The 72,089-nt window shown below is 48.0% G+C and overlaps 1 protein-coding gene across 1 annotated transcript; it reads right to left on the reverse strand.

Annotated features, from left to right (window-relative positions):
* Window positions 1-26,046: 26,046 nt before the first annotated feature.
* On the reverse strand, window positions 26,047-53,836 carry LOC144148683 (lysosomal aspartic protease-like). Its single transcript, XM_077680198.1, has 10 exons — window positions 53,685-53,836; window positions 49,745-49,830; window positions 46,387-46,480; window positions 45,256-45,349; window positions 41,766-41,883; window positions 37,223-37,301; window positions 35,682-36,020; window positions 31,649-31,796; window positions 28,188-28,286; window positions 26,047-26,321 (listed from the first exon to the last, which is right to left on the reverse strand). The coding sequence occupies exons 2-10, from the start codon at window positions 49,758-49,760 to the stop codon at window positions 26,151-26,153; spliced, it is 1,158 nt and encodes a 385-aa protein (XP_077536324.1). The 5' UTR covers window positions 49,761-49,830; window positions 53,685-53,836; the 3' UTR covers window positions 26,047-26,150.
* Window positions 53,837-72,089: the final 18,253 nt, after the last annotated feature.

Here is a 72,089-nt window from a genome sequence, read left to right on the forward strand (position 1 = left end):
TGTGGGATCCCCGAAAGTCGCTGGGCCACGCCGATCATCACGAGGTTGAAGAGCACCGGCGAAATCACCGAGCCTTGGGGGGTGCCTACGCTGCCCAGTTCCCTCTCTGGTAGCTGCAGGTCGCCCGCTTGTATTTCCACCGTCCGGTGCGACAGGAAGTCGTGGATGTAGTTGTATGACCTCTGCCCCAGGCCCAGGCGCGAGACCTGCGCTAGGATGGCTGAGTGACGCACCTTGCCGACGATGAGGCTGCAAAGCGACGTGCACGGGATGCGGGAACCCCGTAGTAGACGGAAATGCATCGTACGCGTTCATTGCACGTTTCACGCGATGGGAGAATCAACCCAACGGGAACGCCGAGGGAAACCCACGATGCGTCGCATCTACACAGGGTTCCCGCGAGGGGAGGTGGGCGTAATTTTTTTCATGTGTTCAGCATGAACTGCTTTCTTTCTCTATGATATATATGTACTGCTTCCGCCCACTGTAATGCCAAACTGGCGCTGTGGGTACCATGATAAATAAATAAATAAATATTTAACAAACAGAAACTTCATGATCACATTCATCATTATTCACCACTACTCAAAGACTACAGACGTCTTCAACAACATAACTATTTACAGACAGCGCGTCAACAGAATTGTGACGAACATCCATTCTGCTACGCCATATTGCGTGCAAACGTAAAAGAAAGAGCAGGTCGTATGGAATACTGTCCGTGTTCGCTGAAAGGTATTTTATTCCTTCGGCTGCTAGTGGCAAATCTTTTTTGATAGTTCTTTGAAGGGCGTCCCAGAAAAAGACTACGTCCCAACAATCCAGGAAAACGTGCTTCACATTTTCGGGGTTTTTTTTTGCACAAAAAGCAGTCTGAACCCCACGGCAAAAAATTAGCAGTGGCTTAGCTCGGCTATGTCAGGATATACGTAGCGTGAGCTAAGGCTCAGCTGGTTATTCTTAGGTTTCCTGATTGTCTAGGATTAGCTGATTATCATGCTTACTGCTGCTAAAACGATTCACCATCTTATCCAATCCCATTCAATCCAGTCCAGTCCAGTCACTACTCGAGCATGCGCAGCATGGCTCTCCAGGAGCCACGCGAAACGGCTATCAAGCGGCTCCGGCGCAGCGTCAGACTTGACTACTGCGCAACGGAGGCGCAGAGATAGGTACGCGCCGGCGCCAGTGCGTTTGCCGTGGCTATGACGTCACTCCTCTGGAATGCGCAGACCGACGAATGAGTAGACCCAATTCTCTACACACCCGTACTCCAGTTGGATTGCATTTCAATCCAACACAATCCAATTTAATCCAATCGAATCCAAGCCAATTCAATTCAATCCGATCTGATCCAAACCAATCCAATGCTCCTCGCGCTTGCGCAAAACGGCCCTTCACGGCACACGCGAAACCGCTCAACCTCGGCCAGTGTAGCTGACGCTACAAAACAGCCCCCTTCGCTCTTCCCATGTCAGTACTGGAAGGGTGTCCGTGTGGAGCTTAAACAAAAAAATCACGCCATATCCAAGGAATGAATGATGATAAGTGAGGCGAAGCTCGAGAGGGGGAGATCATCGGTAACCGTAACTCTCCCGTGAAAGTTCGCCCATTACATCATTAAGAAAGACGTATGACTGTGTGCGTACATTGTACAAATCAACTTTTATTTTCGGAGTCAATGCTCCCAGGCCCAGACCTGGTGAAAGACCCCGCGCCATCGAGGACTACCCCGCACCTCTACCACAATTTGTCGCGTAGGATGGGACACAACGGTAAAGAAAGAACTTTTATTTAGGGCGAACTTGTGCCCGAACAAGACGAGAGGAAACGAGCAAAGGTTCTTGCGTCTCGTTCGATCTCCGAGAACGACTGCCTGCGTTCGTGGCATGATCTCTTGCGTGATCTCCCCCTCGCAGTGCACGTCCGCTCGCGCCTCCGTTGGAAAACACAGACAAGCTCGCGCTCCCGGTGCCGAGTTTGCGCTGCCGGTTGCAGCCGGTTCTTGCGCGTGCAACGCGGCCCACTTTGCGACATCTCCGAAAGCATGCGACGGTCACGTACCACGAGACACAAGGGATGGACAGACCCATGACTTAAGGAGCTTCGCCCGTAAAACGTCTTTGCTGCCCTTCGCACTGCCACTTTTTTATACCTCTTTCAAACGTCGCGGCCGGTGCTGTCACGGTATCTGGATCGGTAGATTGATTCGGGGAACAGGAATTCAGTTAGGTATCTAGAAACACGCTTACGGAAAACATTGGACAGGTATTCCAACGAAAACCGCGCCGTGAGAAAACGGAAAGATGCGACTACTTCCTGCAGAAAACCGCTACCACTGTGCCTTACATAGTCAACAGATGAAACAACAAAATGAAACAACAGATGAAAAAACGCCAGAGGGCACCCCACACATACCTCACTTAAGGGCCCTAGGGGCCTTAACCTCGCTTTCTTCCATTATAAGAAGAGAAAAAATTGAATAGGCTGGTTTGACGAGAGCTGCGGCAGTCGTCTTCAAGTTTTACACTAAGAACAAGCACAAGTGACCGCCCCCTATCTACCAAGGAGGCTGATAGCCAACAGTGCTCAGCCCTCCCCCCACCCCTTCCAACTTTATTAACGCCACTGTAAGTGCGATCGTTGGTTAGTTTTGAAAAGTATTGAGGGACTCTGGTTTTAGTAACGATGTCTTACGCGTGTGGTTTTCGAATTGAAATACGAATATACCTTGAATCGGAAGAGCCAATTGAACTAAAAAAATGTAGATAACCCCCTATTGATAAAAAAGTAAATGCCGAGCACCTTATCCCGCTAATAAAGGGAACGTCGGTGCACTGACCATGGGCGCAAGCGTTTTAGTTTCTGAGTGCCGTTTTTTTTTTAGGGCACGCAACACACTACCAGCCCACAGGATCTGAGGCTTTAAACGTTGCGCTACTGAGCGCGTCTCGGTGGCGGTAACCGTTTAAAGCGGCGCACAAAATAAACACTCCTGCGTATGTGATTTTACCGCATGTTAGAGACCCCCAGGCGGTGTGAATAGCCTGTACGACCCCCGAATTCCCCCACCCACACAAGCACTCTTCTGTGCACCCTATAGCGCCTGCGCAACTTCGGTGCGTTAAACTCTGATTAGCGCACACATCGGGGGTTTCTATGCAACAACCTAATGCGGCAGCCGATGCACAGCGACGTACTATCGGCGTAAAATGAAACGCGAACACGAAAATATGAACCAGAACGTGCAAAATTGAAAAATACTGTTCGTAGAGTCCATATAAGGGCACGCTATTGGTAGATTTGGAAATCCACTTTTCCCAACTTTGTTTTTGTTGCTAAGCCACGCGTCATTTGGGCGTGCATGGAAAGAAATGGCGCTATTTGTGCGTTCAGGTTCATATTTTCGTGTTCGCGTTTCATTTGACGCCGATAGTACGTCTCTTTCTCCGTAACTGAATAAGCTTCCTTAATCTGACAAACACATGCAGCACGAGTTTGAGTGTGACTGGGTTATCAAAATAGGCACACAATAAGAACACGGGCCAAAAAGCGAGCACCTTTCGGTGCAGCACGTTTCGCGCGGCGAAATTTCGGTGCAGGGACATTTTCGCGCACAAACTTTCCGGTGAACGAATTTGGGCGCTTACCTGTTCGAACGTATTAATATATTTTGATTGTCACAGATCGTATGCTATGGAAAACTAATTACTGCCGTGATTGAATTATTTCTATTAATGGCATGTTTCCAATGGTTACCGTCATAATTTCACCTATTTCTTTTAGGGACGAAGTACCTTCGGACCTCGCTTTGTCCGTGATTTGGCGTCTGTGTACGCAGTGTTGCGCATGCGCGAAGAGCATTGGATTGGATTGGATTGAATTGGATTGGGTTGGATTAAGTTGAATTGTATTGGATTGAATTGGAATTGTATATACTGTACACACGCGTAGTCACTCGTTTACACGAGTGGGCAATGCCACGGGTGATTTACGGTAAGAAGGATCCCCAGTGCTTCGCCCACTCGTCATGCTTCACTTCGTGGAGATGCGCGAATTTTTAAGTGCGAATGCACTTCTTAAGCAAGCCTGAATCGTCCGCCGCCGGAGTCCGCATAGCAACAGCTGCGGGTGCGCGCGCTCCTCGTCTTCCCTAGCAACGGGGGGAGATGGGCGCGCGCTGCCTGGCCGCTGAGATGGCACATACCCACGTGGGGGATTGGCCAGGAATCGGGCGTGAGAAGGGCTAATGCACCCGCTTAAAGGAGTACTGACACGAAATTTCAAAGCTGAGATCCGCTCTAGCAACAAGTACAACGACAACACAAATAGGTGTCTGTGAATAAATGCATCTTTCTTTCTTTGTAGTTGTGTGTGTGTGTGTGTGATCTCTCTTTCGCGAACATTACCGAACCGCGCAAATTCAACTCGTGCATTCGCACTTTCACATTCTTCCCCTCAGGGAAATGCGGGGAATTTTTTTTTTTGTTGCACATCTCTCTCAGGTGATGCTTGTTTTTATATTCAAAAGTTTACCTTTAGAATTTCAGCATATCGTTCTTGTTTTGTACATCCTTCAGCCGATACTGCTTTTTATAAAGCGAACTGATTTCATTATTTGGGGCAGGTTTTCGACGGTTAATTTTTTGGTGGTCTGTGCTCTAGATGCGCTTCTTTTCGCGGGGTGGGCGAAGGTTAAAGAAACACGAAAACTAGTAGCTTCATGTCGCGTAGTGTGAAGTCCCGTGGTAAACTGGAAACTGTTATCATGTTTCCCAATCACCACGGGGCCATGACATTTTCGGCTCCACTTCAACAAATGTGTATAGAAAAATACAACGAAGAACAGCACGGCATTGTGTTATAATGGCTGCACAAACAACTTTATATACAATATACCGCTAAAACAAGGCATGGTTAAGGTTAGAGAAGAGGGGATCTCAATTTTATGTATTTTTTTTTGCGTGAGTCATGGTGGCTTGTTTTCCAACTTCAAAAATATGCCCTAGTTTCTTGTACAACAGAATACAATTGTTGGAAGTGGATGTACCTTGAAATTACGTGTGCTTAGCAGCGAACCCTCGCGGCATGAAGCAATACGGTTATCTGGCAAACCACGCCCCGAGTGAATTGAGCTTCAGAAAAACAGTGCACTTCTTTAAATATGCGCCGCTAGACTAAGTTTACCGCCATACTCAATAACAAGCCATACTGCTTGTTACAAATCACCTTTCAATTTAGTGGGGATGTAGAGGATTCCGGCCACTACGAGAGAGGGAACCACACGTCCCCATCCTCTATCCCGGAATCAGACTCCAAATAAAAAGTGCCCAGTAACATTTTTTTTCAAGAACCAATCAGGACGAATTTTATGACGTCTTGAAGTTAACATACCGTAGTACTCAAATCCCGGAGAGAAATTGGATATCTGATCATGCAGCGACACAATGCTCGACCCGCCACGGCGGCTCAGTGGCTAAGGCGTTATGCTGTTGAGCACGAGCACGCGAATTCCATTCCAGGCCGCGACGGCTGCTTTTCAGGTGGAGGCGATAAGCAAAAAAGCCCGTGCGTTTGAGATTTCGGTGCACGTTAAGGATCCCCAGGTGGTCAAAATTAATCCGGAGCCCTCCACTACGGCGCGCCTCACCGCCTGTGTAGCGTCGGCGCGTTAAACTATACAACCAATCAACACAATGCTCGTTTTACGGGAGCCCAGTGGTCCATTTTTCAGAGACTTCCCATAGACGCCATTGAAAAAAGTTTATGTGCCCAGGTATAGTGCATCGTTCGAGTTATATCAATGAAAATACACAGCAATGGAAAATGAAAGCTGTTCTGCATATAACAAGGAGAGCAATGAGCTCACTGGTTTGGGTGAGGACTTATTGATTTTTTATTGTTCGCTCCCTTCAGTTACAGAGCGTCGCGCCACCACGGGCCGACAGATACGTTACTCTCCGCGCAGGCGCGTGAGCAGGCTTTCAGGGTTCGACGATTCCCCGTGGCTGTCGCAAACGCATTTCTCTGAGATTAACCAAAATTCTAGGAACCGGTAGAGGAATGGGGACCGCACCCTCCACCAAAATGTTACCGGGCGACAAGGTAAAGATGAGACGAATATTTGACGATGGAGCAGCGATGTATTTACATGGGTGAAGTATGTACAAACGGCCATGACAGCTCGAGCTGCAGTGAGCCCGTGCCACGCACTTAGGGTGGCTAGAATGGGAAGGTGTGATGACCGCGGCGCCTTTCCCGCAGAGCGGGTGTTCCCCCGGCGCGTACCTGCCGCTAGGGCAAAACAGAGCGCTGTCGTCAGGGGCGCCGTCAGCGTTTCCGCGGGGGTAAGCCAGTCCAGAGGCCAGCCTCTGGATCAGCGCCTGGGCGCGGACTAGTCGCTGATTGATTGTTGGGTTTAACGCGCCGACGCAACGGAGGCGATGAGGCACGCCGTAGTGGAGGGCTCCGGATTAATAATTTTGACCACCTGGGGATCTTTAACGTGCGCCGAGATCCTGTACACACGGGCGTTTTTGCTTTTCCCCTCCATCAGAAAAGCGGCCGCAGCGGCGGGGAATCGAACCCGCGTCCTCGTGCTCAGCAGCGCAACGCCAGTGAGCCACCGCGGCGGGTAGGACTAGTCGCTGTGTGGTTTCGTGTATAACTGCACTGCTGTGCCGTGGCGAATATGCCTTCTGCTTCACAGAAAAAACTCAGAGATGGTGCTTCGCGCTAGGGTGCGATTTCGGATACAAACCTTGTTCCGAAAAAGTGTCCCTATTTTTTGCACCCGCGTGTCAAGACCTGATTTTGAAGTGGTCGCGTGCTGATCCGAAGGCCGACAAGACGCTTCAGGACAATTGGGCTGTTTGCGCAAAGCACTTTGACGCGACATGAGTAGTTCTAGCATGTCATACAGTTAAAACCCCACCTAACGCAGTCACCGAAAGGCGCGTATTTCGTTAAATCGGGAACTTCGTAAAATCGGGGCAGTCATTTTACAAGCAGTTCATTTCATAAATTTCATGTCTAAAGGGAGTCGCATCCAAGCAGCTACCATGAGATTGTAATTGTGGCGGCTAGCTACGGCGCTCGCTTGACGATAATTAAGCGATGCACTAAAAGTGCACGGGGAAAATAATGAGCAAGCTGGGGCTTCTTGAAGTCATCGCACCCCAGCAGTCACGCGAAACACAGCGCTTTCTGCTGTACCACCTCCCCGCTGAGCGGACCGTTCTTGGCTGTCATATCCTTGAACCACGTAAACAGGGCAATTCCTCCAGTTTCTCGTGCAGGATATATGTGTCCTTGAGGTTATTTTTCTTCGACGCAATTCCAGAAGAATTGGCATGAATGATGGCGTCATTTCCCTTCAAGATTGTGGGAAGCGTGCTGGCCAGGATGCCATGCACCACGGGATTGTTGAGTAATTTATCACGTAAAGTTCCGTGAAAGCAAATGCCTCCTTTTTTCTGACGTGGCGCAATCATCTTCGTGGTGTTCTGTCCGAACACATTCGAAATTTCTCATTAATAGATACGTCTGTTGCTCGAAATTCTTCGTTAAACCGGGAGGTGGCGGGGAATCTATTTCATTAGTTCGAGTTCGCAAAAGCATTAATCAGAATTTGTTCGTTAGATCGAGTTTTGAATGTACTATTTTACCGCGACTAAATCTAGTACGTGGTACAACTAAAAACAATGCTGCTACACATATGAAGCGGCAGCGCTTATTGTGTGCTACACATCGTTCATTTTAAGTGCGAATGCACTTCTTAAGCGACCCTGAACCTGCGTCCACCGGCGATGTCCGCATAGCATACCCACGCGGGGGATTGGCCAGGAATCTCCTCGTCTTCCTTGGCAACGGGGGGAGATGGGCGCGCGCTGCTGACATGGCACATACCCACGTAGGGGATTGGCCAGGAATCGGGCGTGAGAAGGGCTAATGCACCCGCTTAAAGGAGTACTGACACGAAATTTCAAAGCTGAGATCCGCTCTAGCAATCGAGTACAACGAAAACACAAATAGGTGTCTGTGAATAAATGCATCTTTCTTTCTTTGTAGTTGTGTGTGTGTGTGTGTGATCTCTCTTTCGCGAACATTACCGAACCGCGCAAATTCAACTCGTGCATTCGCACTTTCACATTCTTCCCCTCGGGGAAATGCGGGGAATTTTTTATTTGCCTTTTGATTACAAAACAAACGAGAGCAAAGGAAAAAAAAAAAAACAAAGGCTTGCGTAACGTGAAAGAAGCAGCAGAACTAAACTGCATTCTGCTCCACACAATTAAGTTTGCTCGGCTAGGAACATGTTGCATCTTTTTGTTTGGTCTTCGAACTAGATTGGGAATGAAATGACTCCAGGACGTTGCATTAGAACGTATGCCACAATTTCATGTTGATTTGGCTGGTGTAAACGAAGTTATCTACTTTCGTACGCAATTACGCCCACCACCACCACCAACAGCAACAAAAAAAAAAATACGAGTGGCAAGAATAAACATGCCGCGTGATCCTAGCAATTATATAGCGCTCACCTCGAAGAAAGAAAACAATATTTCACATAAACCCTGCAAAAAGCCCTGTACCACACATAGGCTCCCGCTCAGCGGCTTTAATGTGGCATTTCTCAAACGCCTGCTTGCTTTCTGGCAGCTTAAAACTCGGATGTATTTAGCCGTGTCGAAAACCCAATGTTAGCGGTAGCGCAACACAAGCCTTGCCTTGTCTAAGGAACTGCGGTATTAGCTACAATATCCAGAGCTCAGTAACGCGTCCCCGCCGGGTCGTGGCAGAGACGCGTAGCACGGAGAACGGCCAGAACGGCCGCGCGAGCTGACGGCGCCCCTGACGACAGCGCCGCCGCGCGGCATTCACGCGAACGGGGGCCAGCTTTTCCTGGCCGGTCATCACACCTTCCCATTCTAGCCACCCTAACGCACTGCTTCATCGTCGTCGGCGGGGTACCCTCGAGCTATGTGCGTTTATGTATGTGTCTTTTTTACGGAAGAACGCTGTAGGCGCTCAAGGGAAATTAAATTTTCTCGTACCTTTCACGTAAGCTCCGCGTCACCACCATGTCGCGTCCTCAAAAGCTACCCTGGTCATCCACCTTCGCCGAGTGGAACGGCTCATGGTTTTTAAGAGCACAGCTGTTTAAGCCGAGCGTTACGCGTCCGTCGCACCAAAAAACCTTGCGGAGCGATGACGTCACCTCGCGTTGCCTAGCAACCCCTGGCGCATCTGCATAGCTTCGCGCTCGCTTCGCTAGCCTAGGCATGGCTCCGTTGGTCCTCACCGGCGTCCGTCAAGCCGTGACGTTACCGCGCAACACATGGTACACATGCCTTGCAAGTGACGTCACGCTAGGAAAGCGGCGGCGCCCCTTTCGACGTTCGCCATGCTGGCGGTTGGCTCCGCCGCGCTTGCGTACGCGGTTGCGGTTGCCTAGCACATCGCTCGAACCCCGCGCGGCTGCGGAAATGCAAAGGCCGTCGACACTATCGAAGACCAGCTAAACGGATCCGGCTTGATCTGCTCGCCGAGCAAGTCGGAGCTGCTGGTATTACCACCGAAGTACGTCAGGCGAAACAAGAGCGAACCCCGGGACTACGAGGCGATGAAGATCGTGACGTGTAGCGGCCACGTGATCCCGGAGGTCGACATGATACGGGTGCTCGGCATGATTATAGACAAGCGTCGCGGCAACGGCGAGACCGTTGCCCGCCTTACAGCCAAGATCACCAACGCAGTGCGTCTCATCAGACGGGTCGCCAACCGCAACGCCGGGATGAAGGAGGAGAGCTTGATTCGGCTTGTGCACTTCTTCGTAATCAGCCACGTCGCCTACGTTGCAGCCTTCCACAATTGGATGCAGTGCGAAAAGAATAAGATCAATGCCCTGATACGCCGAGCGTACAAGGCGGCGCTCGGGCTGTTCGAATGCACAAGCAGCGACAAGCTCCTGAGCCTGGGGGTACACACTACCCTCGAGGAAATTGCTGAGGCGCTACGGTCCGCCCAGTTGGAGCGGCTCTCTACGACCGAGACCGGTAGGCGCATACTGCAAGACTTGGCCTTCACGCCTGCGGCGAGAAAGGCGAGCAGCGACGCTCCTGTCCCGGACGAGACCCGGCGTCGGATTCGGGTAGACCTCATCCCGAGGAACATGAATCCGGAGTATAACGAGGAGAGAAGAGCCGCGAGGGCCAAGGCCCTCATCGACTTGTACGCCAAGGACGAGCACGCAAGATTCGTGGACGCGGCCGAATACCAGGGAGAGAGGGAGGCATTCGTGGCTACCGTCATCGAGGCGTCGTCCGGCGCGACGAGGGCGGCGGAGCGTTCGGGTCCGAGAGGCGTGCCAGGAGGAGGAGGAGGTGGCCATTGCCCTGGCCATTGCCGACCCCGGGTGCCAGGCAGTGTTATGTGATTCGAGGAGTGCAGTGCGGAATGATGCCAAGGGCAAAGTGTGCGGTGAGGCTGTGCGCGTTCTGTGCTCGGCCGACCTCGAACGCGATAACAGGTGTGTCAAATTCAAGTGGTTCCCGGCGCACGCGGGCAACGATGCGTCGGACAAGCACGACAACCACAACGAGACGGCACACGCAGTGGCGCGAGCGCTAACCAACCGCGCCGCTGCAGCCGACCGTCCACTGTGGTGTAGCGCCAAGGACCGTTTGACGACGTTCAACGAACTTACACAGTTCTACCGCTTGGCTCGAAGGACTCTCCCACCCCCCGCACCAGGGGCTGAGCCGAGCGGAGGCGGTGCTGTTCAGACAACTGCAGACTGGGTCCTTACCCACCCCAGTGTTGATGAATTATGTGTACCCGCAAGTGTATGTGAGTGATGTGTGCCGCGTGTGCCAGCGGGAGAGGGCCACCCTGACGACATCCTATGGGACTGCACCAAGTTCCCCGACGAAGCGTCGACAAGTACAACGATTCCGCAGCGGCTCGCGGCTGCGGCGAAGTGCTACAATCAAGAAATACAAACCTGGGCCGTCCAGCAGGTCTCGGCGGCTCTTGAAAGACAAAGGCCGAGCGAAACCGCCGGGACGTTGCCCCAAGGGCGACCGAACGCGGGAGTAGCACGCACCGTAGTCAAGTAAAGACCACCCGCTGAGAAGACGTAGGGGCCCGCGTCGCGGCACCATTTAATGGTGATGTCAGTCTGCAGGCGACTACAATAAAGTTGCTTCTATCTATCTATCTATCTATCTATCTATCTATCTATCTATCTATCTATCTATCTATCTATCTATCTATCTATCTATCTATCTATCTATCTGTCTATCTGTCTATCTGTCTGTCTGTCTGTCTATCTATCTATCTATCTATCTATCTATCTATCTATCTATCTATCTATCTATCTATCTATCTATCTATCTATCTATCTATCTATCTATCTATCTATCTATCTATCTATCTATCTATCTATCTATCTATTGAAACAACGTGTCCGCGCGAATCAACGATGTTGAGCGAGTGCACGCAGAAGTTGCCGGCGTCGGTGCGAGCGCGCTACGAGGAGAAGGTGCTTATGTGCGGTGGCAAGGATCCGCTTTCGCTGTCAGTCGACGAGACCGTACAGGCACAAGCGCGTACCCCAAAATAGAGGAGTGCGACGTGAAGGATTATCTCGTCGGCAAGACAAGCTTCATCACGCGAGAGCAGTTCAAGGCGCACAAGTAACTGGAATCGCATAATTATTTTACGAGGGGATGGGTTCAAGAACCGCGACTGAAAGTGGTTCAAAACAGTGACGTTGTCGTGATTGGCAAGATAAGAGACTTCCAGCATAATCATATAGAAATTGCATGTTCCGGGTGGTTGTTCGCGAGGACCTGTCAGACATTCACTGGAAATTGTAGGGTGACTTGGGCATTCCGTCAAACCATGTAGAAGGGGAGGGGGGTGGCAGCGGCACAGAGGAGCTAGTTCTGTGTATGTAAGGAGATTTCCAGATGCGCGGGCACGTTCGACTGGTACATTGGGAGCCACTCATTACACTACAGTGAACTAGTATACTTGGGTAGTGGAAAAAGCGGCGGCTGCTCTCCATGGCGCCCTCGAAGCCGGGCGTATTAACCACCGAGCGTGGCGCTAGTGTGCCCCGCCAGAGGAGATCCCGAAGCGGTGCGCGTTGAGCAAGGCGCCGCTATGCTGCTCTTCGGGGATTCACGCTGTGTTTTGACGTTTTTGATTGATTGATTGTAGGGTTTAACGCGCCGACGCAACGCAGGCGATGAGGCGCGCCGTAGTGGAGGGCTCCGGATTAATTTTGTCCACCTGGGGATCTTTAACGTGCGCCGAAATCTCGTACACACGGGCGTTTTTGCTTTTCGGCTCCATCAGAAAAGCGGCCGCCGCGGCCGGGAATCGAACCCGCGATCCCGTGCTCAGCAGCGCAACGCCTTAGCCACTGAGCCACCGCGGCGGGTGTTTTGACGTTTTTGTAGCGCAAGCTGCACTGGCCGAGGTTGAGCAGTTTCGCGAGAACCCTCAGTGCTGCGAAATCGCGAGAAGCATTGAATTGGATTGGATTGGATTAAATTGGATTGTACTGGAAACCAAATCCAATTGGAGTACGGGTGTGTAGAGAATTGGGTCTGCACATTCGACGGTCTGCGCATTCCAGAGGAGTGACGTCATAGCCGGGACAGACGCACTGGCGCCGGCGCGTGCCCAGCTGTGCGCCTCCGTTGCGCAGTAGCCAAGTCTGACTCTGACGCTGCTCCGGGGCCACTTGATAGCCGTTTCGCGTTGCTCCCGAAGAGCCGTGCTGCGCATGTGCGAGGAGCAGTGACTGATTTGGACTGGACTGGACCGGATTGGATTGGATCGCTGAACCTTAGCTCACGCTACGTATATCGTAGCATAGCCGAGCTAAGCCAATGCTAATTTTTCAACCGCTGCACATGATCTTTTTTGTGTGTAATTACAAGAGGAGCCTAGCAGGCACTACCCTGATCCTTAACTGTTCTTGATTCTTCCTTTTATTAGTAATATGCAGAGGTTTTCATGCTTGCAAAGGTCTCTCATTGCCGGACGGCCATGGCTCATGCAGTTTGAAAGAATTGTGCAATATTGTTGGGTGAGACTGCACCCCTAATAAATTTATGTAATTGCTTAATATATTTTATAATTGCGATTTGTTTTACCCTGCTTTTGCTTGTTGAGTTCCTAACTGTTCATCATTATCTTACGTCTGCAAGACGTGGGCAGTAAATTTCATGAACTTGTGCTTTTGTGATGCGGTAATTTAGTGGATGACCAGCGTGCCAATGAAGTGTGCAGTTTTAAAATGATCGCGCTATAAAATGTGCGTGTGGTGCTTTTCTGAGTATTACGGTTGCAAATGCTGATGCTTTTTCGCCGACTCGACTAAAGTCTTTAAAAAAACATGCCTGTCGTGTGTGCTGTGCGCACTGCAAGGGCCCGGATCAGGCAGCACGCATTTTCAAGGGCCCGGGCCGTGCTCGGGATTCAACAAAATTTTTTTCGGGCCGTGGCAGAATGCATGCAGTGTCTGAGGCCCGGAAGTCGTTTATGGCAAATTATCAATTGCTGATACCAAAAAGTTTGCTCATTGATCGTTCAGGTTAGATGACAACAACAAAAAAAGCGAAGTGCAGAAGTCGCTACAGCGCCATTAAAAACATTTTGCCAATATTCTCTAAAATTCATCTTTTGTGTTATGATATTGATGTTGTACGAGGCTCGCTTCGGGTTTCAAAAAAAAATTAAATTCAATATACTCGCTCTACGCTTACGATTTTAGGTTAGAAACAGCAAACGTTTTCGGACTCACGTTCAGGCTGTCGTACGTGGACTGATATTTAAAAACAGACTGGTGGGCTCAGGCTTATTGTATTAAATTATGTCGGGCAGGGCCGGGCTCGGGCTTTTATTTAATATATTGTCGGGTTAAATTGTGACCTGTGAAGTCCTCTAGCGGAGATCAAATTTGAAAATTTGAAAAGAAAAAACGGAAATTTTTGCGCACGTTGGCACGACGACGCTGTTTGCTCGGTTAACACGTGCAACATGATAGCAAAATCACAAACAAGGAAGAAAAAGAAGTATTCACATGCTAGCCTCGATGAGTGGTTCTGGTCTCTTTCTCGAACGTCTCAGCAAGGCGTTCGCTTCCTACGCGGGGGTTTGGCCAGGTTTAGGTGATTTTCCCACCTCTTTCCTTTTGTGACCCCTTTGTTTCAAGTTGTAGTGAGGGTGGGTGCTGTTGCGACTAACTCTCCTGGCCGGGGGCCTTCCCCCTGGTAGGCCAGTCTTACACCGCAGGAGCTCCCCTTGCAGGCTTTCCTCCGCCACGGGGCTCTTGTGCCCACGAATGGGGGCGCAATACGGCACAACAATCCAGGGAAAATGCAAAATGCAGGGTGCCCTTCGTTCTGCTACGGAGCGCTACCAAAAAATCACCAGCGTGCGTCCCTTCGGGAGAGGCGGCGTTGTGATCCCATCGCCTTACCAAGAGTGCGTGCAGGACTTACTGCAGTGTTCAATCTTTGCCTCTTTCCCGGTGAGCCCATTTGTGCGTGCCCATCTTGCATGCTTGAAGGGCATCATTCGCGGAGTTGACCCAAAAATGTCAGTGTCAGATATGCTGGAGGAGTTCGCTTCGGCTGGTGTCATTGCTGTGCATCGCTGTAGCCGAGTGGAGAATGATGTCCGCTATCCGACCGAGTCAGTCATCGCCACCTTCGCTGGTGTGTCTGTCCCCTGAGAGTTAAAGGCGTGGCCCCTAATCTTCAAGGTTGAGCCGCTTTCCGCTCGTCCACTACAGTGCCGAAAATGTTGGCGATTCGGTCACAGTGTCGGGGGCTGTAAGTTGTCCGCTCGTTGTTGCACTTGTGGAGGCGATCACCCCCCGGCTCCATGCCAGACAGATGAGGAAACTTGCTGCGTATGTTGAAACTCACACCGTGCGGACTACTCCAACTGTCCAGTTCGAGCACAAGAGGTGAAGATCTTAAAGGTAATTGAAAAGCGCCGGTGCACGCGGAGTGAGGCGATGGCTGTAGTTAAGGATAGATCGTCAGGCTATGCCTCAGTTGTGGCACGTGGCTCCGCTACTGTGGACGCATCTCTTGTTGATGTGATCGCGTCAGCAATCGAAAAAAGTCAATTCAAGATGATGGAGCGCTACTTGCATGCTATGGCAGAATTCCTAACAGCTCATACAGCACACATCACAGAGTCTGTGTCCGCGTTGTGTGGCGTAGCTGTGCAAACAGATTTAGCTTGTGGTTTCAATAATAAGGCTGTTGGGTCACTCAACCAACAACCCTTGGATGAGCTTGATCCCGCTCAACCTTCAAGCCGTTTCAGCCAACCGTCACCATCCACTTCTGCTTCTGCAAACCCTTCGTCTCAGTCCCAATGCGGAAGTACTTCTCTTCTCTCCAAAGCGGTAGCTGGCCTGCCCTCTGATCGTCCTTCCTCGATTGTTCGTCATGCACCCAAAGCCGCAACTGGCCTGCCTGTTTCTCGCCCGTCATCTAACATTCGTCCTGCCAACGAGAATAACGTCGAGTCTGAGAACCAACCAGAGGACATGGAGTGTCAATCGGTTGCATATAAAAGAACAGGATCGCCGATTTTGGGTTCCCCTGATTTGTGCCCGAAACAAAAGACAAAGAAAGGTCAAGCGAGTGAAAAAACAGGTAATATTTTGTAGGCGGCTGTGGCGGCCATCACTTCCCCATAATGTCTCTTCGGATACTTCAATGGAATTGTCGTTCAGTCTTTTCAGCGCCAACAGACCTTCACTATATTGTCTCTAAAACCCGACCAGATGTTATTGTACTGGAGGAAACTTGGCTGGCTCCTGGCCGGCCATTTAGATTCCAGAATTACCGAACGTTCCGTTTAGACCGTCCAACTAAAGAAGGAGGATTGCCAACTTTAGTATCCCCCCAATTTTGCCATAAAGCCCATCTTTCATTTCAATTAATGTCCGTGGAATCGGAAATTCTGGCAGTGACGTTCAACCTTCCAGGTTGCGTTGCGTTTTCTGTAGTGAACGCGTACTTTCCGGGTGGAGTAACTACCACCTCTTCACTCGATGCTGTCGTGTCGGCTTGTGAAAAGCGACTTGTTCTTTGCGGGGATTTCAATTCGCACCACGTATCGTGTGGTTTCCGCACAGATTCCTGTGGCAGGCGTCTTTGCGGCTGGATGCAGGACAACAATTTGTATTGTTTTAACTCTGCAAATGCGACATTTTTTCGATGGCAGGCCAGTTCTGTTCTTGATTTGACCTTCTCAACCCCGGGAAATATATCTTCATGGTCTACTTGGGACCAAGCTACAAGTAGTGATCATATCCCAATTGTATATGAGTTTTTATGTCCTTCTAAGTCACCGCGAGTTCGGCATTTGAATTTTCATCGCGTTCAAAAAGAACTAAAGACAGCACTTAGCTCTATTCCATCGGGAGACAAGAAACTCCGGGCAGCTCAAGTGTTGTCAATCCTTTCTGAATCCGTTAAAAAATCCCACTTTATTGTTTGTTCACAAAAAGATGGCGGCTCCAGTCCATGGTGGAATGAGGAATGTGCTCATGCGTATAGTCAGAGAGAACCGGCTTGGAAGAAAGTTCTCAAAAACCAATGCCCATCCAATTGGACCAGTTACAAGTTTGCGGCTGCCATATTCAAGCGGATTGTTTCTAAAGCAAAAGAAAATTATAACACCGAAAAGTTTGCCTCTCTATCGAAGTCCAAAAATAGACGCATGTTGCATAGATTCCTTCGTTCAAGAAAGGTTGTACAAGATCAGGATAACAGCAAGTCAATTGTTCAGTCAACAAGTGAGTCTATGGAAACATTGGAACGAATTTCGCAGGAACTGGAAACTCGTTTTTCTTCTGGGTTGGCCTTTCCTTTTGTGTGCCAGGTTTCAAATGAGGGCTTCACTACAGTGACAAGGGCGGAATTAGCTGATATTGTTTTGCAGCTGTCTGAATCTGCTGCAGGGTCAGACGGCATTACGGTGTCAACGCTAAAATTTCTGCTTGATGTGTCTCCTGATGATTTGCTAAACATTGTCAACATGTCGTTAAAAAACAGCTGGATACCTTCGGAATGGAAACTCGCTAAGGTAGTACCACTGTTGAAAAACGAAAGTTTGGGTTTCGTCCAAGACAATATTAGGCCGATTTCGTTGACTAGCAACGTGGTAAAGCTGGTTGAAAGGGTATTACATGGCCGGCTTATGTGGTTTCTGAACAGTAATCGTATTCTAAGCCCCGCCCAGATTGGCTTCAGACCTGGAAATTCTATTTGGAAGGCCCACGTCGACATAGAGAGCGGTATTAAATTAGCTCGACGACTAAAAGATGTCAGTGCACTTGTAACCCTAGATATAGCGAAGGCTTACGACAGCGTGGAGTACAGCACATTGATGTCACGCCTTGCATCTAGCGATATTCGGGGGTACATTCGCTCCTGGATTGGTGAGTTTTTAAAGGGAAGGAAATTCTTTTGTTCCAAGGGTGGTTTATCGACATCCCAGTATCACCAATTTAGTGGAGTTCCTCAGGGATCAGTTCTTTCTCCTGTTATCTTTAACTTACTCCTAAGTTCTATCCCAATGCAGAACGGCATATCTACTTATGTGTATGCCGATGATATTGCTTTTTTCTCGGCTGATGGGGACATCCAAGCGTTGTATCAGGGACTGCAGGACTATTTGGTTATCCTGGATAATTGGCTCAGCACATTAAACCTCTCACTAAATGTCAGTAAATGTGCAGTTATAGTATTTCCATGCAATAACCCTATATCATTACGTCTAACATACCGGTTGCAATCCATCCCTCAGGTCACGGAAATGAAATATTTGGGTATAATTTATGACGACCACATATTTCGCACATTGCTGCCAAAGGTGAAAAAGCTGCTGGAGTGCTGCGTAGGCTTTGCAGTCATAAATTCGGCATGCGTAGAGACGCCCTGCTAATGATTTATCGTTGCTATGTTCGCCCTGTATTGGAATTGGGTTGCGTGTTATTTTCTGGCTGCGCGATGTACGAACTCCATCCCCTATTTCTGATTGAGAGATTGGCTTTGCGTTTATGTTTAGGGTTGCCAAAGTATGTAGCTAACTCTGTATTGTACCTTGAGGCACGGTTGCCTTCACTTCTGTATCGATTTAAATTGCTAACTGTTCCAACATTTCTAAAAATGTTTGAATCTCCATTGTACAAGGCTCAACCCATTTTCCTCTTGAGGCTTGACCTTTTTCGAGGATTTACGTGGCCCCGATTTCAGCGTCCTCAATTGGATTGCATACAGGCATGGCTGCAGCCTCTTCATACAGATCTTTTTCTACTCCAGCCCTATTCTGATAATTTGTCGCCTGTCGACATAAGCTTGGACAACATTTTTCCCCCGCATGCGAAATTATTGCCGGCCCATGCGAAATTATTGCCGGCCCGATTACTCAACAATTTACTTAGAGATCGTTTGGCTACTCTTCATACTCACGTCGTCATTGCCACAGATGCCTCGCAAAGGGATGAGAAGGCTGGGGTAGGAATATATTCTCAGTCTCCAGATTGGTCCTTCTCAATCAGGCTGCCAGACTATACCCCGATTTTTCAGGCAGAATTATTGGCGATAATCTTAGCCCTTAATAAACTACAGCATAGATTTGCGGGGGTGGTTATCCTTTCGGATTCTCTCTCCGTGTGCACCGCTCTAACAAATGATAAAAGATTCTTCCCTTCTCCGATCATTCCGTTCGTTCGTTCCTTACCAGCTTCGTGAGATCCGGTTAGTGTGGGTCACTGGTCACGCAGGGATAATCTTCAATGAAGTGGCAGACCAATTAGCCAATTTGGCTCTTGGGGGTCCTGCCGTCGTGAATTGCCCAATTGACAGTTTTCTTTTGGGGGCGAGGCTCAGGCGCCTTCAAGTTTTGCAAATATAATAGGCAGGATGCCCTTCGTTCATGCTCCGACTATATTCACCTCTCTCACTTATGGAAGCCTAAATTCTGCGAAGCTCGTAAATGTGAGGTGGAAATCATAAAATTTCGCTGCAGGATCCCCCCTTTAAATTTTTATCTACACAAAGCTGGTCAAGCTTTCTCTCCCCAATGCCCTTCCTGCAAGGCCCCCGAAACTATAGAACACTTTCTTTTAAATTGCCGCAGCTTTTCCTCGATGCGACGCACGCACATTGAATACACGTTTAATCGGCTGAATCTCCCTTTATCTTTAACCGTTGTTCTTTTCCTGGGTGCTTCCGTCCTAGGATATTGCCACAGAGATGTTGTGATCGCCTTTCCCTCCTTTGTTGCGGCGACAGGCCAGATGCTCTGCTATACAGCTATATCTTCATTTGCAATTTTTTTTCCTGACTATCCTGTTTTATCCAAAGATTTGCTTTTCCTTCTCTCAATATTTTTTTCGTATTTCACTTTTTTTTCTCTCTCTCTAAAATAAACCGGGTCACAGCCTAATCATTACAGGTAGCTTCTTGGCCAATCCCCCGCGTGGGTACGCGCCATGACTTCAGGATCCAACCAACCAACCAACCCTAAAGCACAGAACGCGCGGTCTTCTTGATTGGCCACATGTGATTCAAATGAGAAAACAGTAAATGCACACGACATAACTACACATACTTTTTCCACAAGGACCTTGCTATATTAATAGCATTCTCAACGTCATTACAGCGCGCATTCGCCACACGTACCAGTCATGAATTTACACCAAAATCTATTCCTTTTACTACTCCTAATTAATTATTGATTGTGTCTGTTAAAAACCTCTTGTTTTGAGCAATGTCAACTTCGTCCTTGGTATAGGCTACTTACGTGCGGGAAACTGGCATTGCGCCTGGGCAAGAGGTCTTCTTTTGTAGTTCCAGTCTTTTTTCATTTCTTTTGTTTGTTGCATTATGAAGAAGTGCATGTGCATACCTATAGAATAATTTAAATATTTCCATTAACGAAAGAAACTACGCACCCTACGCAATCCAAACCCACACCACTGCTGCAGTCCGTGAGATCGACCATAATGGGACCATAAGGGGACATAATGGTGTGGGTACAACCATAATTTAGCAATGCCGCTCCGGTCCTTACGTAACGCAGGAGCATTCGTGTTGTTTTGACTAACGGCACGTAATGTAAAATGAAACCGTAATATTGTAAAGAAGAGTGCGGCGAGTTGGCGATGCCAGATCACCAACTTGCCTACATTCGTCCTGCATTCAATTGCGATAAGGAGGCGTACTTAACTTAGGGCGTGGTGTACTGCGGTTCCGTCATACGCACCTTTTTTACTTCACCTTAAGTCAAACGCAACTTTAATTTTCATTTCGTTGAACAAAGTAGTTAATTCTAATTTCTCGTTTCTTCGGGCGTGACTGAATTTTTGACTGTAGAATACGTCGGACGCAAATTACCCTCTGCACTGATCTCGTCCGCCGCGCGGGCCGGAGGTAACTTTGCTTTTCTGGATGAAGTTACGTCGGACATAACTTTAAATTTTGACTTTGGGTTACGTCGAACGTAACTCTAGACACTGCGATTATTTTTTGTTTATGGGTGTTAGGCTTGCCTAGAAGTGTACAGTGTTAAAATGATCGCGCAATAAAATGCCGTGTGACTTGGTGATAATTGCGGTTGCGAATCCTGTATTTCCAGACTTTTCACTGACTTGATTGAAGTTTTTAAGACATCTGTCATTTGTGCTGCGTGTATCAAATTAGGAAAAAGAAAACGGAAACGTTTACGTATGCCGGCCAGCTTAAAGCACGCCGCTGTTTTTTTTTTGTCATGCCGAACGTGATAGAAAATCAGCAAACAATGAAGTAAAAAAAAACACCCATTGACGTACGCTGGCCAGCCTAAAGCACACGCCGCTGTTTCCTAAGTTGACACAACATTATAGAAAAAATCAGCAAACAACGTACAAAAAATTTCTCACGCGTTAGCCCCAATTCCTAAAGCACGTCGTGCGCGGTCTGCTCAGTTGGCCAAATGCATGTGTGATGAAAAATGAGCAAGCAACATAGATACCTTCTCCTTAAGGACCTAGCTATAGTAATACCATCATCAACGCGATTGCAGAGCGTATTCGCCCCACCGGTGATGAATGCACACGAAAAAATAACTGCTGCCCTTCGCAGAGTGTGCACGATGCACTCCTGGCCTCCGCTTCCTCAGGCGAAAAAGCGCTCGGATGGAGCACGCGAGCGCCACCTCGTGCGGTTGACACTAAGTGCCTCACTCGGTGGCGGCCGCTTTTTCCACTACCCAAGTATTATATTCCACTGTAATTCACATCTGCATGCAGAATCTACGTTGTAACGTTGCTAGATGCAGTAAAATATTTCTCCTTATATTTTGTAGGTGAACCACTCCCAAAGTACGTAGGGAAGCGTGCCTGCAGCCATGAGCACTAGTGAAGCAAGACCGTGAAGTTGTTGTGGATCATTGTACCTGTAGGGCTGGTCGCGGGGAGGCGTGCTCTCACACTGGTGCAATCCTGTGATAACTTCAAGTGGCGGTGAAGCACAGAGGCATGCCGACAAAGATAATCAGTGGCTTCCAGCATACTGCAAGAACCTCACAAGCGTTGTGATAGCGAAGGTTGACTTCTCGTCTGAAATAACTAAGAAAAGGCGAATGGGTGACGGAAAGCCATCAACAACTCTGGTACTGCGCCGACAAAGATCAGCCCCATTGAGAACAACCAACGAGCAGTGGAACAGGTTTTTGGACGACGCTCAAGAATCAAAGTTAAATCCAGCTTTCCTTTCGCTTGTTGATGGCTATGGATATGGAGAGTCCTACGTAGAGCATCTAGTAAGCCATCGTAGACCATCTGGTAGACCATCTGGTAGTTGTAGGCCGCGAGCCTGAAGGCCCAGCGCACCACTCGAGGTGATTCCTGCACTGGAACCGCCTTCTCAAGCCCCAGCAGTCCCAGCAGCGGATTGTGGTCCGTGACCGCCTCGAACTTCCGGCCCCACAGGTACTGGTGGAAGCGCTCTACCCCGGACATGAGGGCCAGGCTTTCCTTGTACAGCTCGCTGTACCGCTGTTCTGCAGCATGAAGGCGGCGGGACGCAAAAGACACAGGGCGTTCCTGGCCATTCTTCTCCCGGTGTGCCAAAACGGCGTCCACGCCGTATGGCGACGCATCGTTGATTAGGGCGACAGGTTTGGCCGGATCGAAGTGCACCAGCACCGGAACCGGACACTTAGTGATGAGCTCCTTGCTGCGCTGGAAGGCCACGTCCTGTACCTTGTTCCAGGGCTACTGCTGTACATCTCGAAGCAGGAGATGGAGCGGGTGTAGATGCGACGACAGGTTCGGCAGGAAACTTGTAGAAGTTGATCAGGCCGAGGTAGCTCTGCAGCTCCTTCTTTTTCGGGGGCTTGGGGGCCTTGAGCACAGCATCAACTTTGCGGGGGGCTGGGGCCAGGTCTACTTGCGAAATGAAGTGTACCAGGTACTCAACACTGGGGGCCAGGAAAATGCACTTCTCCAGCTTGAGCTTTAGCACGGCGTCCTGCTACCGTGCCAGGATGTTGTGCAGGATCTGCGGGTGGTCCTCGTCGTCTGTACGGGTCACCAGGATGTCGTCTCACTGCACCGACAGGTTCCTCCTTTCACTTTGGAAAATGGCAGGTGCTGAGGCCACGCCGAATGGTAAGCGCGTGTACTGGAAGAGCCCCAATATTGTCGATATGGTGACATACTTCCGCGACGACTCCTGGAGCACTAGCTGCTGGTCAGCATCTCCGAGGTCGAGCTTGGTGTCCCCCGGACAACGCTGACCAGAGATATTCCATTCGGGACAGCGGGTACTTTTCGACCGTAGCGACGGAGTTGATGGTAATCTTGAAGTACCCGCATATCCTTACACATCCGTCTTGATTGAGGACTGGCACGATGTAAGCGGCCCACTCCGACGTTTTGACGGGCACCAGGATGTCCTCTCGCTGCAATCATTGCAGCTCCTGGATGACCCCATTTTTCAAGGCGAACGGCAGTGGGCGAGGCTTGAAATACAGAGGTGGGGCTCCCTCTGGGACATAGATGCTAGCAGTCGTGCCAGTGAATGTACCCATTCCGGGCTGGAACAGGGACTTCAACTCGGTCAGGAAGCTCGGGAAATTTTTCACCACATGTACTTCCTGGTACTCCGGCTACCCAGCAGCGTCGGTGACGACCCTTTCGTTCAGTAAAGGGGCAGGGTTACCTCCCTGTTGCCGAGGTGAACGCTGACCTGGGCCTGGCTTTTGACCTGGGTGAGCTGTCCGGAGTGGCCTGGCGGCATGATGCCCGAGGCTTCGACGGATACGCCAGGGAAGGTGCGCTTGAAGAGTTTCCCGGCCATTACCGACACGCTGGACCCTGTGTCCAGCTCCATGGAAATGGGTTGCCCGCATACTTCTACGGTCAGCATGTACGGTGGCACAGACGACTGAACTATGCCCGTGGCCACGTGTAAAAAATATGCGGGTCTTCGGCCACGACGTGAGGCCTGGCCGTTGAGGAACCCGAAGCTCCTGCCGCACGCCCCTGCCGCCTACCCTTGCGCCGTCTACCTTGGGCGTGGGCTTTTGTGGAACATGTGCTTGACCCCGGCTGCTGCTTCCCATTCACCGTTCCCCCTCGGCACGCCCGAACAATGTGCCAAGTTCTTCCACACGCCAAGCACTCTGCTTGAGCGAACTGGCACTGTGAGGGAGGGGGGGGGGGGTCACCACCACAACTGTACCTGCCATGCCCTGTCGCCATCTTGTTCACTGCCGCATCCGTCGACGGTGAGCCGGCCGCAGGTGCTATCTTGCCTGCATCCTTGGCAGCAGCATCTATTGCCAGCGCCGCCTTCACGGCGTCGTCCAGCGAGGGGTCGGGAAGCTCCAGGAGTCACGTCTGCATGGGGGGGGGGGGGGGGGGGGGTCGTTGATGCCGCAGACGAAACGGTCCCGGAGCAGCGAGCCGAGCTGGTTCCCGAAGGCGCAGCCATTAGATAACCCTCGCAGCGCTGCGACGAACTGCCCCAGAGTCTCTCCTTCTCGGCGGCTCCGGTGGTTGAAGAGGAAGAACTCCATTAACGTGGACGGGGCCCGGCTGAAGTGCGAGCGTAGCGTCGAGAGGCTTGCTCACCCAGCGAGTTGTTATGCGGCGTGACCGGCTTGAGGAGGTCGAGCAGGAGACCAAACACGCGGGTTTCGCAGCTGGCCAGCAAAATTTCGCGCTGTTTTGCCTCAAGTGTGTGGTTCGGCCGGAAAAACACGGCGACTTGTTCCCGGTACATTTGCCAGGCACACCCTTCGCCCTCGAACGGCTCGAATGGTGGCAGGCGTGGAGGCGGTGTCTCGCCGCTCTCGGTGGCTTCGGTTGGTCCGTGGGCTTGTTCCCTCGTCGCCAGTGTCACGATTTGCCCCGCATTCGGGAACGTGGGAGAGGCGTGGTATCCTCCAGCCGAGTGACAACCCAAAGCCTGCTGCTGGTGAAGGTAACTGACCGCGAGCTGCTGTACTCGTCGGTGTTTATTTGCCATCCCAGCACAATGTTGCCCGCCGAGCCTGGCGGGGCCACCCCACTTAGCGGCCAACAAACATTAGGGTCAGGGGGCGCCACATACTTGTCACAGTACATGTGGATATGAGCCGTCCGTCCTTTGAGGCAAGGGAGGCGCAAAGCAAGATAAAGTTTGGGGAGCGCTTCGTGACATGGAGCATGAAAAATGGGCCGTCAGAGTGTTTAAGTACTTTTATATGAGGAGCATGTACACGTGGTGGAGACGGATGACCGGACAGTTGACCAAGTGGTAGGGAAAGTCAGTAGGAGAAATCGTGGTGTACGCAATAGTTAAAAAGAAGGTAAAGGGAGCAGAGACGACGACTCAAGCACAGAGAATAGAAGCGAAAAAAAAAACACTCTGGATACTTATAGGACAGGCAAACTAGAAATCAGGAAGGAAGGTTGCTATGGCAATATGAGAGGCACTGCATTGCTCTTTGAAGCACGGGAGGGGTGTTTGAGAACACGGGCATATGCGGGTATCTACAGGCAACCGAGTGAAGCGTGTGTGTGCTGCGGCAGGGATAGGGAAAGCATAGACCATATTGTCAGGGACTACACAGAGATACGACCGTGGCAGTGCGAGAGGGAAATGACGTTGGCGGATGCTTTGGGATCTCTGGGGAGGAGAAGCTTGAACTTTGGGGCCGTAGAGGTTACGAACAGGCGGCTGTAGTGGTGGTGGAAGGAAAGTACTGAAGGGAGTGGGACGTAGGAGGAGTAATAAAACGAATCAGCATTTAGAACAGCGGGAGGAAGAAGGAAGGAACGAAGAAAACTTTATTAAGAAAGGATGGCCCGAGGCCGCAGGGGAAGGGAGAGGGCAGGAAGGACGCTAGTAATGTCCAGCCATCGACGCCGCACAGACAAAGCTCCAGAGGAAGAAGAAACAATTGTGAAATGGCAGGAAAAGGGGGAGGGAGTGATTGGAATTTAAAGCTGGCGGAAGTGGTGAGGGGGAGATAGGGGAAGGCAAAACCATTAAGTGCAATAAAATAGGCAAGTCGGTTGCCGACAACAAACGCCCTGATACAAATGGAGGGCCTCTAATTAGGATGATGATGACCATCATCATTATCATAATTATCATAATCAGTTTTTGAACGGGCAACGCCAGAGTTCACAGGGGAAAATATCTACAGTGTTTTGCCTAAAAGGAAGAAACAAAAACCGAAACAGGAAAAGAAGTGTTGAAATCATGTCATATGTTCACAAAGTATCGCACGATATCAAGAAAATCGCTTAGTGACTTGAAGTGCAAGTATGTTTGTCCTGTATGTCCTGCTTTCTGCCGCCCGTTGTGTTACAGAGCAACGTGGACAGATGCTGCCCAAAATAGGAGTTTCGCAACTCCACATGTATGTTACGAAGTGTTATAAGGGTAGCGATGGTATATTTTGATAAGAGGTGTGGTCACTACTAACACAGGAAGGACCACTAGCTGTAGACGAGCGTTTTGAATGGAGGCATTTTATGTTCAGAAGAAAACGGAAGGCGTTCCGACGATCAGCCTTATCTTGGGAGCTGCTTCGGGTATTCCTGCGTAACTATGAAGTATTCAACGTGCTTCGGCGAAGCCGATTCGGCCGTGATTCGAGGAATCTAACGGTGCTTCGAGTACTGTGTACACCCGTCTCAGGAAAGCGAGTCCTAGATGCCAAACAGCGCCAGCGTACTGTTCAGCCTCAACGAAGGCGCTGTAACATTTTGTTCCTGCGGGCGTATCAACCTGCAAGAAGGAGAGAACGTATGGTTATAAATGAGTAAAACAATTTAAATGCATTATTTCTGCTGAAATTTCACTGGACCGGCAGTCCACAGTAAAGCAACAAATATCGTACTGCGTGATCGCAAGCGCTGTAAATGCAGCTATACTATTTCTCCTATAAAGTAAACGTGATATGTGCGAGCTGTAAAATCGCCGTAGTGTATGGGCATGCTTTCGTAGACTAAAAGCCCAACAAGTATTGCAGGTATATAACCTGCCGCATATATAGAGAACTCGATTTGCGGCGTGAAGTTAAACGGTTGTTGTGTATACTGTTAAACTAAAAATGCTGCCCAACGTTGCCGTATGAATTTGTATTTAGACGCAACCTTGCCATTTGTCATAGTCGGTTCTACATTTATCCCCAGGAAGTGCTTGTCGAAATACCAGAACCGCGACGACCGTTTCTTCGTAACTTTCCATTCTAAGCGGAGCATCGAGTCACTTTACCGTTGTGTTCTGGAGTTTGTGTTTAGCAAGACTTGCAAGGGATGTCGCCTTGTTTCACTCTCCAGAATCACTGAACTTGCTAATGCCGCTGAGACTGCTGTTATACTCCAGTGTGCTGCGCCACTGTTAAGGACGGCATCAATCATGGTGACACTGGAAGCGATGCCATTTCATGCATGGCGTCATGTCTTGTTATGACATTACCTGGACGGATAAGTATCAACCTCCTCGAAAACCTTTATTCCTTACCTTTAGTCTATACGAAAACGTTCAGCCCTCAGTAATACACAAATTACAATTGCATGTGCTCGGTGTGGCCACCAAATCTATATTTCCATATACAGGGCAAATAAGACGGGCTTGTGGGGGCCAATCGTGTTAACAAACTTTACTATCCCTTCCCAAAGAAAGTTGAGAGGAGCGCAAAGGCTTTCTCACCTGAAAACTGCGTCAAGAGGAGCAGGTTTCCATAAGGCCCCTAAAGTAATTAAGTAATTTTAGTGGCCTTAGGTTTCCAGACTAACCAGCGGCCTCTATCGGTAAGTCTTGGTAAAGTGACTTTCATCTGGGAAGTGCCGGCGAGGCGGTTCCCAGACCCAACGATAGAGGGCGTAGTGGTCTCGCAGGGGCGGGTTCCTCTCCCTCCCGCTAGGAGAGGGAGCCACCCGCCGCTGACGTTCAGCTGCCGATTTCTTTCCACTGTCCGTAAAATTTGCGCGTCGACGGCGCTGCCCCGTTTTCTGGCGAGCGTCAGTTTACGTTCGAGCCCACACAAGAGAGTCACAACTACGCTGTTTCAGCAAATTTCACACTAAGCGGGACTAGATTTAATTTTTTTGCAAGGCGTAGTTGCGCCATTAGAAAAGTTGGCCACCAAGCTAGCAGCTTTTGGCTGCTGTCATTACTTCATGTGCCGCTTTCCCGCTCATGGCAGTCCTTTCAACAGCGCTTACTTTGCAGTTATTTAGTGTAATTGAAAGTTATTTTGCGCTGCTAATATTGGGGGTGAAAACTTGCTTTCCACACGGTTTCAAGTCTTGCACGTTTTGCGGCTAGGTTCCTGAGCCATTGGAACTATCCCATAGAAATGCATGGGGAGTACGATTTGACAGCGAATTCCACATAAAATATTCAGAATCCTGGAAAGTTCTTCTAGTGTTTTCATCTACACGTTTACTTCTTGCTATGCGCCAAATATCACTTTCCTGAAGTGGTTTCCCCAGGTTCCTGACAGGTCGGAATTTTGAGCGAGAAAGCTGGGTATGTTGCGTTGAAAATATGCGTTCTACGAATCGACAAAATACACATTCTAAAATACACAAAATACACATTGGATTACACAGTAACAACAAAGCAGGTCTTCGTGGCATGACATACCTTCATCACGTAGTCTGTTGGTCTCAGAATGAAGTCTGCAGACGCGATATTGAACGCAACGTCTGGGAGGAGGTTCACTACATGGCAACCAAGCTCGTACTGCGTGAATTTGGGACAAAATGTAGCGTAGAATGAATTCCCTTGATATTTGTGTCATGTGGAGTCACGACAAGTATTTACTGCCTGTCCGGACAAGAGATAGAGTGCCCTTTGTATACAACATTGAAAAATGATGCTACAGGATATGCATCGAATCATATCGATAGAAGCTTTGAAGCAGTGGATATGTTTTGGGACCGAAAGAATATATAATTTCTTTTTCTTTGGGGCATTTGTTCAGGATTTACGGAACGAAATACTCAGACAATGCTATATATACCTTTTTACTGCGACGAATGGTAATCTCGGATAGCTTTGGGATTAAAACTACAAACGTGAACTCTGAAACCCTAAGAGCAAGTGCACGGTATGGCAAAAATTGTTTTTTTTTTACTTTAGATCCAGTTATTTAAGCTTTAAAGGGGCCCTGAATAGGTCGCCATTTCAAGAGCGCTAGAATGATGGTCGCCATTTCATGAGCTATAATGACGTTTTTTCTTGCCTTGGTTACGTGTGAATTGTCATTGCCATTCAAAAGAGCATTGGCGTAGCTTCCCCCGTGTGAGCTGGCCTTTTTGAAGCAGCTAGCGTTGAAGACTACGGCGTCGCTATTGGCGGGTTTCAATAAATGCTACAGCCAATCAGTGTTTCGGCTCTGGAGAGCCACCAGTGGTTTCGGTGGTCCGGGTAGCATCGGTGCGATCGACAATCCGGCACGGCATATCTTTGTACGGACGAATGTCGATCGTTGGCATCCGTCACACGAGCTTACAAGTTTGTTGATAGCCCGTCGTTTACAGATTTGAATACGCTGAAAAGTAATGAGCGCCATCTGCAGGCGGAAATGCCACTCGGCGTGACATCGTAAAGCGGTGACCGAATAACTGGGGCAATGCTAAGCCTTTTCTGCACGACCCGACCTGAAAGTGTCCGGTTCGCCGCGGCCACATGCAGAAACGCAAACGTGCCACCAGCCGCTGGTGTAAATCTTCAATTACGGTCGTGAGCGAGCATGTTATCTTTGGGGCGCCCTTCTGCGGCCTTTAAACGCCCGGTTACCCTATTCTAGAACTGACGAGCCGAAGCTAGCGCGGCGCACGCGAAATGCAGTGTTGCGCAGCCCAAGAGTAGGCGGAGCATGCGTGTCGGCTGATAAAAAAAAGCGTGACGTAACGCCGAGTGGAGTCAATGGCTGAGCGTATCTAGGAGCGAAAGGGGCTGATAAGTGTCTCTAGGTTATCTTGCGCTGAGCTTATCAGTTCGTAGCATCCACAGCGCTTTGAGTAGCAAGGAAAGAGCGAAAGCCTTCTAAACCTTATTTAGGGCCCCTTTATTTCAAGTTCAGCCAGAAATACAGCGGCAGACCTTAACGCAGAAACTGTAAGCGGCACTTTCGAGATTTACTTGTAAAAGCGACAGGGTTTTTAAAGGGCCATGAAGAAAAATACAAGTTTGCTTTATTTGAAAGATTTCGTCTTTTATAGTGCCTCTAGCGCTTTTCCGGATGCGAACGATGTTTTATTCATTGACAAATTATTCAATTTAAGCTAAATTTTTTTATTTTTCCGCCAAATCGTGTGTTTTCGTGGTCTGCATTGACATCACAAGAACTGACCACTCTGCAGCCGATTCCGAAGCCTTGTTTACCGTTAGTGAGCCTAGATGGTGCCACCATACCGCGGAAAGCCTCTTTCTGCCTTTGGTTTGTTTTTGACCGTATTTAAACCTGGCTTGTGTTTGTTCAGGGAGAAAATAATCGTTTCGTGAAACATAGTGCTCGCTCGAGAAATATGGTCACGTACGACACTGCTGTTTGCGTCAATCGGCTGTGTCGTCTGAGACAACTCTAAATCCCCGCAGTCCTGTGCAGCTAAATCAAGCATAGTGCGCGCAGTACTAACAGAAGTACGCATCGGCACTTCTATGTTTACGTGTGCTTTCCTAACTTCCACTTTTTGTCCCACCATTCTGACTGCTCTAAATTGAATATGCCCTACATTTAAGCGCAAATAGCTCGTTTGGCAAGCTTATAAGCTCTGCCTAATTTGCGTTTGCTTTTGCCGGCCTCCGAGCGAGTGGGTCGCATGACCATTCCCTTTTTTCCTAATTATATAGCTAATTTGAGCGATGTTTGCGTTAAAAGTGGTGTCAGTATGATTCTAACGAGGCAATCTTTTGAATCAACCAAACTTGTGTTTTGTCTTCATGGCCGCTTTAAATCTCGTGTATTCTGTTAAGTGTAAGCTGGATGGATCGCGCATTCAGAAAAAAAGTGCGACGCCAGGTGATAGCTTATTGAGCGCATAAAACGTCACAGAGTGAGTGCGAAAGTCACCCTCATCGTGAAAATTAATCGCTATTGTTTGGAACGTGGTGCTCTTTGTTGCAAAATGATGGCAAGCTCCCCCTCGGGTGGCTGAGGTACTAGGTGATACGATTTGCCATTGCCTCGGTGGTTAGCTGTCTTCGGACTTCACACAATTGTCGAAAATTACATTGGCTTTGACGGCTGTGATGGTGCCGCCGGGTCTACATTCAGTCATGGCTAGAAGGGCCCTCAAAAAGTAGAACACCCATGTTATAATGCCGGCCCAAGCGGTAAACGTGTCATACTCGTGGCACGGGTGCACGTGCTGAGGCAATGCGTGGCTATTATGGTGGGATGGTGGGGATGGTGAAAGCAGCTGGGATGATGGTAACTTACAGTGTTCCTCACGCACAGCGCAGGGCTAACACGACGAACCAATAAACAAATGTGCCACAAAATCCAGCGGGTAGAGATGGTATGCCTGCGATGAAGCTAACAGATGATGATTCTACTCTTAAATCATGGTGTCGCTTTCTACGAAATTGCTTGAACATTAGGCTGATAGCCCGTAAGTCCGCGCTATACTTAAAAAAGGGGCGCGACTCCGCGGAGTCAGCGCCACCAGAGGTCGCGCTGTCATTTATAGGTTGGCGGCAGAGGTGCGCAAGAGCCGCCTGGCAGGGAAGCTTTGACCAGGGCAAAGTAATAACACGGGCTGGATATCTCGGGAGGGAGAGGTCGGGATTGTTTTACGGGAACAAAAAAAAAAGTATTCTGCGGCAGTTTTGGTTTTGTGTATGACGAGTGAGATGGTGGTGTCATCATTTAGCAATGCATGGTTTTTAGGTTGTTAGGAAAGTTAGAGTATTTCCATTCCGCTTGGTTGTTTCTCTTGTTGTGAAGTTAATTTATGACGTTTAGCCCTAGTTAAAAGTTAGTTGCCTGTTTTATATGCTTAGATTATTTCGTATTTTTTATTGCATGTTTCACAGAATAAGCAACAGTGAAAGAGACCAACTGATTGATTCGTTACCGCATGGGCTAGTTTACTCACTTTCCCGTCGTCTGTTCTAGTCCCGTTGAGATCATCATTGATGGACCTGATAACGTGGGAGGGGCCTCCGATATAGGGCTCGGTTGGAGAAACCCTGGTACTCGTGATATCTTCTTCGAGTACGTGCTCACGGCAGGCGACGGTGATCCTGTGGTTATATGACCAGTTGCAATGGGCCTTGGCATATACACATGAATGTTTAGAAGGGCTTCCAGGAACATTTACTGCTGTGCATGATCGGTTGAGGCTGGCACCTTGCGATGTGAACGTTTAAGCATTTAGGATGTGAAGTGGGGATGGTTACTTAATTCATTTTTGGCACGAGTTTTAGTTATCACTAAAATGGTCTGCTTCACTGCAATGTCAGCTTGCCTCGCGGGTGGATGTTTTCACGTAGGTGGGCGGACCTGGAGGCCAGTTTTCGGGGTGAAAGAAACCTAAATTTGATTATTTTCAAGCTCGGCTTGCTTGCACGAATCACTTCGTGCATTTAAAGTTATATTTATGTTTTGTCTTTACTTGCAGCCTGAAGAATATTTCCAAGCTATTTCTCAGCAATATTTGAGGAACTTTAAGGCTGAATAAAAGACAGCCGAAGTATCTTCTCTTGTGGAAACCACAATTATTTTTCAGTTTCGCATTTCAAAAGGGAAATAAAGAGAAAGGGAAATGCGCAGGAAACGTTTGGGGGCTATTTAACTATCATTATAACTAACAGAGCCCTATATTTCTTTTTAACAGCTTTAGGAATTCAGGCCATTTCCGGCACAAACGCGTAATTGAAAATGCCAACCGTACTTTGATTACGAGCAGTAATATAGTTATTTCTTCGGTCAAAAGACTGACGACCGGAGAAAAACATCTCCACTAAGAACGATCGAATGTGGGGACGACACGTTATGTTTCAAGGTAACAAAACCCAATAATGGGCGTACTGATGAAGCCCGCTTGGCGCGTGATTATAGCGAACATATTCGGTAGTGCATACAATTAACCGCGCACATTTAGGGACCCACCAGCCTCCGCATGCATGCCGGAAACATAGTGCGTATGCTGTGCCCCCACCCTGCCATCATGGGAGCCATGCGGGCGACCAGAACGGTGAGCGCCGTGGAACCAGCATGCACTACGCACGAAGGATCTCCTCCCTCCTCGCGCTGTGAGGCAACCTTCATGAGTGACCTCTTCTAGTTTCTTCTCCCCCGCGACAAGCGGCAAATGACGGGAGCGCATGCGTAGATGCAAATTCCCAGAAGTAAGCGTTTGAATAGTACATGCAATCGTTTGAGGCACACACGCATGCGCGCACACAGGCATACCTAGAGTCACTAAATAAAGGCTTTTAGAGTATCGGCACTCTTTTCTCTCATTGTTATGTGCCTCCAGGATTTTCATTGGTCGGTCGTCACCACGTGATATTTGTTTACGTATGGGCGCAGCCATTTTGTTTCTGGACGCCTCTCCTCTTTCTCTCTCTGGTGCGCGGACGCTAGAGCGGCCGGTCGCACTCTGCCCGTCACAACCGGCGGCGGTTTCGTTGGGAGAAATGGCAACACTGCAAGCCAGAAACAAAATGGCCCCCAGACGCTTCCGGGTGCCCGAAGTGGCAGTACTCTTAAGCGTAGCGTATTTAGTGACGCTAGGCATACCCAGACAGAGTTTTTTAGCGGAAGGTGCTGATGAAAAGGTATTAAAACGATGGGGACAGAAAACCGCAAGGTTTTGTCTCTATAACACATTTGCAACGTCAAACGGCAACAGTGTGGAGCGAAATCTAAAGGGGTGTTTCGTTGACCTATTTCATTGATGTGGTGGTATTAGCACCACATAACATGGCCATGAAGCCATTAAAGTGTCGATCAGGAGGTTAGACAAATAATTAGCTGTGATTTTTGTGCGTAGGCATGGTACAGGCGCAATTTCGGCTTAAAGCGCGAGACACATGGACGATTGGTGCATGCGAATCACATGCGACTGATCGTTACGACTGTCCCCATGACTAGTCGTACGCGTCAATTTGAGACAGATGGCGCGATGCACGCGTGCGATGCGTCGTCGCGTCGTCGGCGCCTCGCAGCCAGCGAGGCTGCGCGTGACCATCCATGGCTGAAGCGAAACCTGCGGCTCGTTCCTCGACTCACCCGATCAACTACGACGATCGCTGAGCTGAATTTGTAGATTCCGCGTGTCGTTCGCAAGAAATGGATAAAGCAGGCAATCGTGAAGTGTTTTCTGCCTTCGGGAATAGTCCGCGCACACGCCGGCTGCGTCTGCCAGCTTGGCACACTCAGCGGCTCGAACCGACGCAGATCACGGTAGCAACCGCTTGTCGCTGCTCTTCCGAATCAATCTGATCGCTAAAAAGAAGTATCACATGCGAGAAAGTAGCTGTTAGTGTGGTGAAAAATTGTGCTAGGGATTGTTGTCAGGGCTTATTTTAAATGCGGCGTTCAGGAATCTGCCGCGATGCTAAGCCTGCGCTGACCGGCCGCGGAGGTTCGGCGGCCGAACGGTCTCCGCGGCGCGCGGTGCGCCGAGCGGCTGAGAGATGGCGCTACCTGCGCGGAATAATCGAGACAGGCTACGCAGATGATGATGATCGTTGGATGTTTATGGCGCAAGGGCTACGCAGATGTCTTGCTCACCGATCGATCAAACGGAAGCTATAGCTGAAATAAAGTTCCACATGCGAGAAAGGGGATGATAGTGTGGTGAAAAGTTGTGTTACGGATTGTAATTCGCAGTTACACAGATAGCGGCGATCACATACCCGCCAGGATGCTAAGCCTAAAGTTTCCAACACCCGAGCCGACCAGAGCAACGAAAGCCGGTTACGGGCGGTTGTGGCTCAGCGGGCTCTCATTGGCTGTGGCCTCACGACGATCGTAACGATGGCACGACTGCATCTGGCTTGCCAGTCGCATGTCGTGAGCCGCCTCCGACCAGCGAACGACGTCAAAACAGGTCCTAACGATCAATCGTAACGATCAGTCGCATGCGAATCGCTTGCACCAGTCGTACATGGGTCTCGCGCTTAAACGTTTATTGTTTCTATGGAGACATGCTTTTGCAAGTTGGTGAGTCATTAAAAACCGAAAAGCGACTAAAACACAGATTCCAAGATGGAGTGGACCCCGAATCGGTGCGACTAACGATAGTTTTATTTCGTTCGAGCAGCCAACACATACCCTGTAGCTACAATGAAAAGAAGTAAACAAAAATGACTACAATTACTGTGGTGACACGTGTGGGCGAGAACAGTGGCCTATCGTCTAGAAAGTTACAGAAACAATCGCAAAAGCTATCCAAAAATCTTATCCCTCACCACAGTAGAATGAATTTTCTGGGCAAAAATGCGTCGGTTGCAATTGCGCCATACTTTACGTGTTTAGTTTTCGCAGACGCTGCTTTGGATCGGTGAGCGGGGCAGTGGACGGCAAGGCAATGTTCGCTCCCACACATGTGGTTAGATACATCAGCTTTAGCTTTTATTGTATACTGGTGATTTTTCTTGCATCCACCACAGCAAGAGTTTATTGGTTCTTCAAGCCTGAATAAACCTAATATTTATGCAGCGCGGTTCTGTGTCCACTTCTTCCTCCTTGTGCTTCGCCTTTTGCGTTTCATTATTATTTTTTTCTTTCTTTAGTAACAGTTTAGAGACTTTGTTTTTGTTTGTGCCGGTCGAAATTTCCGACAGCCTGTAATTTAAGTGTTCTTCATATCGCTCTTCTAATTTCTTCTACCGCGATGGTATATTTCTGCTCTGAAAACATTTCAGCTTATCTGAACTATAGGCTAGATTCTTTCATGTTGTAAACTAACCAGCTGAGCAGTTTCTGTACCACTACAAATTGTACATAGTCTTATACGCAAGTGGATGCAAGATCTATATGTGCTGTTATTTTTAAGCGAAGCAAGCACTCAAGGTTCGTCCGCTGTCGAAGTGGTTACGCCTGAGCAACATAGAAAATGCAACGCCACGTTAGGTTACACCACACAACACTTTGAACACGATCAAACATGAACTCACTTTTTAATTGGGAAGTAGAATCCGGTGCCTTCCGAATGCACGAAGTTTAGCTCACCATGGTAGTAGTCGTGGTTTGCACCGCCGAAAAACGCTTCTCCCAGGGTGCCCTCGTCAGCGCTAAAGTATAGGCCTACCCACGGCTTAGCAATCAATCCCGCATGGGTCATTTCCTTGAGGGGTGAGTGGGGTTCAATACGCAATCCAAACACGCCATCGAAAGGATCGTTCACGTAGCTGGACACTCCGTGGAAGCCGATGGCATTGACGAAAAAATGTTTTCCGATGTCAGATCCACCGAGCTCTTGCTTGTCCAAGGATTGGTAGCCGCTGATGTTGCCCCTGCAGATGGGTGCGCCCGGTCGTCAGAAAAAGCTTTTATTACGCGTACTTTCCGTCTCTTTTTGACTGGTGATCAAAACAACGCAATGATTAGATTTAGTATGGCGTCGCTTCGATGTTCGCCAACGTAGCGGAGATGGAAAATTGCACCGTTTTGGAAGTGAGTGAACATGAAGTTTCGCCTGACTTGATGTTTGCGCGCCGCTTCTTTGGCCAAACATTCTCTAACAGCTCAATCATGACCCCGCTGTTTAGCGTGACAATCGATTTCCTTACGTCTCAATTTGTACCCACGTTGACCTACATACCAACCGTATTGCTGCTCATTATAGCGGCAATGGAACAGCGGGAGATTGACCCGGCAGACGACATTTTTTAACCAAGATCCTCCGACCACAGGAATAAAACTAAGCTTGACAATGGTGCGCCTCTAACATCGTGGCTGCTTATAAAGTAAATGTAAGCATCGTGTTCACTTCAGGATGTGAAATAGGGCGGGATGTCAGAGGATTATGGCCAGAGATAAGCGCCACCATTTGTGGGTTAATTTTTCTGGCCTCGTATGTTTTTGCAGTTGACAGTATCTAAAAAAGTCACCAAATGCCGCAGTAGTGCTTAAAGCACTTGCTTTGAAATGTTTTTGTGACGCGAACGAGGTGCTAAAGCTAGGGATCTTCCCCGTAAAACATTGGAAATTTGACGGTTATTATACAGCTTGTACATTAAAAAAAAAGCACTGCAACACTTTCTAGAACTCTTTTTTCAAAATCTTAAATGTTTGCATCACGTAGTCAACGAACACATCCAGTGCTCAGATTATGCGGTAACAAAGTACTTGGGCCACAAATTGCTCCTCTATGCCCCTCAGATACCTTCGAAACTTGCTCAAAAAATTTTCTCTCTTTACCGATCTTGGCGTCCTTCAACCGCTGGAATTACGTCATTACAGGGGTGAAGGGGCTATTGGCCGGTCTTCCTTCAGTTGCTCCAGTGAGCGCATTCGGTAGCCACTTTAAAAAGAGAGCCCCAAATACAAAACAGAAACGGCAGGCGTATCTGCGGTGACAAGCAAATCACGTAGTGCCGTTCCGTGCTGACGAAAACTATAGCTTTCGCAGTGCTTCCAGACTCGAAGGAAGCAGGTAACGCGCTTATCGGAAATGTTCCAGAGTCCCTTTTAGAAGATCGATAAAAGCATTCACCTGTTGAAATCAGTGGTGGTCTCTTCCCAATCCGTCGTGTAACTCGTCGATTCAGTCCAGTCGAACATGTTGTGCCCAACTAAAACGAAATAATGAATTCCGAAGGAAAGAAATAAAGAATTGTGAAAAAAGAAATAACGAATAATGATGGTATGCGCTACACAGAAATTCTCCTTCAGTGTAAATACGAGCAATAAAATCAGCATAAAACCCTCTCGTTGTTGTCAAAATAACGTATTCCAAAGTATAGTTCCGTAATACCCGGCAGCTTTTGTCTACTTATTTAAAAAAATGCTTAAGTTACACTTGCGAACATGAACGGGTAAAGCCGACGCCGAAATACGCTTGACAAAGAGTACTTGTTTCAATAGAATCAGTCTTTTTCAACGATTATTCAGGGAAGAGAAGGTTCAGTGCATGTCATCGCGGTAAACGCGAGGCACGTTTTTACATAGTTTTTATGTTTGCATTGTTTTGTGCCACGCTATTCAATGCAAACGCAATGAATGGCTAGCTGAGTGTAAAAATCGGCAGCGGTGTTCCTAGAAGCAAAAATTGGTCGTCATCCTGCCCTGTTGAAGTGGATGTCCAGCAAAGCTCTTGCAGACCACTAAAAATGGTGATGGAGGAAGGTATGAAATGTTTCTCGTCATCTTGGCGGGCTTGTCGCTTGCGCTCGGCTAGTGTCAATAGGTATGGGTGCAGATTAAGCGCCATCTTTTCTCCTGCTGTTCTGTGCTGCCACCATGCTCCTTAGGCAGTTCGCACTACGTGACACTTGTTTCCACTGCAACGATTCATGCGCGCCGACATTTTATTGCTTATGCGTTTTAGCCAGTCAACTCTGGTAGGCTTAGCTTGTCCTGCCTGCTCTGCGGATGCGCGCGACTGACATCGCTCCGAATACGAATCAAAGATAGTGCGTGTAACAGCATGTCAGCACTACGTGTGTGTCCGACGATACTGTTTTGCTGCATCTCAGATAGTGTTGTTAACGAACGACCCGGTTGAAGTTAACGGCGAGGCCGTAGATGCGGCAATGTCGCAACACTGATAAACTGATAAACGCCGAAATGGCCCCCCTGCTGACTTGCGTGCTTCAGTGGCGGTGCTCTAATACGTTATCTACTGACACTGCGCTCGACTTTTCTGGCGTCAAATGCTGGGTCCTGCTAGCCTGACGCATGCGCTCGGTGTCTTGGGCAAGAACTACTCTATTTAGTGACACTTGTACTGCCTAGCCTTCAAATATAATATCCAAACATACCCTTTACCACGAACACATGGTGGAGAGTCCCATTGTTCACAGGCGCCTTATCATTTATAATGCGGTTTCGATGTATAGTTTTGTGGTTTACTCAAACGAATTCTGAGCTCTATGCTGTACGCCTGTTTAGCCTGACGCGTGCGCTTGGCGTCTAAGGCCTTGGCGCCTTGGCCCACGGAGGTGAAACCATTGGGGGTATAGGTGTACAGATTTGCTGTAAAATGATTTTAAAATAGTGGCTCTTGGGTAACAGCGAAGCTGTTGCTGAGGGACCAGCCGAAATGCTGGAGGCGCAGCAGAAAGCAAACCGGCCGCGCCTTTGAAATGAAAACAAAGAAAAGCTAATCAACGCCGATGCTTCGCAATAGAATTCGTGAAGCCGGCGTGGGCGCTGTGCCTGCGCAGTGGGAGAGCACGATGCCGCTGCCTAAGCGCTGTGTGCAAGCAACGCCGGGAGGGGGGGGGGGGGGGGGGGTGGAGTGTTAAGCATTGGCCTATCCCAGCGGCGCTGCAGTCATCAGCGATCCAGAGAGCTCTGTTGGGTGCACAACCACGCTCTGCCGGCGCTGGAATCGCTTCTTCTGGCACGCCCACAATACCAGCATATCCGTTCAGCACCACGCTTCCCCAGAGCATTCAAAGGTACAGTAATGATTTCGCATTCACAGCTTGTAAGGGATGCTTAGGTGGTGTCAGAGTTTGTTTTCTGGCGGTGAATAAAGCATACATTGTTCGTAGTTGGTAATGCATAAAAGTAAGGCAGGCATCTCTCTCCGTTTCCTTGCTCCTTGTTATGTTTCGTGTGACCAGTTACTGGTGGTGGCGGCTCTCACGGCCCATGTACCAACTCATTCCACGACTGGTTTTCCCGCTTGCCACAGGTTATGTACCCCGGGTAATTAGTGTTAGCTTGCTTGGTCAGTTGTTCTTTGGTTTGTTTTCTCGTCTGCATGTTCACTGAATGACATGAAATGCAATGTCATTTCTGTGAACGGCGATGTTATTGAGCATGTATGCAGTGAGTGGGGTGGCGCACTATGAAATGCACTCTGTGTCTCTGCTCGGTGCTGGTCTTACCCACCGCGGTAGCTCAGTGGCTAAGGCTTCGTTCTGCTGAACTCAAGGAAACGGGGTCAATGCGGGCCGTGGTCTGACCGGTGACTTCTTGTCCAACAGAAGCGAAAACCGAAAACGCCCGTGTGTCGAGATTTGGGCGCAAAAGAAACATCCCCAGATGTCCAAATTAATCCGGAGCCCTCCACTACAGCGCACCTCATAGCACATGTGTAGCTCCGGCGCGTTAAACGCCATGATTGGAATTAGGATTCTTGGCTGATTTTCATGGTATTCGGGAATATCCGGTTTGGAGGGGAAGGCGCGAGTCAACCTTTTCTTAATCAAGTTTGAAACTAGGGAAGAGTTGCGACTTGTTGCTAGTCCGAATTGTGGACATTAAAAATTTGGCTTCGACGAGGACAAAGTAACAATCTTTACTGGCAATTCCATTCCACGTTCTGCATTGCTTGTACATACGTATCTCCGTACAAAATCCCGTTGACACTCAATGTCACGAGTTTGTACTTTTCATACTTGCTCTGCGTAGCGGCAGAGTCCCTCAATACCTTTCTCCGCGTAACGTCGCTTTCTGGCTGCACAAGTACATCGCCTTCTTCATTTTGGCTCCTTCGGTGTTGGTAGCACCTGCCGCAATTTGTGCTTCTTGAAGTGGTTCTTTTCGCAGCCAACACGCTCGATTTCGCTCGGTGTTACTGCCTCCTCGTCCTCGTGTGCTCGAGCTTACCCGAGTACTCTCCCCGGGCCCGTCCATGTTGTGGCCCCATGTGTACCACCCTGGCACTCAAAATATTTCAGAACATCAGACACGCCGACAGCATCTCTGCGCGCTACGCGCAAGCAGGCAGTGTTTCCCGCTCCCCCACCTCGCCCTCTCCCGTGAAGCCGCACCTGTGGACCGGAAAGCACAGACCTCATCTCTTATCACTCCATCCGTATCCACTACATGCATGGCATCCTCTCGCGTACCACTTGCTCTACACCCAACTGCCCTTCCTACCCATCAGTATGACACCTTTACTGGGAGTTCCATCCGCCAGACCTACCACCACACCTGCGTTCCCGCATCGCTTCCTGGAAGGACTGGTTGAACCCGGGTCCTGGCGTAGATGTCAAATCGACGCAAGAACTTCTTGCGGTCCACTGCCTTCGTGTTAGTGTGGTCCTCTGGGAGTTCTACTGAGCAGCCGTCTCCTAATGAAGAGACTGTGGCACGACGGCCCGAACTAGGGCTGTTTAAAGAATAAAGTTTTTTCTCTCTCTCTCCTCATCCTCGGTTGGTGTGGTGAATGACGAGCTGTGTTGGCAAGTACACCGCGTATCGTCGGTTGTCATTTACACCCCTGTGTGCACCGGCATGATGAACAAGAGAACGGTTCAGATAGCGCGCGCCATGTATGTGGCGGGACGCTCAAGCAGTGCACGACTTAAATTGGGCGAGTCATTACCATGGAAATGTAGTCAAGTATAGTTCCGCTTGACTCAGATTCGTCCCTGAAGGACGCGGCCGGGTCAAGCACGCCGTGACCATATCTGGCAGCGAAAGTTATAGACATGGAGTTCTTTTATACCCAGACGTCCCAGGTTCAAATCTCAAGACCGCGACTGTTCATTTATAACGGCCCCATTACTTTGTACATATTAGGCTTATTTTTATAATACAACTTTTCCTGCGCAGCAAAGGGATTAGGTGTTACAGGCGGGCTTTCCTATTGAGTTCAAGAGAAATGTTTGCGCATTGAAAATTCGAAAAATTTGAGTGGGTGTTGAGAATTATCACGTAGGCACTGCACTCAGGAATTCATTTGCACGGACACACGTACTTGTACATACGTGTGCCTTGAAGGTTTCAGGTTCGTTTGTTAGACGACCTTTTATTAAATATCACATATTACCGATGCAAATTTACGGAGAACGTCGTGTCAGGCGTTATGACAAAATTATTGGGAGAGTCGCTTAACAATGCTTCTGCATTAAGTTATCCTTACGAGGACATTGTATTGATGCCCTGTTTGTCGCAAGGGCGCTAAGGGCCATGGAACAATTTCATTCGAAAATTGTTCATGTTATGGAAGACGCAAGAGCATTTCACCCGCATTCGCCAGATTCTGAACATTGTGACATGTTTGGGTTCGAGTTCGTTCACCAGGAAGAAATCAGTGCTGAGTTCAACGCATCTACAACAACTGCGGGCGTACTCACAGCATGGCTCTATCTTTGCGCAAAAGTAGGCCGGTACCCACGTCGTACCGGTGGGGTCGAGTAAGACGTTGAATGCCTGACCAGGGGTGCCAATCTTCAGCGCTGCGGTGTAGTGAAGCTGCAAAGAAAGTCCCTGTGTCCATTGCGCGTGATGCATTGGTCCATGTCAGCTAAAAGTTCCGCGATTGTCTCTCTTCGACAGACTAGTTGTCATTTGCTTCTCCGACAGAACTTAGCGTAACGAATGCGGAAAGGTACTGTTCACACTGCTAGTATCCTAACGGTGGTATCAATATTTATTTCAGGGAAGTATTTTACAAATTTTATTTTAGCAACCCTATCTGACAATTGTCCGGGCTGAAACAAGGACAATTAGTTTTTGTTCGCAGGAGATTAGATCACGGTGTAATTAATTCATTACAGTCTGTACTGAAACCTGTTCACGAGTGACGTGGTCTTATCAGGCTATGTGTAATAAATACAATATTTAAAATTTACTCGTCATTTATACATCGTATTAGAGAGAACGATGCGCTTTTCAGACCAAAACGATCTGAGTGGCATTGACGGACTTATTTTAAAGTAAGATGTTGCTTCGCTTTAATTTTTGGTTCTCGTATAATTACCGAGAAAACACTTATCGCCATCCGCATTTACCCTACACCCAATTTCATGTTTCTGCAGAAACACAAGAAAGGTATTCAAGCTAGAGGGTTCATTTATATATATTAACTTTGTTATATTACGCAAGCCAACTTAGCTCAGGCCAACCACGCGGATATTTTAAATGCTATACTAAAAGTGCACCCCCCCCCCCTGCGAACACTCGGAATATATGTTTACTGGGTACAATAATAGGAGATTTTCTGAATCATACAAACTCGAGCTTTTCGGTAGAATATTCTAGTTTTAATCAAGGTGATACCTTTTGCTTAATCAGCGTACCGGAGTTAAAATAGTTCAAACCTATAGTTCACTCGCGCACAAGATTTTAGGGGCGAAGCTCCTAAGGCCATGGGTCTGTCCATCCCTTGTGTCTCGTGGTACGTGACCGCCGCATGCTTTCGGAGATGTCGCAAAGTGGGCCGCATCGCACGCGCAAGAACCGGCTGCAACCGGCAGCGCAAAATCGGCACCGGGAGCGCGAGCTTGTCTGTGTTCGCCAACGGAGGCGCGAGCGCACGTGCACTGCGAGGGGGAGATCACGCAAGAGATCACGCCACGAACGCAGGCAGTCGTTCTCGGAGACCGAACGAGACGCAAGGGCCTTTGCTCGTTTCCTCTCGTCTTGTTCGGGCACAAGTTCGCCCTAAATAAAAGTTCTTTCTTTACCGTTGTGTCCCATCCTACGTGACAAATTGTGGTGGAGGTGCGGGGTAGTCCTCGATGGCGCGGGGTCTTTCACCAGGTCTGGGCCTGGGAGCATTGACTCCGAAAATAAAAGTTGATTTGTACAATGTACGCACACAGTCTTACGTCTTTCTTAATGATGTAATGGGCGAACTTTCACGGGAGAGTTACGGTTACCGATGATCTCCCCCTCTCGAGCTTCGCCCCACTTATCATCATTCATTCCGTGGATATGGCGTGATTTTTTTACTATGCCCCACCGTTCAGACAAACGCCGACATTCCGATGCTTTGGAGAACTTTCCAAAGCTGCTTTTTTATAGCGAGAGTGAGGCATCGGTAACGGAAAAATGCACATAATTTATTTCGTTGCAGGGTTCGCTTACAGAGTACAGTGGGTAACACACTTGTCTATAGCAGGGAGCTGCAAGCCTAATCTGACCTCGGACGTTCTATCTCTTTACGACACGGACAGGGCGCTCGAACTCGCCGCCATAAACTTCCTCACGTATTGAGCGGACCATCGGTTTCGTGATGTGCCCACTGCCACGTTTTTTTTTTGACGATTGGTTTTTGAATTTTGCTGGGAGTTATTCCGACACCTTTCCTTCGCATCATAGCAGTGCGACGGCTGCGGTGTATTGTTACAGATCGGTTCCGACCAGTGCTTTAGCTATGCAGCGATGGGGAGCCGAGTAGCGTATACTCACGTAAAGCTACCAACCGTGCCGGATTATGCGGGACTGTCCCGACTTTTCGTACAACGTCCCGAGTCCCGCGCCGTCACTGTCAGGATAGCTATATTTGCCGGATTTGTTCTGGACAGCCAAGTTAGGATTATTTTTGTGATCCAAACCTAGCTCAACAAGGCGCATCACGCTCCGTAACACAAAGTTAGCGCAAACTTGTCCAGGCAGAGCTTCGGATAAAGCTGACCTTCCACGTGAAGTCCGAGAACATTAACGAGTTTGCTCTCCAGCGAGAGAAATTGTTGCGAGCAGCATGTAGCCAGATGAAGTACCACTTCAAGAGGCTACAACAATAAAGAAAGAATAGATGTTTCTGGAAAAGACCGCCATAAAGAACACTGATTTCGTTGCCACCCTAGGTTAGGTTGCGCTACAACTTAAGGAGAATCTAGAATGGCCAAAGTTATGTGCACGGCGCCACAGAGTGTTTCAACGGCCGTCAAACAAAATATACACGAAACAACCACTGTCCGTGGGGAGCGGGGGTTGTATGCTAGCACAAGCCTATGAGGCGTATGCGGAGGAGTCTGCTGAGCCTGAGGTATTGAACCAACTTATCCTCAAGTACAACACGGTAGTACTTTTAAAAGCTTTGGTGATACAGCTCTTCAGCATTGCCAACGAGGTGTTGACGAAAAAAGCGGGTTCGTCTGTCCGACCCCAACATCGAGGTGCAGCTCTTGCTCGGTTCAAACAAAGGACTCTACTAAGTTGCGGATATGTATTCAGGACATTTTTTTTTCACTCATTCTATAATATTAAATCAGAATTCATTAAACGGCTATGTACTCTTCCTTTCGATGCGGTTTCTTGTGCAAGACATTTATGTTCCTGCGGGTGAGTAACTTTCTATTTGACCACCTGAAGCACAGTATCCTGACGGCATCTTTGAAGACCCAAGTGGAAATGGCCCTATCTGTTGCGCTTGTAATGGACGAGCACGACACTTTCAGTTGAAAATGTCTGCAATATGTCGGTGCCCCGTGAAAAATTCGTGTAGGAGCGCTACGGATTACCAAGCACCTTGGGATGTTTAATGTGCGCCGAAATCCCGTGCACAAAGACCTTTTAATTATTGTTTCTAGAAAAAAAAAACAAAGGAAATTGAGCTTTTGGCCTTGTACACAAGACAATGACGCCTTACCTTCTGAGCCGCCGCGGTAATAGTTTTTAATTTTCAACTGAGAACTTAGCTTTGGTTTAATGCTGCTGGTATTGTTTTAACAGAAATGTAATGGCCTACAATGCTGTAAGTTCTAAAGCTCTGTGATTATGCCATCGGTATGAGTGTAAAAAGCGGCAGGCTGTCTCCCTGCTTTTTGAAATGCGAGTGGACTCGTCCGGCTTCTTGTATGGTGGCTGCACTGGAAAAATACGTTGGTATGAACTCACATTTTTGTGATTGACCAGTGGTACAGAGATGGTTCGTGGACCATGTTGCACACTCGCGCAACCCTCGAGCAGCGCATTGTTCCTTGCGGATCTGCTGTTTATAACAAAAATTGAACCATATATCAACATTTGTTTCCTATTTTTTTATGAATTTTTATTTAAAATGGTAAATTATGGTAAAAATAATTGATGTGTACGCTTTAAATTTTTATAGTGCAGGATTGTTCGGTATTGTACCGTGAAACTTTTGCCACTCAAAATAAAATACTGAAAATATAATTAATGTCTTAGGGCCCAAATTCGCAGGCCTTTTACGAAATATATGCGATGAAGTAGAGACTCAATTGTAAATTTTAACAAAATTAACGCTTGTACCATGCTTCACTGTTGTCTGCATTACATTGGGCAGTTGGAACAGGTCTACAATCGTTTATACTCTGCGTTTTAGAGAAACTCAGTGTTCACTGTGAGTCAGCCGTTCATGTCTATATATAGAAGATGCAATGGGAAACTAAAGTTTTTGTTTTTCTGAAGTAGCCGAAAAACTGGCAGTGATGTCTGTAATATTCAAATTATTACAGTTGTTGCTCTCCAAAAACACTGAGTTAACAATTCTTGCATTTTTTGTGAATTCATTTTGAAATATGAGCTCCCTTTTCCCGCTTTCTGGTGTCCTTTCGTTCGTCTACATCACAAATGTTTGTACATGAAAAGTATCCCACAAACGTGACATTGTTTTCCCGCAATGCAAATAAATAACTATAACAGGTATTCTAGGTTCTAAGTTGGAAAATAAATGTGTTTCCATCAATATATAGATTATAATTTGTAAAACTGTTTGCAAATATCCGACTTCGACATTTATAATTAGCGTGGTGCGGAATTCACAGAACCCATAAGCCTCTGCAAACTTTAGAGAAGCATACAAAAACAATGTACAAAATCGCGAATTTTGTCCATTTTTAGTTCAACCGCAGGAATGAAAACAACACACAAAATAGATCGGGATGCGAACAACTGAAAACATGAAAATAACAGAGAACCATGCTGAAATTATCTCCCTCGAAAGAGTGCTGAAAATGAAAGAAGAAAATGCAATTTGCCTAATTAAGAATGTAGTTTCGAATGTACCTGATATTTGCGCTGACGCTGTTGCACACAAGAACCGACAAAGCAAGCGTGGCAAACGGTACTCCGCTCATTTCGCGTGCGAAGGGTGGCGGCTCTGCAGAGAGAGGCGGAGCACTTCCGTTCCTTGAGGTGTACTGACGCAACCTTCTCTGTTGTTTGACTAGCAGTGCATTTTGACTTTTTAGGCATAGGCACACTGGGAAGCGAGCGGCTAAGAGCTAGCGACCGGGGCTATCATGTTTTGGAGGTGTCCTTTTCCGCCTTCAACCGCTGCCCTCGAAGACGAACGCTATCAGTACGGTAAATGCGGTCGTTTGGAAAACGGCGTATCTCTGCTGCATACAGCAGCGAGGTTATCTCGCTACAAGCGAACGACCTGAACAGGTTCTGCCAAAATGTTAGGCGTATATTGACCTTTTTAACTTCTTCGTCCTTGTAGCTGCCATTTTATTAGTGGTCTTTGCTAGCGTCTCTCTGATTGGTGAATACGACAGGAAAATGTAACTGCGCATGCTCAACACAACCAAGAACATGTCCTGATCTTATTATAGATTAACGGATGAACATGTTTATACATAGCTTGCTCATGACATCATCACAGTCGTTTATTGTGACTCACTTGCAGCTGTCTTAGTGCTCTCAAAGATAAGAAAATCACATAAGTGTTCAGCCTGTCGCCGTGCTTGTGGGTCACAAACATGGCATCTACGCTGACCTCAGTGCAAGCCATCTTAACATAAAAAAAGTGATTTGGATAAAGCCCAGCTAATGACCGCGTAAGTTCAATTGCTACTTTGTAGTGAACAAAACAAGAAAGTCACACAGGAAAACGGATCATTGGGCTAGTTGGCAGTTTCTCATCTTGGTGGTCAAAGCGCTCGTAAAAGAGGGACGGAGGAAGAAAGAGACACAGCACCAATTCGACACTAGTGGTTTATGGAAAAGGCATACCAATATATAAAGACTTTACCTCACATGATGTGTTCCTCTCGTTCATTCTGATAACAGTCAGAGTACTTGTATCTGTGTCACAAACTCTGGAAGTAGTATAGAGAAGTCTTGAGGTTTTTGCAAATTTTTAACGCTCTTCCCCATTTGGTTTCCACGTGTGCCTCTGATCGTGTATATTCCCGTTGGAAATTTATTTCGTGGTTTTACCACGGGTGAGGGGAACGCATCACGTCAGGTCTAGTACTTGCGCAGTTTTACGTCCTCTCACTAAAGGGACAGGCAACCGATTTTTGTGCAGTATGCGCTCTGTAATGGAAACGAGGGCATCTCTTAAAACACCTTAACCCGAAACTGTTTTCCCTCATAAAGCCCTATAACGTTCGAAAACAGAAGTTTTAAATCTACCAGCCTTACGCATGCTTCCAAAAAGAATTCTGATGACCATGACGGTGAACCGTGTGGCAACATACATTTAACTGTACACGAGCTTAAAAAAAGGTACTTAAAATGTTATAACCGGCAAAAGCAATAATAAAGTGCAGTGTTTTCTACTTCTTTGTGCGGATTTGAATCACGCATTGAAACCAATGCAGTTGTTTCTACACGTACGATAGTGCCACGTTCAGACACTAGGGGGCGCTGCCCTTCAGAATTCAGAATTCAGGGAAGGGATGGGTAAGCAAGCGGAGTAATCGTACGGATGAAAATTTAGAACACTGGGGAGAGAAAAAAGGGGGGTGGAAGCGATGAGAGTTTAAAACAGGGGTGATGGGGGGGGGGAAGCAAATCTATTAAGTTCGCTAGGAGTAGGGCAAGTAAGCGTAATAAAACAGGCAAGTCGGTTGCTGCCAAACGACGCCCCGATTCAAAGAGAGAGCCACTAATCATCATCATTATCATCAGTTTATTGCTGAAGTACAATAATTTCCGCCAATTTATTTAGAAATTTCTTGTGGTGACCAGATTATATAAAATGCTGGCTTTCGTACGAACTAGAAGACATGCACTCCAAAAAATCGGTTGTCTGTCCCTTTAAACCACCAGTTACGAGTTCGCGCCAAGTCGTCTTTCTGCATTCGTTCCTGTTTTGTGAGCGTGTTAGCCACCAAGAAAAAAAAAAAAAACGCTCAAGCTCGACCTCTCCTCGCACCCCCCCCCCCCCCCACGCCAAAAAACCAAACAATAACAAAGCAAGGGCATCCACCCTCTCATGCTTTCCATTTTTAGTTTTTATCGACAAAGACAAAAACGCCCACGGATGCATCGAAGAAAATAATATCTGTAGGAGGGCACAGAGTGGAGGAGCCTGTATTAGCAAAGCTTTAAAGATGGGAAACTCAAAGAGGAGTATGACATTTAGCGTTTAAAGTTGACTTCTGCAGTGCCGAACTGACCACGCATAGTGCAGAGGTGGTCATACATGTCGGTACGTGGAAAAACTCAAACTTTTGGCTATTTTACGTGCCGAAGCCGCGCGCTGGCTTTGAGGTGCACCTTAGTGAAAACCCCAGCGTCAACGATGTGCGGGAGACTCTTGTTATCACATTCTCCTGGACTCGGGTTCGAATCACACAAGCACTTTCCGGCCATTTCTCGGACCATCTTTCGTTCGCGCCGACGCCTGATGACGCCTTTCCGCATTATGGCGCATTTAATCCTCTCGCGTTAAAGAGTAGCGGCGAAAGACTCTAAGCCTACCCGAGGCTATCACCTAAGGTATTCCTAACAACATTCTGTGTTTTCACTTCTTTGTATATCTTGGCAGAGGCAAAGGTGGTTTGTAATCCATTTAAAAAATGCTAATGTATTATAAAACCAGTGGTTCTCGCAATAATGCCAACAGATTAGAATGAAGGAGAAATAGAAAACTAAAAGGTACGAATTGTTACAATATAAAAGTCGAAAGTGCTCCCCTTTAACAACCCTTGTTTTTACAATAAACGTGGTTCTAATATGCAATAAATGTAAATATGCTTGCAAAGCAGTGTTCTCTAATGCGCTACTTACCGAGTATACGCATCGTTGCCACCACATCCGTTTTTGCTTCTAATAATAAACAACGATTAAAAGTATACTGCAGGGGCTGCTAGCTTAGTTGAGTTTGGCATGTGATGAACATCGGCTACTATCTTGTTTAGCCTTGTGGAATCTTCGCTGAAGTTTAATTCGAAAGGGGCAGACATTAGTGTCAGATACACCGGATATCACAACCTTTCAGACTTTGTAATCATCACAACTGCAACAGTACATATAACCGACATTTTGACAACGCAAAACATATGGAAAAAGCCTGCACTTTTTTTTCAAAAGAATTTCCGACCATCAGACCGCAGGCATGGGTGTAACAATGGGAATTGTGAACAGATGGGCGTCATTCCAAAACAGATGAGCGAGGGCGTTTTCTTACCTTGCAGATGCTTCATCTGTGCATCTCTTCCTCAGAGAATGGCTATTTATTTTTTAGCGTTTCCCGCTTTTCTTTTCCAACGACAGCTGTCGGTAAAAAAGAATGTAATACGATTTTAAAGCGACTACAGACAACGAGCAACCTTGATTAGGAAGCAAACTCGAGTAGAATATTGCATACTTCAAATTGAGAGAAAGAAATGGATTTGGACTGGCCGTGCAGTACAACGAACAGACAACAGGTGGACGACCAGGGTAATAGAATGGGCACCAAAGACAGGACTAGAAGGCAGGGAGGACATTAACTCGATGGAGCGACGAAATAAGAAAATTCGGAGGCAACGTATGAACTCGGGCAGCGCAGGACAGAAGCGGGTGGAGGTCAAGGGCAGAAGCTTTCGTCCTAGATGCAGTGGAGCTAAATAAGCTGTTGATGATTATGATGATGACTATTCGGCACTCGAGAACTTGAACTTGAAAAAGCTGATGTGCTTTCACTTCTTACGTAGTTGGGAAGTCATTTTCACCGGGAGGGAGGATTCTTAACGTATACGTAATTGTAACACACCGTGAATATTTACTATTTGATCATTTCCTGTAGCTTCCGCAGCCAATCGTATATGTCTTCATCTTTGTACTTTTGTCATGCCCAATGCTTGAAGGAGTAGCACTTCGAGACTGGAATATCGTCCACACTACAGGAACGTTTGCGCGACAAGTAAACGATGACGTAAACCACGAAGTCATGGAAATACAACTTCAGGCAGCACCTTCTACCTTAAAACTGATTCACCATGAGTCAGCCTCTAAGATAAGAACGTTTATGGGTCAGCGTGTCCGTCAACGTCACAAGCACAGAGGCTCATCAGCCTGAATATTTTGAGATACCTCCCTATCAATCGGCGACAAAACAGACGGGCGTTAGTCCCAAGCACCCGACCAAGGTGGTCAAATAAGGAATACTGCTTTAGGTCCTATTAATTTATGGGCCCAGACAGACGCACGAAGCCTGTACTGGAGCCAAACTAAGACGAATTTTGCAAGTGAGACCGCATTTATCAGCGATAACCGCAAAGAACAGGAAACAATTGTTGAGGCCCTTCCGGGAGAGAGCTCAGTAGTATTAAATTTAAGGTAAGTCAGAAGATATGGGAAGTAGTTAAACATGTCTGTGCGATGAGATGGCCTTTATATATAGAGAGAGAAGGTATATAGAAAAGGTAGTAAATGTAGTTAAACGGACACTGAAGTGAATTTGTGAAGCTCCCGTTTTTGCTCCACTGCATAGACTGGCTCAAATTAACACACTTTGCATCGTTTATCCAGTTGATAAGTAGGTAATTATTTTATAAAACAAGAAATTAGCAGTGGCTTAGCTCGGCTATGCCAGGATATACGTAGCGTGAGCTACGGTTCAGCTGGTTATTCTTAGGTTTCCTGGTTGTCAAGGATTAGCTGCTAATCATGCTCACTGCTGCTAAAACTATTTCCAATCCAATCCAATCCAGCCCAGTCCAGTCCAGTCACTGCTCCTCCCGCATGAGCAGCACGACTCTCCAGGAGCCACGCGAAACGGCTATCAAGCGGCTCCGGCGCAGTGACAGGCTTGGTTACTTCGCAACGGAGCCGACAGCTGGGAACGCGCCGGTGCCAGTGCGTCTGCCGCGGCTATGACGTCACTCCTCTGGAATGCGCAGGCTGGCGAATGTGGAGACCCAATTCTCTACAACCCGTACTACAATTGGATTATATTTCCAATACAATCCAATTTATTCCAAACCAAACCAATCCAATCCAAATCCAAATCCAATCCAATCTCATGCTCTTCGCTCTTGTGCAGTACGGCCCTTCACGGCCCACGCGGAACTGCGCAACCACGGCCAGTGTAGCTTACGCTACAAAAAACTGAGATGCGCGGTCTGCGGCGGCCGCACCAACTAAACGCTGTGATGTCGGGTGTACCGTGCACCGTGATTGGACGAAGGCCAAGACTGGCATTCAAACAAGGTTTGGTTTCGGATCTGTAAAGCAACATGCTTGACTTGCGACGTTATCATGGGATGGGCATTCTCGATATCTCAATAATCGTCATACCGCGCTTCTGTCATGTTGTCGGCTGTAAAATGCCTACGATAAGCCTTCCGGGACGGCTTGGAATCGTAGCCGTGGCATACGCAGTGGATGAGCGCCCTCCGCGTCACCGCAGGCACTCAAATGTCATGCGCTTTCCCCCCATATTTGGAGCTTCCCTCACTCGTGCCTCTATGGTAAAAAGCGTGTTCGCACCAGGCCAAGGGTCTGCTGATTCTTGCCTGTGCCCACTGGCCGCAAGCAGTCGGTGCTTATGGCAACAGCACGCTAACGAGAACTCGCTAGCACGCCAGTGTCAGTCTGCGCGCGTTCTGTGAACTCACCCGCGGAACAGTGAACTTTACGGCCCAAAAATGGTGAAGTCAGTAAAGAAACAATGACCGAAAACGAGAAAAATCAACTTCATAAAACGAAAGAATCTTAGCTCGGAGATTCGAACTTGCGACTTGCAACACAACATACCTAGCGCTCCAGACCACTCAGCCTTGATCCAGCGTTGGCGCCACTATAAATATAAGGTATATAATGTATAACCAGTTTGCAATTCTATTTAGTTTTAGCATTTTAAGCTGCTTAGTTGACTATTTGTTGTATAGAGCTCGCGCAGTAAGCGTCCCCCAAACTTCCACAATATCTCACGTCTAGCGATCGGATTTATTAGACGGAAAAGCGTTCGCAGATGTGTGGTCTTGCTGCTGACCACTATGCTTGTTCACCCAGCGCAAAAAAGTGCTTCCCGCACCCTAGTTTTACGCTTTACGGTAAAAGTTTCAGTTGATTTTAGTTTTTTAGTACCTATACTGACTTCGCTAACTCTTCTCCCGCCTTCAAGTGGCCTTACATTTTCGTACTCACGTACCAGTCAGCGAAATGCCGCATGTGCGCTTGTGCAGCGCTTGTGTGGAGAGACCTGGACTTGGAGCTTGATACAGTGTATAAACAAAGTAACGAAAGGCACATTCTTCCTTTCACAAACGTGTCGTGGCTTAGTTTCAAGTGAGCGAACGAATTGCGACGACCCGTCGGTGGCCGGCGGACTAAACGCTGCGCCGACTGATTCCGTCGGAAGGTCGGCGAGCCGTGCAGTAGCGCAGTCAAGCCAAGTCATCTCCTCCTGACGTCACAAAAAAACGACACAGAAAATGGGCGAGGATACAGATAGGAGGATAGCATTTTCGAATTGATTGTTCTACTAAATAAATTCGCGTTAACGCCCTCAGAGTGTTCGAAACGTGGCCTATGGACTCCTGACTACAATTTGCGCTAGTAATCCCGCAATATTTACAAATCACTTTAGTGTCACTTTAAGTTGAACAAGCTGTCACTGCTGATCCAGGCCCCAAGAAAATAATGAGGCACAGAACTAGTACGGGCTAGGGTAAATTCAAGAAACAATCCTCATTTGGGAACCCTAGCCTATTTAGGTAACGATAAGCAATTGCATACAGCCAAACCTTACTGCTGGTAAGATTATATGGTGACGGAAGAAGGGTCTTACTAATACCCTGTAGGAGTAGGATCAACTAGGCTGCCTGGTAATTATTCATTTTGCCGCAGCGTGAGAAAAACGTAGACTACAGTGAAGGCATAGAAAATACAGGTCACAGCAGTAACTAAAAGCTCATTTTGTGGGGAGAAAACATGTTATAATAAAGGCCAACCTTCAAGCCTGTGCGAAGAGAACGCGCCGCACATGAAGAAAAGTCACTAAACAAGCGGCCCAAAGATGGGCAAAGGACATCTGACGTGCTTAGATAATCGTAACCCACGAAGCAATCTTTTTACCGCTTACTCAATGCCTAAGAGAGCAATTTAGCTACCAAGAAGGGGGAAGGAAAAGCCTGACTTACTCACGTCTTTGGTACTTTTATGTGATGATATTCCATTATGTTCGCGCTCAACGTATCTTGGTTTCTGAACAATAGGGTCGTTTTCTCCAGGTTGGGCTGAGGCGCGCCCTTCCCGCAGCCTCGGTAGTTGCCTGCTGCGTGTATTGCTGCTTGCTCAACTTTTGCTGCTGGTTGCTTGCCGTGTATTATCTTTTTGCTTACTCAAACTTTCGTTCAGAGATGGCCCCGTATGCTCACGTGCAATGCAAAAAACGCTTGCCTAGAGCCCTTGAGCGGCCTGCTGTAAAGCTGTGCGAATGCGTGACGCTGCGAGCGACGGTTTTGAATCCATAGTGTTTCATACTAATATATCCTAAATGGCAATGTGGCGCCATTGTCTAGGCGAACCTCGCTACAGCGAGTGTTCCTTCATGTACCGGGAAGCACGTTCCACTTGTCCTTAGCATGACTCATCAACAGGCTGAGAAGTGACTTCCCTCTGCAGAAAAGCCACAATATTGCTGTGGAAGATTAATCAAAGTTGCTTCGTAATTATAAGGCGGAAGCTTCTAAAAGATTTATTGGCCAGGGATTATGTAGAAGCGTCGGGCAAAATGAACCAAAAAACGTTACCTTTTTTCTTGATTTTTTCTTGGAGACAAAGAAGAAGCCGTATGTATGGCTGGGCAAGCCAAGTAGACGAGGAACAACGCTAGCTGCAATGGCGGCGCCCACGGCTGCCCGCGATTGCAGCGCCAGATATCCTTCTTGCATATGTTAGTATTAAGCTCTATGGTTGTATCACTTCTCGCTTCACCCTTTTGCCTTGGCTCCGGCAGCGGCGGTCTGTGGTGCCGGCCACGGTGCCGGCCCGCAAACAAAAGAGACGATAACCCGCCTCGAGAGCGTTCTAAGTGAAATCTCGTCCCAGCCCGAAAATCGACTATCGTCAATTTTATTGAAAAAAATTGTGCTAGTTGCCCATGAGTTGTGGGAGGTCTGCACAGAGTATTTTCGTAGCAAAAAATGTTTCGGTCGTGTGAGCGCTCCTGGAAGTTTCTTCAAACACGCAAATCGGGGCTGGAGATAATAAATTTTAAATAAAGAGTGAAACTATGTAGAATGGCAAATACTATTTTAGAACAATCTGCTTGCATTGTTCTTCGATGTGGGACCATGATTGAAGCGATGGAAGTATTTTTGGTGGTGTACTAGCTAAGTAAAAACGCAAGAAATGGCGCGTTTTAACGATTTTTTAGATGCAACGCATCTCATGCTGGCCCCTCTGTCCTTCCTGCGTCTGTCCGGCGTTGTCCGCACAGCTGTGCCTCTCCTCCTCTCCTCTCTCCGATAGCGAACACTCTCTCCCTAACAGCTGCGGGTTGGCGCAGCGCGCTCTCACTCCGTTGCTATAGGCGCCGATGGGCGGCGCTGCGCTCGGCGCTGCGCGCGCTGCGCATGTGCAGTACTCTCTCTATCCGCGCTCTCCTCTCCTTCGGGCGCTGTGAACATAAAGCGGCATGCCGCCCTCCGACGGTCTCAGTCGACGGTCGTCCGCTTTACGCTTGCACTCTCTCGCAGTACTCGACGATTGCTTCATGCAATCGTCGAGCCCTAACTGCGCACTTTACGGACCACAAGGCACTCATTCTCGTCTGCAATAAAGACCGTAGCTGAGCATACGTGTACTGCATGTGCATTGCATGGTGAAAATGGAAAATTACGCCCACCTCCCCTTCGCGTGAGAATCCCTGCTATGAGCGTAATCAATACGATGGAAAACGCCAATGGAACCCCCCATGAGATGCGTTGCATCACACCAGGGTTCCCGGGAGGGGAGGTGGGCGTAATTTTTTTGTAAAGGCACCGTTTAAGCTTCAGCTGTAATATTTCCGTCGTACATTTACGTGTTCCTGAAGTGTCTATTAAAAATAATTTCGTTTGCTAAAAAAGCTTACTTTTAATACAAGTGCTTACAAAGATGACAAAAAGGAGTTTTGGCCAAACTTCAGACCTAAATAAACAACCGAGGCCCTCGAGTTAAAATTACATACGACCGCTCGTTATACGCATCAAAACTTTATCTTTTAATACTGAAAATTTCATTCGAGTAAATTTTGTTTAAGGCGAGAAAAAAATTTTTAAAGTTCACAATCCCTCGCAATTGTGTGCACTACGGAACTGCGTCCTTAAAGGGGTCCTGAAATACCTTCCGCCGATGCATCGATGTACATGTAACCAAATAAGACAATGTATTAGCAATCTCCTCCCGCAAGAATTTTGTTAAAGCGATGAGTATTAACTGAGAAATCGTAAATCAAAAACCGCGCATTATCGTTGCGCCGCGTTTCCTCCTCTTTTCAACTGTTGACGGCGCGCGAGCACTCCCTCCCATGATGCTGCGCTAGTCAGCGGTGACGTACTTCCGCATTACGCTTCTCCGACTGCCGTCTGCTACGGGCAAGTTTTGTTGACACCATGAATTCCGCACTCCGCTCAAAGATGGATAAGCGAACGAAAAATCTGGCCGCATGTGTGCGGTGGCCTGGCCTTGCCCTTTCGCGGTGCGCGTTGCTGCAGTGCAGCACGTGACTTTTAATCGGCCCGAACTCGCAGCCGCTGAGGAGGATCCTGCGCTCGGTACCTTTAATGCACCGCGCACTGTTTATCCAAAAAGCGCCGTATCAGATGTGGCCCCGCTGGTGCCGGGTCTTATTTTGCGGTGGTGGTAATTCCTGCCGGCGCCATGTGAAAAAGATATTTTAAACCGCTACAGAACCCGTGCACAAAACGCTTCAATCATATGTGACCAGTTCAGCTTGGGGCGACGCGTGGTGGAGAGCGGCAACGTTGGCAAAACATGCTCCGGCGCGGCTCTGAGCTTTCTAGCGCTGGAGCGAGCGCCTTTCTTTGACGATCTCAAACATCGGTTGCCTTGGCAACAAGGCACAAACCGCCCCAGAAATATTACGGTTGCGTGATCCCGGTTCAGCTCGGGGCCCCACCTCGCGACATGTGGGCACTGCAGGCGTACCACTCACTCTCATTAGGAAGTGTGAGATGCGTTTGGCATTACAGGAGGCGATGGTGTGTGTGTTGTGGACGCCTTTGTTTCGCGATGAAATGCGACGTTGTGCTTCTGCGGGTGGATAGTGCTTCCCGTGGTCTGGATTATCTTTGTCGAGCGACGTACGACTCAACCTCGCATGGGGTATGTGCAGCGTGCGTGGCTAAAAGCCATCTCGGCTTGCGCGCCAGAGTTAAGTGACTTGCTGTTCGTCCCCGCAAACCGCGCGCGAGGTGAGTGCCGAATTTACGACGGGCAAGAGGAGGCAACCCATCGTCTGTCAATCGCGGTTCAGACTTGCAACGCATGTTGTGACGTTGTGTTCGTTCGAAACGCATCTCTGGATTGTTTTGAAGTGGAAAAAAATGTACCCGTCAAACCCGGGCATTCGGCTCAGGGCGTTCTCTGCGATTGCACGAAAAAAGTGCCACGGGGCTTCAACGCTTTCTTTATGGAACGTACTCCGGTAAGAGAATATCCATGTCGCGTTATGGCCGTGTTGCATTCAATACGAACGGTTAAGCGTTCGTTTACACTTGTTTCGTTTGTCGTAAAATGTTCAAGCACTCCGACACTCCCCTGGCAGATCAGCCGGCGAGTCGACGCTGAGCAGACGACTCATCTCTTTGCCGGAAGTGCGTGAAAAAGTCGCCCAATAGCAGGATGTCTAGCTCATGACGAACATCTGGGAATCGATGATGTAGACATGTGAAGATGGCGGCGTCCAAAAACACGAAGGAAAGGGTGAGAAAAAAGCGACAAACTTTGCAACAAAAGTGTGAGCTTTCCGCTGCGCGTAAAAGAGTAATACTTGGCCCAGATGACCTTGACGACCCAATCTAACGATTGCGCTACTTCATTTAGTGTGCTCAAAATGCCTTTCAGGGCCCCTTTAACTCGGAACGCCCACGTGCTGCCGGCCTTTTGTAGGGCGCAGCCCTGCGTCACCCGTTCGTGGGAGCCGCGTCGCCGTCACCGTGACCGAGCCAACGATTGCTGGACCAAGGAATTAAGGGAAGAGCGAACGATGAAAGAAAGCAAAGGAGTGTTGCGAAGTGGGGAGGGGAAGGCGGTTCGCCATGGCGGTGCGAGCCAGCGTTCTCCGTAAGTCTGCGGTGGGGAGGGCGAGGGGGGGGGGGGGGGGGGGGGGGGGCAGTATGCTGAGCCCGCACGAGGTGCTCGACGGCGCGAAACTTGGCGAAAACGTGAGGGGGATGTGCACGGGACTCTATTGCCCACTGCCTGGAATATTTTTTAGACACTATAGCGTGACTACAATGTGCGTTCGCTTAAGACGCAGTTCGCGGTGTTTTCCTGATGCGCACTTCGTGCCGCCGACGCAGAGGCTAGTCAGCGCTGCCGTCGAGAGAACCCATGAGTGAGTGCTGCCTCAGCGCATGCGTCCAAATATCGCATTAGGCAGTATCGTAATCGCCAGCCAATTTTTTTGTCATGCATGCGTACACCGGGCTCTCATGTAAACGAGCATTCTTTGTGTCGTTTGAAATCAGAAAAAAAAAAAGCCTGCCCTAGATACAATCCGCCTTCTTTTAGGGCGCAGCCCTTTGTCGCCCATCTGTGTTCTGCGCTGCGCCACCGTCATCGTTACCCAGTGTACGATGGCAAGACCAACGAGGGAAAGAAAATCGATTTTGTAGAATTCAAATTTGGCGCCCTTCGAAGACCGCCTCATAGTCTCTACAATGGCAGAAAGAGGGCACCAGGAGTCCGCTAGAAGTAGGAGTTCCTGTATAAACATTTCCCTCGCGAGGGGCACGATCAAATGCAGAGCATTTCCGGGGGCGCACGACGTTAAGTAGTTTGCGTTACGTTAATGTAGTTGCACTTGTGGCAACTGCTGACGAGAGAGCGCTCGTCAGCAGTAATTTGAATGAGTCAACGATATAAGGCGCGTTCATAGCATTCCGTTCTGTGTCGGCTTTGTGGCGGAGTCGGTAGAGCACCATGCACATTGCGTTCCGCCCGCAGGGTCGAGGGATCGAAACCTGGCGCCGGATAGTATTTTCTTTTATATAGTGTAGGGGGAGGGGTGCGGACAAGGACGGTGCAGACTACGACGGGACAACGCGTGTGACATCGTGAGTTACTGAAATGCTCTGCATTCAAAACACCGTTAACATCCTACATCGCCCAGTTCGCCACTTTCTTTTCTATTTTTGGTGCTTCGCACAGTCTGTAAAGGGAACACGGCAAGTGAGCGTTTTGTAGCGGCTTTTGGCAGCGAGCTTAACCTCACTCTTGTCTGAGCGGAGGAAGAAGTTGATTGATTGTGGGGTTTAACGCGCCGACGCAACGCAGGCGATGAGGCGCGCCGTAGTGGAGGGCTCCGGATTAATTTTGACCACCTGGGGATCTTTAACGTGCGCCGAAATCTCGTAGACACGGGCGTTTTTGCTTTTCGCCTCCATCAGAAAAGCGGCCGCCGCGGCCGGGAATCGAACCCGCGACCTCCTGCTCAGCAGCGCAACGCCTTAGCCACTGAGCCACCGCGGCGGGTGCGGAGGAAGAAGTGCCACACAGTCATTTTACCCTGCGCACACCACTTCACCTGGCCCCCGCATACTCACCGCGCTGGTGTTTGTAATGTAATTTTAGACTGACCTCTACAAGTCGTCTCTACAATAGTCCTTTGCAAGACCTCGTCTGAAGAACAAGAGTCGTCTGTAAGTCATTGTCTGCAAAAGGAAAATTACCATCGGCTGCAGGCGAAGAATCGTCTGCAACTTATCGTCTGCAGAAAAACTGTCTACGAGGCATCGCCTCCAGCAGAAGAATCGTCTGCAAGTCATCGTCTGCCGAAGCAAAATCGCCCGAAAGTTACCGTCTGCTTCCAAGGGTCCCTTTGCGCAAGCTTGGATCATTTCGTACGTGGAAAGCGGTCAAGCGAAGTCGCAGCGAACCGACATTGAATATCATATATGGCAGAGAACTGGCCGTAAAACCTGAAAATGAGTGGTGACATCCAAACTTGTGTCCCAACTGCTTTCGGATCACGGTCTTCTGAATATGAAGGTGAGCAAAAACATTGGTTTCAACGCCCCGTGGGAAAATGGGTGAGCAGGGAAATCAGAACGGTTTGCCCACAAACTTCCACAAGAAATAGAACATGATAGTTTGTACTGCGCAATACTGCATACTTATCAGGCTACATGAGAGAATTAAAGCCTTGCTCTAGGAGACAAACATGGGGCTGCCTGTTTCGCAGTGGTTTTGTCGAATCTGATATTGCTGCTAAGAATTCTTGTAAGCTGCGGCTTCGTGTTCGTTGTAATTAACGGCCGCTAATAGTTATCCATGACGACTACTGAGATGAAACGGTTTTGCGTTTATTTAGACAGTCCAAATTTGTACAAAAGTGTTTCGGTATTGTTCTTTTGAAACACTAGTTGCATCTTCTTCCTTAATCTAACCATTAATAAAGATACCCGTGAGTTGATAGGAAGCGGAAAAATGAAAATGGTAACAACTCCACTGCAAAATTATTGTGACATGCAAATGAAACATGGCTAGCAGATAGAGTCGTCTCAGCCAGGAATGTAGCTAGCGCAGAACGGAAGTCGAGCGTCTAGATGTCACGTGGCCATTCCCAGTGTTTCCAGCTGCTTTGAAAGAAGCAGAGAGGGAAGAGGAATTGATCGGCAAAGGGGCACAGGTGTATTTAATTGCTTCTGGCGCAGCTAATACTTAATGTAGATCAATAATTCTTACGGCATTGCATCGCTATATTGGTGCTGCGCGACAATACACGCATTTTGTAACTTTTACAAAAGGCTTTTTTGGGTACCTTTAATTGCCATTTGGACGCTCGGTGACCGATACATGTGCCGCAGCCTGTTTCGATTCTTCCGCACATGCAGCACCACCCTTCAGCTGCTCACGGCATCGAACCTTAGCGGCCCGGTCAGCGTAGGCTTAGCATCACGGCAGATATCTTAACGCCGCTTTTAAAATAAGCGCTGATAACAATCGCTGGCACAGTTTTTCACCGCACTCATCCTTTTTTTCTCATATGCGGAAGTTTTTTTTCGCGATCAGGTTGATTTGGAACAGTGGGAACACGCTGTTGCTACCGGTGTCTGCACCGGTTCGAGCCGCTTCGTAGGCCGTGCGGGTAAGTGCGGCTGCCGTGCGCGCCGACCGTTTCCTAGGACAGAAAACGCTTCACAATTTACCGTTTTATCCATTTCTTGCGAACGACGCACGGAATCTACAAGTTAAGCTCAGCGATCGTCGTAGTTTATGGGGAAACGAGCCGTAGGTGTCGCTTCAGCCGCGATAGACTCCAAAAAGAACACGTGCAACTTGCCGGCTACCCGGAACTGGTAATGCCGGTAATGTGGCGCCGCAACTCTCACATGTGGCACAGGGCGGCGCTAGTCTCCAATGCGTATGCATGTAAACGCAAACGCATTTGCCCGCATTTGCCCGATTCGGCGAACCAATGCGATACGCTACTATCGCATTCATGTAAACACGCTAAATTTCTAGCGCTTGTCGCGAGGACATTCTTCTTCTCTGGGCCGCCCATTTTACACTAGGGTATCGCATAAGGTATCGGTAAAATAAGGTAGGGTATGCATAAAGTATCGCAGTACCAATTTGCCAAAGTTTCTGTTCTAATTATTTGAAGTGACTTTATAATTTCTGTGCTAGAATTATGGTGTTTAACGCGTGGAAGATACAGCTTAGCTGTTCGGCGATTCGTACTGGAGGGCTCGAGATTAGTTTATACCCCTACGGATGTTTGACGTGCGCCGAAATTTCACTTTCTCCAGTTCTTTTGCTTGTCGCTATCGCGCACACTATGAGTGCGTTCTACCTACTGAGTTACGTTTTTCGCCACCGTTTGTAGGCGTCGGTGTTGGGGGGGGGACAGCGGAGTGGGCAGGCGGAGTGGGCAGGCGGAGGACATCAAAGAAGGTTTCGATGGTATAGATGGCCTCCGCGACAATACAACACCCCTAAAAGACGTGGACTTGCCAGACAACGTACCGGTGCCCGGAGACCGCGTAAGGAAGGAGCAGCCAAGTGCATGGATTAATGAAAAACACCTTCGATGAGTCGTTAGTACCGCTGGCCGGTGCACGCCGGAAGTGCGGGCCGTGGAATTGAGTGTCATCGGAATGGCCAGTGCTGGCACCAACTCATAGGTTTTCTATGTCTCCGACGGACGGAGACAAACAAAATTCTGCGAACCCTATCCAGGCGCCAGAAAATTTGTAAATTGGCACTGTCTTCTGTCGTCTCTGAGGTGAGAACTGAGGCCTGTAAAGAATTCAGACGTATTGGGTCCGTTCAAAAACCCGCTGCCCCATCTCTTCCTATTTTTTATAACCCAATCCCTTGCCCCCTTTTCCTTTTTGTTTCAACCCAACCCTTTCTGCTACGTCTTTGGGGAAATCCGGGCGGTCTCCCCGGTCTGGTACTCCTGACTGCGGGTCGCCTAGTAGCTCCTCCTCATTATTTTATCTCAACCCCAGGGTGGTCAAAATTGCATTTGTTATTTGGTCGAATCATTAGTTTTCCCATTGGGCAGAAACGTGTTGTATTTGTGTGGTACCGGTCGAGACAATTGATTTATATTCTTTTGTCTCATTTACGAATTGCTGCCGTCGCTGCATGACAAAAACCCCTTTAAATCAGTGACTGCGAACGATATTGCTTGCTTGTTCGAAGCTATGCTTTATATTGCCGAGCTAGTTCTAATGGCAGAAAACTCTTTTACGTGACGACAGTGCACTCAGAAGAACGTGCTGCTCAAGTAGGCGTAACAGCAGCCAGTGCCGGATTAGGAAACTTTGGGGCCCGGGGTTATTGCGTCCTTGGTGCCCTAATGATGATGATGATGATGATGATGATGAAAATGATTCCGCTTTAATATGCGAAAATTTTCGAAGCCCATGTTATCCTTTCTAAACAGTGATAAATTATACATAATTTTACGCTTTCGGGAAAATAATTTCTTGGCACTATGTCTACTATTATAACGGATTTCATCAGGCGTAAAAGTTAGTATGGTTTGATTGCCGGTCCGTCAAAGATTCACAATTAATCGATGCGCCGTCTCAGCCTGCACACGCCATTGTACAGAACGGTATTTTCTTACAAGAAGGATATTTTATTTAGCCTGTAAAGTTTTAATTTAATTGTAAAGTTGTCCACCTTCATATATGGGAGGGCTCAAAGTCCGCGCAGGCAGCTGTCACTCACGCGCGCAGACAAAAAAGCACGCCGCGGTTAGAACACGCACAACCTTCCTATCGCAGCACGAGTAGTACAAAAAGGTCGGTTTTAAGTGCAATGCACTTCTTAAGCGACCCTGAACCTGCGTCCACCGGCGATGTCCGCGCACGTGGAGATGGGCGCGCGCAGCCTGGCCGCTGACATAGCACATACCCACGTGGGGGATTGGCCAGGAATCTCCTCGTCTTCCTTGGCAACGGGGGGAGATGGGCGCGCGCTGCCTGGCCGCTGACATGGCACATACCCACGTGGGGGATTGGCCAAGAATCGGGCGTGAGAAGGGCTAATGCACCTGCTTAAAGGAGTACTGACACGAAATTTCAAAGCTGAGATCTGCAATCAAGTACAACGACAACACAAATAGGTGTCTGTGAATAAATGCATCTTTCTTTCTTTGTAGTTGTGTGTGTGTGTGTGATCTCTCTTTCGCGAACATTACCGAACCGCACAAATTCAACTCGTGCATTCGCACTTTCACATTCTTCCCTTCGGGGAATGCGGGGAATTTTTTGGGCTGGGGAGCGGTCGACTTCATGCGTGGGTTTGTGCATGGCCGTGGAACTTTCAGCGGCGAGAAACTCTTGTTGCGCGCGCAGCTTTGATGGTCTTGCTAGTCGGCAAGCCGTTGGACATTAACGGGTCCCCTTTGGGTTGCAGAGCGGCAGGTGAGCACGAGAGATGGCATCAGACAACAGTTTAATAGGTATAGAGTGTCTCTGCTCACCCCCGCGCTGCTGCTCCCGTCGGTGCCGAGCAACAATTCCAGCAGTCAGTAGTTCGTTGTCGATCGGTCGGGTCGTTGTTCGGTCGTAACTGACTAACACTCTGAAGCTTCTCGTCTAGATTAGGGGTCTACTACGGAAGGGAGTATGGGTGGACCTCTCGTTTTCGAGTCCTCAAGACGTCTGCAGCGTCCAATGTTTTTTCCCGCGCTCCTTCTGGGGGTCCTCTCCTCCTGTCGTACGCCCAAGCGGTACCAGAACTGCGGGCCGCCCTTTGGTCCGCACTGCGCCGTCCGGCGGCTCAATCCAAAGCGAAAAGCGCCCACGGGAACAAGCAGCTTAACATCCCCGAGTCACGGCAGAGGTCCGTTTTCGAGACGGCATCGAACCGCATCCTGCGTGCGGCCCCGTACGCAGGATACGTACGCAGGGCACGGCAACTCTGCCGGTAACAGCATGCTGAAACCGCTGCTGCTTGTTTTGCAGTCATTGCCGTGGGTTACGCCTACAACTTCAACGACGAGCACCAGAAATGAAGTGATAACGTCCGTGTTCGTTCATCGATGCGGGATCGTCGAATCACCGTTCGCTGGCCGGCTACCGACAGGGGTGACGTCATCGACAGAAAAGGCACTTAAGAAGCAGACCGACATGTACTTCTTCAGAGGGCACGGCAACTCTGCCGGCAACAGCATGCTGAAACCGCTGCTGCTTGTTTTGCAGGCATTGCCGTGGGTTACGCCTACAGCTTCAACGACGAGCACCAGAAATGAAGTGATAACGTCCGTGTTCGTTCATCGATGCGGGATCGTCGAACCACCGTTCGCTGGCCGGCTACCGACAGGGGTGACGTCATCGACAGAAAAGGCACTTAAGAAGCAGACCGACATGTACTTCTTCAGAGGGCACGGCAACTCTGCCGGCAACAGCATGCTGAAACCGCTGCTGCTTGTTTTGCAGGTTAGTTCCCGGTATGGCACTGTTACGTACCGTAGCGATAATCGATTTTTGTTGGTTCTGCCGTGCCCTCGAACGTGCTGTGCTATTGCGGTTGATTGTTGGTCTGTAATTTTGTGCCTGTTGATGTCGGGTGACATAGAGGAAAACCCTGGACCAGATACTAAGGAAATGCTGGAGCAAATCCTAAAAAATCAAAAGGAAGCCAGCGACGCGACTAAAACAATTAGGGCAGATATAGCAGCTCTAAATGCTAAGACCGACAAACTTACACACTCTCTTGCGCTAATTCAAGAAATGAATGTACAGATTGAATACCTAGAGTCTGTCGTGCAGCGACAGGCAGGACAACTTGTTGAATATGAAAACCGAAGTCGAAGAAATAACCTCTTAGTTTTCGGCATCCCTGAGCAAAAATCTGAAACTGAGGCGGACATAATGGCGTCTGTTGTAGAAAACGTGTTTCACAAAATACTCGAGGTCCACGCCACAACAATAGAGAGAATCCATCGAATTGGCAGAGAACAATCAGGAAAAATTAGGCCGGTCATAATGAAATTTTATGATTTCAAAGAGAAGGAACGCGTAATGAAGAACTGTGGCAAACTGAAAGGCAGTTCGATTAGCGTGAGCAACGATTATGCCCAAGAAACCGTACAAGTACGGAAGAAACTGTGGGATAGTGCGGCAGCAGATAGAGCTCAGGGGAAAAAACAACGCTGGTTCACGATAAACTTAACGTAGATGGCAGGCTTCATGGCTGGGACCATAAACTGCAAAAACGTTTCCCGTTGCAGAACAAGCGGGGAAAGGGTGATAGAGATAACGCACTAGAGGCATCAAATGAATCTAACGCCTCCCACAGTCCTCCTGGTGTAACCCCGTCATCTTCATAGCTAACTGTCATCCTGTTAAATGCTCGTAGCATTGCAAACAAAGTAACTGATCTAGAGTGTCTGATATTATCACGGTCTGCTCACGTGGTAATCATAACAGAAACATGGCTCAGCAGCCCTGTATCAAGCGACTGCATTGTTCCGGTGGGATACACCATGTTCAGGTGGGATCGAGATTCCCGAGGGGGTGGCGTGGCGATTGTCGTGAAATCTTCAATTCGTGCAGCACTAATTGATTGCACGTTACAGGAGTCCGTATGGTGTAAGATAACTCACGAAAACCTGATATACTTAATTGGAGCTGTTTATAGACCCCCCGCTACATCGCCTAAATTTTTAGATGAACTAAATACTTTTCTTTGCAACAATATAAACGATAGCACAAGGTTGATAATGGCTGGTGATTTTAACCTTCCCCATATTAACTGGGAAACCTTGATGCCTGGTAATATCGAAATTGAAAGCGGAGATAAACTATTAAAGATATTGTTTTCACACAATCTTACGCAAATCGTGAAGGAAGCCACTAGAATAACTACTGAAACCAAGTCAATGCTCGACCTCGTGTTCTTATCAAGCCAGTTGGAAGACTACATGGTGTCAGTGGAAGAGGGCATATCTGATCACCGGCTAGTTGTTATCAACATTACCACAGAGAAAAGTGCTCGCCCAAAGTCTGTTTCCCGTGTAAAAGTTAAAAGTTTTGCTGAAGCGGATGACACTTCTATTTTAGATTTCTTAGAAGTCGCCTTCGACGAATTTCAGTCCGCCTCAGAATACGAGTCCGTTGAGACATTGTGGAATCGATTTAAGGCAATCGTGGACACCTGTGTACATAGATTCATCCCGTCTCGTTTTAAAAAGGTAAAACAACGCAGCCCATGGATAACCAGGAATATAATTCACATGAAAAGAAAAATTAAAAGAATACGGAAAAAAGGCAGGAACACTACCGAATTATCTCAAGCTCGTAAAGCCCTAAAAGAAGCCTTGTCCGAATCAAAGTGTAAGTTTTTCAAACACACTCTTGAGGAATTTCTTAAGAGTGCGCCTCAAAAGTTCTGGCTTTATATGAGTGGCAGAAAAGAAAAAATTGAACAGATCACTGCCGGATCGAGAACAGTGACGCAAAAGATTGAGATAGCAGACGAGTTCAACAGGTTTTTCCAGTCGGTGTTCACGATGTCGTCAGATGTGCGCGGTGATAGCAACTTGCATTATTCATGCGCATGTCCTATGGAACCCTTGTTATTTGATCAAGGAGGTGTATTTTCTCGGTTGCTAAATCTGGATGCGAAGAAGGCTAGCGGCCCGGACAAAATACCAACTGCCTTTCTGAAAAGATACGCAGAATGGGTATCGTTCTTCCTTGTTGTTATCTTTAAAAAATGTTTAGAAACCCACTCTATTCCACAGGACTGGCTCTGCGCAATTATCATACCTTTGTTTAAAGCCGGCAACCGAATGATTATTAGTAACTATCGTCCCGTGTCACTGACGTCTCTTTGCTGCAAAGTTATAGAGCATATTATAGCAAAGCATATCATGGTTCACTTGGAGGTCAATCAATTACTTAATGACTGTCAGCATGGATTTAGAAGTGGCAAGTCCACAGTGACGCAATTGATTCAAACAATTCATGATTTCAGCTCGGCTATAGGCGATCGCAAACAGGTTGATGTAATTTGTATTGATTTTGCTAAAGCTTTTGATGTTGTCAACCACACTAAGCTGCTTTTTAAACTGCGAAAAATGGGATTCAGTGATGAAATTTTAAATTGGATTGGCGCCTACCTGAGTAACCGCAAGCAAGCGGTGAGGATTGATGGTTCCTTTTCAGCTTCGCTAGATGTGTTTTCAGGTGTGCCTCAAGGGTCCGTGCTTGGCCGGCTGTTGTTTTTATTGTACATAAACTATAAGTACTATTGTAAAGCCACCTGTTAAGATGAAACTTTATGCTGATGATTGTTTGATTTACATGCCTGTAAGCTGCACTGATAATCAGCTCGAGTTGAACAAGTTGAACAAGATTTGGAATTGTGGTGTTGCGAATGGGATATGCAAATTAACTTCAAAAAAACAACTTATGTACACATCACCAATAAGAAAAATGTTCTCAATTTTCAATACAACATCGGGAGCAACAACCTCTGTAAAACGTCCTATTTTAAATACTTAGGGGTGACAATTACGAACAACTTAACTTGGCACCGTCATATTGAATCGGTTTGTTCTGAGTCATTTAAAAAACTTTGTTATCTACGAGCGAAGTTGCATAAAATACCTAAACACGTTAAGCTGCTTGCATACCAAACATATATTAGACCAAGACTGGAGTACGCCTCCGTGGTTTGGAGCCCTCACCAGAAACACTTGGTCACCAAGTTAGAACGTATTCAGAGGCATGCAGTACGGTTTGTTTGCTCTAGATATAGAAGGCGGGATTCAGTAACTGATATGCTAAATTCATGCAATTTAGAACCACTGGAAATTAGAAGACAGAAACAAAAACTTAAAACGCTATTTCGTATAATGCAAGGGATATTAAAAATACCTACAGACGAGTACATACGCCTTCCCGGAAAACGTAGTGCCAGATTGAATCATGATGCCCCCATTACACCTTTCAACACTCGCACTGACATCTTTCGATGGTCATTTTTTCCGGATGCTATAGAACAATGGAATCGTTTACCCCACCATGTTGTTAATAGTACCGATGTGCAAACTTTTGAAAGAGAAATTGATGCTTATTTTGCTCTGGGTTGAAGTACTGCCAATTTGGTTTTCCTGTGGTCATTGCTTTGTGAGTGCCCGTTGTTATTGTTTTGTTTTGGTTTTCTGTTGTACTCACATTTGTACTCCCATTGTTCTATAGCATTCTATAGCATCCCTGTTATGACCCTCAAGCGAGGGTTGACAGTATTCATCAATAAATAAATAAATAAATAAATAAATAAATAAAAGTGGGTGCAGCTTTCGTCATCCCGAACGGAAACAGACGTTGATTTGGTTGGCGTCCACGCCTGAGCTCTTCACACCGCCTAGGCCTGCTGATTCTCCAGCTCGAAGGGAGCCGCTAGGGTCGGCCTGGCCGGGCGGCCTCTGCGTCCACATAGAGTGGCGCCCAGAGAAAGCTACGAATGGAGTCGCGCGGACGTATAGCTTCCGCAACGCTTGTTGCTCAGACAGCCTGCAGAGGCTACACCAGAAAGGTACGGGCTGAAGCCGAACGACCACGCGAGTGGCCTACACAACCTTTGAACATTTAAATAACGATACGCTGGCCATTGAGCGAGAAATATCGAGTCGATATCAATCACGCTTATGCGATTCAACTAATCCACTAGCTTTATTGAATGGGTCGTCATCGTAATGAACTTCCTTGTCAAGCGCTATACATTGAAATTTCTTGCAGAAACTGTGTATGAGACGGCAGTGCTTAAGTTGTCAATAATGGAATAAAACGACCATGAGGTTTAAACAATTTACAATGTTCTTCATTCATTATTTCATTATTTGCATGCCTGATCGTTTCTTATACCGCAACGTGCGCGCGCCGAAACGTCCGCGTACTTAGATGTCCGTGTACCGAAACGACTACCGAACCGACCTATGTAGCGAAAAACACCGGAGCCGAGCTCTGGGCCTGTTTTTTGTGGCTTCTTAGGTCCGGTCAAGCTGTGTACCCATGACTTTTGGTCGAAGACGTATTCTCATAAACCCCGGGAAAACAAGGAAGAGTAGTAGGAATAAGTAATTTAAATTGAAATGGACTCGAAGGTTGTCAACCATACCGTGAGGGGCCCCCCACTCCTCCACACCTGTCACAAGTTAGTAAGCTCCGGTGTGAAGGTGAGGTTGAAACTCCTACCTTCAACTTTAAATGCGGGCAGCGAGAACCCTCAATAACCACTTTATATGGTCAAGCGGGGCCCCTGACAGCCGTGGGCCCGGGGCTGCAGCCCCCGTAGCCCCCACCTTAATCCGGCCCTGACAGCAGCCTTAAAACAGTTGTCCTCTCAGGGTACGTTTGCGCTGCCCACGACGTTGTTGGTTGTTCTCCACGGATGAACGATTACGTGAGTATCGTGCCCACAGCCGTCGATCTACAATTACGCATGGAAGCTTACCGCTCTTCCAGCCGGACTATACTCCATTTCATACATCAGGTGCAACGCTGTCAAAGCTAGCGCTCTTGTTTGCGCTGTGTGCTTCCGCGACCAAAAGTAGTGGGTTGCTTGCGGTGCGCCAGATACAATAAATGCTTCTACGGCAACCTTAAAGCATAAATATTTATCATCAGCTTGGCAAAAAACGCCCGTGTTGCCGGACAGACGATCGAAATATGCGGGTTTGTATTTTATGTTTGTCGCTTTCGTATCAGGTTTTCCCTCTCCGCGCAACCTTGCACGCCGTTTTTTGTTTACTCTTTGAGGCAGCGTTGAAAAAATGGCGTCCAGCTCTCGGGCTTCGACCACGTCTCCTGTCGGTATTTTTTCGAGGGTTTGCGCATCAAATTTGCAAAGAACGCCAAGCAAGTAATTGCAAATGTCTGCGCCCATACCAGGGTGCGTTTCCCGATGAAATCTGTGCAGGAAGTACTGAGTGTTGTGAGCGAGGACACCGGAGTATCTCACCGTACCGTGGCGAAATTGAATTTGGTGTCTCCAAAGAGAAGACCTCGCGACGTGACGATATCAAGCACGCGGACCGTCAAGCATGACAGCTTCACAGTCCATGCCATCCGTCTGAATGTGAAGAGCATGTACGCCAAGAGGGAGATCCCGACACTGGACAGTGTGCGAAAGGCTGTCCACGAAGACGACGACTTGCCGAACTTCACGAAAACCACCTTGTGGGGGTTAATGAAGGACATGGGCTTCACCTATGATAGGAGAATACAGAATATTGGCATCATTGTCTGGCGCCGCAGGTACCTGCGGGCGATCAAGGAATTCCAAGGCAGGGCAGGGGGGAATCGTTGATGAACTTCCCAGCAATGTGTGTCCTGTCAGTAGTGGCGGCTTTGTTCACGAGGGTCAACTGGTAGAGCCGGAGCGTGAACACCTTTCTATCCAGCCTGCTCGCGCTTCTTCATGCTGTGCCGATTCCCCGAAAAGGCTTTGTTACCGCGACAAAGCAAACTGTGTTTCCTCGTCGTGTGGTTTTATTTGTGGAGTTTAACGTCACCAAGTGACCCGTGCTATGAAAGACACTACATTGTAGTGCTGTCCTGTTCGGTCGTGAAGTGTATACAGCTGGAGCAGTCATATAACCTCTGCAAAAACTGGGTGGGAGAAAGGAAGGAAAGTAAGAAGTCGGAAGCCACCAGGAAATCGACCGAGGTGCTCTTCTATAAATAAAGTTTGTTTATTAAACCACGAAAGTCAGCCTCCTCTTGGAATATTTGTGTATGACACACAATCCGTATTGCACCTGTATGCATTTATGTATGGCAACAAATCTCCAACTCATGAGCTAGTACTGTTATTTGTCACAGCATTAACCTATACCATAGACATTTCCTAGACACAGAAAAAGGAGGGGCCATATCAGGGTTCCGTATGTAAAAACAATTCACCTATCCATGATTGTCTTGGGAATAAGTGCCTAGCTTAAAGAGCTCTTTCTCCAATCACAAAAGAAAATATAAATCTTGCTTCCGGGGTGAAATATTGCAGTGAAGAAATAAATAAATCACGCACAAGAATTCACAAAAATGTTGCATATATTCGGACTGGAAAGGGGCGAATAACAAATTTAAAATATATATTATGCGTTTCTGTGCCAGAAATCAGTATTCTAAGGTACAGAAATCTGCTTTCTGTCCTTTCCCATGAATAACAAATGATACGTTATTCGCACCAAGAGCTTCGGGCTACTCCAGAGTGCAGTGCCAAAGTCGGTCCCAAATGTTTCGGTAAAAACTGAACCCGTTGCTCTGCTTGCGGCACGGTATAATCAATAACATTGAGTGTTTTAAGAGAGGCCCATAATGAAGTGGATCGTCAGGGCAACGGCAAAAGCGAAAGCTGAAAGTGAACACCTGTTGGTAATTCACCCTGGTTAGAGCAGCTGTACTAAATAAGCAATGAATTAACGTGTTTTTCTTACACGAAGTTCTCGCTAGAATCAACGAGGTAGCTGACAATGGTATAGAATCGCGACAAAATAGCAATTGCTGGTCAAACATCGGTATGCATCCAGAACCCATACGTGCAGTTCATTTCCGCATGCGCGTGGTGTTTAAGTTACTGGGAACGAAATGAGATTTACAAGTGAACTCGCAGAAGATGTGATAAAAAAAAAGAAACGTCGGAACGCGGTTTCGAACCCATGTACTTCAAAATTCAGCGCCTTTTTTTCCAGAGCGACGCGTTAGACCACTCGGCTACAAAACAGCGCGGAGCGATACACCTCCTTTCTTTGCGGACTACTTGTGTAGCCTTCACAGCGTTGCACTTGATGTATGAAACGGAGTATAGGTTAATCTAAACGTATTGCGTCACCCCGTGGC

This window comes from Haemaphysalis longicornis, unplaced genomic scaffold (genome assembly GCF_048455015.1).
Source record: "Haemaphysalis longicornis isolate Haplotype H1 unplaced genomic scaffold, Haemaphysalis longicornis Haplotype H1 scaffold_8, whole genome shotgun sequence".
NCBI classification, from domain to species: Eukaryota; Metazoa; Arthropoda; class Arachnida; order Ixodida; family Ixodidae; genus Haemaphysalis; species Haemaphysalis longicornis.

What these genes read in the sequence shown, in the direction of transcription:
- LOC144148683 (XM_077680198.1), bottom strand. An exon ending in TTCTACTTCCCAATTAAAAA is followed by an intron (nt 31,797 to 35,681) that starts GTGAGTTCATGT and finishes ATATAACCACAG; the next exon opens with GATCACCGTCGCCTGCCGTG. An exon ending in CAACAGACTACGTGATGAAG is followed by an intron (nt 26,322 to 28,187) that starts GTATGTCATGCC and finishes TCCTTCTTGCAG; the next exon opens with GTTGATACGCCCGCAGGAAC.